A 72,089-nucleotide genomic window follows, 5' to 3' on the forward strand; every position below is an offset into this window, starting at 1 on the left:
AAAAATTTTGGGGGGCCGGTCCCCTAGACCCCTTTGGATACGGGCCTGATTCCTTGCTCATGAACATCTTAAAATTCTGTCTGGGAAATTGTGTGATCAGATTATTTAATAACAAATTTGCAAAACAAATAAATCTATATTATAAAAGAGAACGTACAAAACCTTTGTTCCCTCATCACGCTAATACGGCTGAACCAATTTCTTTTATTTTTGGGGGGTTATTAGGATTTGGACCCTAGATGGTTTTTATCATATCACTTTAATTTTTAATTACCAGTGTCTTGAGATAATTGACCATTCAAGTGTCCATACGTACAAATCCTTTGTTATTAGTTCATCATAGGTATAAAAATAAACGTATTTATATGCAACCCGCATGACCGTGTCACTCGGCGGGTTAACATAAATGACAGGCGTTTTAATGTTAACATTTACTGCAATTTGAAAGCGAAAAAGTAAAAATTATCTAAGTAACAAAGTTTATTGCGTTCCGGGGTGACCGCAGCGAAGCGGGTCACTCGGCGGGTTAACATAAATGACAGGCGCTATAATGTTAACATTTACTGCAATTTGAAAGCGAAAAAGTAAAAATTATCTAAGTAACAAAGTTTATTGCGTTCCGGGGTGACCGCAGCGAAGCGGGGTGAACGCTGCTAGTAGGAAATATCATATTAATCATAGAATCGAATAATGAGGCTTGTTTTGTAGAAGTTATATTGAAACTGGGGATTAACGAATAATTTATATTTTTAATTCCACATGTGTTATTACTCTTAGAAAATAGACAGTAAATACTACAAGCATATGCTACGACATTTAAAGAAATACGCAATTGCAATACTAATTGCTTTCAATTGCAATTAAAACGCAATTCCTGTAGCTTCTTTAACTCCACAGGAAGACAAATAACCAATACGTACTCAGGCAACGGCAAATATTATTTGGGACCATTTTTTTCTATGAACCAGTAACACATACAAAAACTTCACATTTCCAAATGAAACTAAATACATTAAGGGCTCGCTTCAAACAAGTGTGGGGAACTGTCCCCTCTTTCCAATCTAATCGCCGTCCCTGCCCATGGTATATTCGTACTTCAAGAATCTGAGCCATCTATTTGTTAGTTACATATTTGTGTTCTTCCACCATAATTGTTGACTTCGACAGAACTCAACTTGCAGGTGACGTCACACACCAAACAGCACCAAGTACCTAGGAGTCTCCGCAAGAACTTGGAGTGTTAATAGAACAGTACGCAGATTTTAATGTGATGTGTACAGGTGGTTCCAAAGAAGATAATTTGTGACAGACAAGGACAGGTCAGAATCGTCTGCATTGCCTTAATTCAGTATTTACTGCTGAATTAACAGCATAAAGCTGTCGCTGACCATACGCTTCAACTTTCAGTTCGTTGTCCACAAAATATTACTAAATGCATGCAGATTGTCTTTAGGAAATAGCCATCGCGCAAAATATCTTGCTGTCATCATCTACGGAAATAGAACTGTAACGTCTTTGTCTACTGCGTATCGGATATGCCGGCATTCGGGGAAACTAGCGTGCCCACACAACAGTCAAGAACGTTCCACAGGAACACTTTCTCCCGAACGTGAATCTGCGAAGCTTTTTCTCCAATGGATGCGCACTGTTGAGGCAAATGAAAATAAGTCTCGACGGTAAAACCTCTTTTGCGCATTTGGAATGCGTTGCCGCGTACAGGCTGCCGAAATGAAGTTATCATGACTCGCTTGCGTATCGGCCATTCTCGTCTAAAATATTCTTATTTAGTGCGTGGTGCTATCCGTCCGTATTTTGGAGACCGTATCGTTTTCGGAACCTCTTCTAGAACGCTCAGAGGACTCAGGCCTTAAGAGAACGTAAGAAATGTCTGAAAATCTTAGTCAGGTTTTCAAAGATAATGTGGTCATGTTTAGAGACCGCATTTTCAGTTTTGTTTGTATTTATAGCTGAATTAACAGCAGTTAAGTTGCCCTTGACCACAACCTTCAGCTTTCACTTCGTCGTGTAATATCTGCACTAAACCGAATATCGTTAGCAAGTTAAGCCTTTGTGCAAAATGTCTTGCTGAGATGCCATCAGCTACAGCAATAGTACTGTAACATCGTTGGTAATAAGGTTTTCCTTATTAACATTTTTTGTGTTATGTACAGTTAATATTCTAATCATTTCAGTTTTTTTTCTTGTTATATATTTTTATCTTGTTCGTTTAATCTATCTACAAGCCCGGTTTCAATTTTTATAGTTTTCTTCAGTTTGCTTTATTTCCTAGTACTTTTCTTTGAACTGCACTTTTTTTTTAAAAAAAAGTTCTGTTTTGAATTTTAAATATATAGTATGCGTCGGCCATATTGGACTTGTCGTAATAGGAACAAATAGCTTCTCTGCTGACTCTTTCATTACATTCATTTGTTTCGGGACACAGGACTTTTAACACACAAGTAAATTTCTAGAACGGATTAATCTCAATTTTTGTACGTATATGAAAAAAAAAATTCAATTCGAGAGGCTACATTTTCAAGATTATTTTTATAAGGAATTTACCTCCAATATTGTATACGGTAAAATTGGAATCAATATGCGAGATTTTCAAGATGTGAGTAAAACTTTTAGAATGAGTTAATCTCCATTTTTTACACGGAGAAAATTTGATTCGAGATACAGTATTTTCATGGTGCGAATAATTTTCTGGGACGAATTACATGTACCATCCATTATTGTACATGGGAAAACTTTATTTGTTGTACCAGATTTTCAAGTTATAAGTAACTTTCTAGAATGAATTAATCTCCATTACTTTATGTGAAAAAATTAGGTTAGGAGTAATATTTTCAAGATGCAAATAAGCGAATTGGTCTCCATTACCGTATGTGAAAAAATTCAATTGGGGATAGAACGTTTCCAAAACGGAGAGTATCTTTATTGAATAAATTTAACTCGTAAATCGTAATACCATTGTATGCAATCTGAAAGTAATGTCACTGTATGTATGAAATCGACAATTTTCCACTCCATCACTCAATTTCAGTTACACCAAAACATGACGCAATAGGAATTTCGTGACGAGATATGACTCAAATCAAAACTTTCTCGATTAGAAATGTATACACTTTTTGAAACGAGACAGGGATTTTTATAATTTTTTTTTCGAGACGAGACAGTCTCAATTCAGATCTTGTGGGAAACCTTACTCTCGCATTTTTGATTATACTGAATAGAATTGTATAGCACACTTAAAGTTGTACGATTACAATATGAATAATGCCACACTATTTAGTAAAGTGGTACATTATATACCTGATATAGAGACATCCAGAAGTAACAGCGATGAGCGCGGACATATAGTGCACACAACAAACCAACTAAAATCCATCTTACTGTAACAACCCTTTATGAACAATGAGCTAGAGAGTTTAGTTCAGAGGGTAAAATTGTCTATACACAGTATGTCGGAAACGTAACGGAACTTGTTTTCTTTACAGACAATCACTAGCTCTATCTATTGAAGCAACATATCACCGGAAAGCTGAATATTTGCTCAACAAAACAAGACTACAATCATGAGAACCGACTAACGGAGTGTCAAGTTATAGCAAGAAAAGTGAGTATATCTGGTGTCACCTAGTGACAAAAACACATTGGAGCAAAGAGCCAATACATTAAATTTTGTTTCAAGCTAGGTAAAACATTTACACAAACATTGGAAATGATGAAACAAGTGTATGGGGATGAGTGCTTATCTCGTACACATGTGTTGGAGTGGTATACGCGATTACGGGACGGTCGCTAGTCCTTGGAAGACGACCCAAAGCTAGACAGAACGTAAAACAAAAATCGTGATGGGTTTTTACGATTCCAAAAGTATTATACTTCGTTAATTCGTTCCACAGGATCAAAATGTTAATGGGGTTTTGTGGAAGCGAATCGTTCGCGTAAGGCCCGAGTATCGAACACCAGGCAGTTGGTCTTTATTGTACGACAATGTACCATGTCACAGAACCGCCGCGGTACGTGACTTTTCGGCTTTAAAAAAAATCTGTGTGCTTCCACATCCTCCGTATTCACCTGATTTATCGTCGTGTGACTATTTTCTATCTCTAAAATTAAAATTGGCCATAAAAGGAACATTTTATTACAATATTACACACGTCTAGTCTGCCGTGACGAGGGTCATTGAGGCGATTCTGGAAAAGGACATTAAAAACTCTATGCTACCATTCGTTGAACGTGTCCAGCGGTATATTGATGTGGAAGGGATGTATTTTGAATATAAAAAACTACAGTTGGTAAAATATATAATTTGTTTTGTTTGATTTAAAAAGTTCCATTGTTTTTACGACATTCTGTGTATGTAAAACAGTAAAATAATATTATTTACATTTCTGAAGCAATGAAAATTAGTACCTTGTATAAGTGTCTAAATGGAACTTGAATATCCTTTTAAGTTCCATCGAAAATGATACAAAAAATATTATAAATGGTACATATTACATTCATAATGTTTAGTAAATATTGTCATTCTCGTAATCGTTGTAAAAAATTATTTTATAAACATGTGTTGTAAATTTTTATTCTTAGGCTGAGTTCCATGTTGCTTTTAGGAAGAAAAATGCAAACGAACTCTGTTTAGATTTAATTATGTGCAACTTAAACTAGAAATAAAAATTGCTGAGCAAAGCGATGTTTATTTTAAAAAATAATAAATAAGTAACAGTTTCGCCAACTAACTGAACATCATTGGCTTCATCAGACACTGTAACAAACAAGAGGGAGTTGCGTATAAATATAAAAGAATCCTAGAGACTAGATCTGAACGCTGATTGGCTGGTCAGAACGGACTCAACCAATCATAATAGAAGTTGCCAAAAGTAAAACTAAGCACACGAAATCCCTTTCCCTTTCTGGTTCAGCAGAAAAAAATAAGTTAAAAATTAATTTATAACACAGCTTTTTTCTTCTTTTTTTAAAATAAATCTGGCTTCCTTTTAGTTCTTATTAACGTCCTTTGTTCCAGTCCCCACACTTCAACCTCGCACCAATTAATATGGTGTTCCGCGTCCACCACGTGTTCGCTTTCCAATCTTACATCATCTTTGGGTCATTTTTAACCTTTCTTTCAGTTTTCTACCCCGTTTCACCAATAGAGAAAGAACAAAGTTATGTTATGAATTGGAATACAGGATTTAAAATTGAGAAACATTGGTACAAATTATTGGAAAAACTTAATTTGTAGCTTAAACTTTGTGCTGGACCAGGGAAGAAAAGGTATTTAATGTGTTTAGTTTCACTTTTCGTAAGTTCTATTATGATTGGCTGGGTCCGTTTTGACCAGCCAATCAGCGTTTAGATCTAGTTTCTAGGATGCTTTTTATATCTATACGTAACTCCCTCTTGTTTGTTACAGTGTCTGATGAAGCTAATACGTTCAGTTTGTTAGCAAAACTGTTACATATTTATTATTATTATTATTATTTTTAAATATGCGTTGCTTTGCTCAGCGATTTCTATTTCTTGTTTAAGTTACTTAAAATAGCAAAGCTAGCATGAACCAGTTAATTGTTATGTGAAACCGATAAAGTTTATTAATAGTCAGCTACAGTAGTTTTATTTATAAATATTGTATAGTAAATTTTAGGGAATGAGATTGCTTCAGTTTGTCCTCTCCAATAGCCCTTAAGGGATCCGGGGTTTTGGGGGTATTTTCTAGACTTTCAGTCAAGCAGCTACTGCGTCGTCACTATTTATCCTAGAATCATGGTTCATATCTCATTCTATTCAAAATGGAGCTGGCTTTCAAATGGTACCACTTGCATGCTCATACCATATACCAGAAGAGGGAAAAGTTATGTAAAAGGGAAAATTTCGGGGGATTTTTTTTTCACACTTTGGGCCTCTCTGGAACGGCCCTGTGTGAACGTAGAGATCTAAAAAAATCTGATAAATAGTACTTGGTAGATTGAATGTGTGTTCCAAATTTCAAGTTTCTATCTTGGATACTAAGGGCGGGAGAAATTTTTATCAAGAATCTCCACAATGCCCCAAATTACCGCAAAACATCATGATCTCAGGTTAAAAAAATTCCTATTTAGCCTAGGACTATAATCCAGCAATCATTCTCTTCAGAATAGAACTGCCTTTCAGGCGGTACCATCCACATGTCTCCATCATGTACCTAAGGCGGGAAAATCCCGAAAAAAGGGATTTTTCTAAACATCCCTTTTTTCAACTCTGAACCACCTCCCCCGGTTTTAACGCAGAAATCTGAAAAAAATCCGTTAAATACTACTCGGTGGACTGAATGTTTGTGCAAAATTTCAGTCTTCTAGGTAAATATAAGCCCGCCAAAAATAATGAACATAGGCTTAATAACAGAAAGTATATATTTTAGAATTATGACGTCATCACCTCCTATGTCTCGACGCAGGAAGGTGTGAAACCATACGTAACGTCTTCTGTAATGCCTCTGGACTTGAAAAACAAAACAAACAAACAAAAAAAAAAAAACGAACGAAAAAGCTCAAATAGGAGAGTTATAACGCAATGTATATACCATGAAACACCCGTATGATACAAAATGTATATACCATCGGATCCCCAAAAGGATTGTAGTTAGGTTGTCACGAACACTGTCCACAAATATTTGAATTATGCATATGTTCAATACGGGATTAGTGAATGATTTCTAGGCATCTTCTTAGTAACTATAAAGCTATCAAACATTTTACATTACTCGATCATAAAATACCACACTTTTTTTTTCTAAAAAGAAAGTGTATATAATGAACATTGTTTGAATTACTTTCGCGTGTAGCTTTTATTCATTCTATTTTCTTTCTCTTAAAGGAAAATAAATATTGAATTGATTTAATAATAAAATATCGTAATCTCTTTATTCATTTGGCAGCTATAACTTCTTAGGAATTTTTTTCCCCACCACATTCTTTTTAAATATATATAAAGATTCATATAAGACAGAAGTGCTTTGTGTACCTTTATGAACGTTCCATTGTGTATAGAATACTTACAATGTATTTATTTGATCTACCGAACACATGATTACATTTAGTTTTTCGCACTCCTTTATTTTCCTTCTAAACACGTTGTGTGTTATGTCTTCACATCATGGTAAGTTAGCATGTTTACTGAAATCATACTAATGATATTTGAAAAAGAAATCAACAACAAAAAAGTGAGATATTTGGCTTATGTTAATTAAAGAGGTTATCAACTCTTATATGAGGAGTGCTCAAAAAGTAAGGTTACAAAACCTGCAGTGAAACGTGTATATACATTATTTCATACAATGAATACAGTCAATAGATAGTACATACATTAGGTTATTTTTCAAGGCAGTTTCCATATTGGTTGAGGCATTTGTAGCATCGTGGGATGAGTTTGAAGATTTCCTCCTGGTAAAAGTCCTGTCCCTGCATGTTCAGCCACGTTGTCACGAAGTGTTTCACCTACTCATCTGAAGCGAAGTGACGGCCTTCTACGTGCTCCTTCAAGTGCGGGAATGGGTGGAAATCGCTTGGAGAGAGGTCCATGCTACAGAGAGTGGGCGATAATGTCCCAGCGAAACTGCTTCAACAGCGTACACTCCTCGTCAGTGACGTTTTCTCTACCAGCCGCAAACTTTTGAGACCATTCTGCGACATGCTGACAATACATTACCTTCTCTCCGTAAACGTCTACCAGCTGCCAGTGAATTTCAGCCGTAGTTACATGTTTCGCCCATAGAAGTCGAATAACTGTGCGGACTTCTTTGCGAGGCCAATTTTTCAAACGTGTCGCCATTTGCGTTTACCTACAACTAGCACCGTAGGTGGTGGATGGCTGAAACTCTGCACAGCTGCCAACTTCATGTATTAAAATTACCACACACTCCACATTTGTCTATAACAGATGAAACTCCAGAAATATCGGTCTTGTAACCTTAGTTTCTGACTCTCCTTCGTATATTTTTTTAAAAAAGAAATGCACAAAACAGATTAAAACAATTGAATACCTACGCCACTTTTTTCTGTTTTAGCCTCTTAATTTGTATGTGGGATTATTTTTTCTGTTTGCTTTCAAATGAACCGAAATTTTAATAGCATGCTTTTGCTGATTTCTTCTTCAACTCTACGTATTATTAAGTACCCCTTATATACTTAAAGTGAAATTTTGTTCCGTGTACGTAATTCTACTATTTAATAACGACATTTTATTGAAATAATAATTAGTTTATATGTGATGGAAATTCATTTCGGGAGAGGAAGTGGCACTTAACGAGACTGGAAGAAAAAAACAGTAAAATCACATAATTAAAATTAATTTCAAAGTAAACAGGATAATAAGTTTGAAAAATCAATGAGGTAAAAAACAAAACAAAGATGGTGCAGGTATTTAAAAACATTAAGAGCAAGCTTCTCGAACACAAGTTTACGAATAAGCAGATAAGTTGAAACAGGGTGGAACAAGTGTTGAAAATTAGTCACGCTCAGGACGCTTTGTCTGTGCAGTCACAAAATTACGAAAGTTGATGATACGCCGAAAACAGGCGTATTACGGTGAGTGAATTGCAGCAAAGATAACATTTTTGTCGGATCAGCCCACCATATTGCTCATGACGAACTGATGTTCAAGAAACTTTGTGCGAGGTCCCGTATCAACTCATCAACTTTGGCAATGATGGTATTCGTGACTGCACACACAGAGCGTTCTGGGCGTTGACGAATCTTCAACACTTGTTACACCCCGTTTGAACTTATCTGCCAACTCGTAATACTTGCGTTCGACTCGAACGACTTTCATCATAATCACCGCCATCTTCTTTCACTGATTCCCAACATCCCGTTTGCGAGCGTATTTTCGAAATACATTGAACTCTAGCCATGAAGCATTGTGAACGGAGCTACGCTTGGTAACAATGTAGAAAAAATGAATGTCGTTTATATCCTGTTGGTGACATCACGAGTCATGACCTACATATAGCTCAAAGTAAAGATCAGATGCTATCGGCCCTCGTAGCCGAGTGAACCACCGCAACATGTTAATAAGGAAAATCGTTGTTGGCGTGGGTTCGAACCCTGCGTAAGGAAAGATTTTTTAAAATTATATTTAAAATTTTTTATAACACTTCTTTTGTTAAAATAAGATTAAAAATAATATTCAAAAAGTGATTTAACGATTGTTTTCTAAAATTTTCATTAAAATAAGTTTGACCTTGTACTTATACAGATCCATAGCAAAAGTAGTAGTAGTAGTAGTAGTAGTAGTAGTAGTAGTAGTAGTAGTAGTAGTAGTAGTAGTAGTAGTAGTAGTAGTAGTAGTAGGGAGGGTTAAAATGCAACTCAGCATTCATTTGTTTCCTTGCGATGTTGCCAAACGTAATGCGTTCTGGCTAGAGCTGAGTGTATTTCGAAAATATGCCGTCTACGAGGCAGGCGTGCCAGGTCCATCTGATAATAGTTCTAGGACACCACCAAAGAACACCAAAGAAGCATAAACTTTGTAAACGTTTTGTATTTTTTATACAACTTTTCCAATTATTTATTGAATGGACCTTGTATTTTGTAAATTAGTAAGATGTTCACGATACCGACGTAATTTCTCTACGTGACTGCACCAGTCAGTCAGATTGAATCAACAGCAGAAAACTTAAGAATATTTTGGTTAAAAGTCGATTTTGTTGCGTAGGTCGGCGCAACGATCCAGTTTCCAGTTGTATTTACATAGTCGATTTAGCCGGAAATGATATTTGTATGTACAGCATTATTGAAACTATTCGACCACCTGGAAACCCTAATAAATGACTTTACAATTATATACCCTCAACAAAATGCCCTAACTATAATTCATAACTATCAAGAAGAAACGTATTTTTTAATGGAGCAATTTATTCAAATCGGTTGAATAATTATGGCGAACGCCTCAAACAAAGTAATTGTATCCTGTTCTATTATTCAAGATATATTCTCATATTACTGCCTAAAATATCAGCATCAATTTTAATTGTACACTTAAAAAAATCCGTTATCCGGGCAGTGGTGTATTGTACAGTGGGCCACAGAAATTCTTGATGTACAAAGTCCGCGAGATAGGCAACCCAACTAACGCCTGCTCCAAGATTAATTACACCTGGTAATAGCTAGCACAGCAGTGTGAAGTTGCCCCCACCTGCTAAAAGCACAAATCGTAAAGAGTATTTTTGTGCAGAAGTGGAGCGGAACGCTGGCTGACGAAATGACATAAAGGAGTCTTTGGATGTTTGTACTCACAGTAAACAGCACAATACCAGAAAATAATATACGGACACCAGAGGCGCCGATAAGAAGATAACAGTCAGGGGACTTTAATACTCTTACAATTAACTCAAGTGAGGGATTATATAAGCAAGTTAACTTACTTCAAATGACTATACATATATGCGTATCAAATAATATACGGATAGATTATGCGGTATATGTATTGGGTTATTCTTTTAATTAAACACAAATCCTTGCGCTGAGTTTTGAAACTATTAACAATAGTCCTACCTGCAAATCAATTAAAGTATGAATGGATTATTCAGGGGGAAGAACCCAGCCCCTAATGAAAATTTTGGGTGTCTAACAGGGCCTGAGCTCTTAGGTTCCGGCGCCACTGATTAATACGTAATATTACTTCGAAAGAAGATCTTGTCCGATTTCATTATTCGTTAAATGACTTTTGAAACTGTTAAATTTTGGTTTGCAGTAATTTATTTGTAAATATTAAAAATGCAAAATTCGATAACACTCAAACGAGTTGAAGAGCCTATCCGTACTAAACGTATTGTACAAATATACGGAACCCTATGTTTACTACGAAAATCCGTGCGGAGCATATATTATCCATATGCTACCTACGTACTGCCTTTGCCTTTTTCCCGCTTAGATGTTACATCTTGCACCTGCAGGATTTCTGATATCTAATAGTTTTCCACGTCCATATGTGACACCCTTACCACCTATATACAGTTCTTTCATGGAACACTTACATGGAAAGTATAAAACATAAGTTTTGAGTTATACGGTTGCTGCATAATTTTACGTACAGTCGTATGTTAAGTGCAAAAACTCAAGATTTACGCATATAACGTATACTTTTACATACGCCACATAAGTTTTTTTTTCTCTGCGTAGCTATGAATTTGATGAGAAAGACGAGAAATAAAGATGATTCACTATCTGCTTTGTGACTCTTTGTTCTAGCCCTGTCAGCTTAAGTCTTGACACTTTTCGATCTTCCTTAATTGTTGGTGTATTATATTACTTTTACAACAAAAAGTAATCCGAAGTGACACTCATTTCTGGTTCTTGGGGTCTCTAGTTCGATCCGGTCTCGCGCTAAGTGGTGGTGAAATACCGTATGTGTGTCAGTTTTCTTGAGGTTCTCCCGTTCTCTCCCAGTTTTTTTTCATGCTCTCATTTCGTTCATAATCACCATTACCGTCTCCTTTAATCTCCCTGCATAACCGTGGGGAATTAATGTAAAACAAAAATATACATGAACACTTTTATATATTTTTTTTCCAAACAATGGATGACGTATTGACTGACCGCACAAAAGAAGAAAACAAGGAATTCATATTACATTTTATATATATTATATATAAAATGTATATATATTTGTATATATATATATAATATATATATGTATTTATATATATTATATATAATATAATGTATTTATATTATATATAAAATGTATAATATTTGATAAGAAAATCACGTCGTAATTTCACGGTAGCTGAACTAGCATATGTTTTACATCTTATTACGGTAGAATTAGGAACTACAGCGATGTTAAACTTAGTTAAAACTCAACATGTAGCAGTAAATTATTAGGTATAATATGTGATAAAGATGTAATTTATTTATTTATGTAAAGCATTAATTTTAATGTTATGACTATTAACCACAGTTTACAATATAGTTAAATCGGCAGAATTTATAAGCAGAAAAACATTAACTTGGACTATTAACCTTAATTTGGAATTTATATCAGACCAGCTAAAATGCCCGTTTCTCGCATGGTAAAAATAGTATTGTGGAAAATATTAAAGGGAACTTGTGTTTTCCTTTAATAATTTATTAGTTATTCCGTAAAATTGCGTCACAAAATTTAACAATCGCCAATGATTTATGTATATCTTATTTACGTTTATTTATTTATTCTTTTTCGATAGAGGAATCACTTCGATCAAGTCTTAAAGACTGTGCAGGGAATTTAACAGGAGAAGTGTGTTACCAGAAAGTAGGATGTTTTAGTTTCGATGGTGTCTGGAATACATTATCAGCATGCATTCCATTTTTACCTGAAGATCCGTACAAAATAAATACAAGGTTCTTTTTAAGCACCAGGTAAAGTCAACCTATCGCACTAATAATAATAATAATAATAATAATAATAATAATAATAATAATAATAATAATAATAATAATAATAATATCATACTAACAGAATGCATCACAAAAAAATAATGTGCGTTAACAGTGTGGACCAAAAGTAGGTATATACAGTCCCATACTGATCAGCTCACTGTATTTTATATCATTTCTTATTGTTAACCATCAGGTAGACTAGTTTTCTTTTCATTATTTGTTCTTAATAGCTTTTTACTTATACCTTAAGCCCGAAACAGCCGAAGCAAATAAAACCATAAGCTAGAATTTATACTTGGTCAATGCAGGGGTGTTGGGCCACATTGTACTATGAAATGGTTTGAATTTTACTCTTATGTTCGGATAAATGGACGTTACAGAACTGAAAAATGTGAAGTATATGGTATTAAGATCTTATATAGTATTGTCAAAAGTACAGAGGAATTTCCACCGATCAAACCCCGAAATTCAGAGAATGTAATGAAACCCGTTGGTACGAAACCTGTTATTTGAAATTCATATAATATTTAAGTATTAAAGAAACTGCTAACAAGAATTTTAGGAATGATCAAAAAGTGGATCAAAAGATTGCAATCTTGGCCAATAATTAGTTTTTGGGTCAGGGACCACAAAATTTTTGAACGCCCCTTAAATCAAGGTTTCGTATTGTCTACGGAATAAGCACATTATACTCAGTTAAGTGATAGTTTGGGTTTGGCTACACTACATGTGGTTTCCAGATATAAGGCTACAAGAAAATTTTTGACTGAAATGTTTTTTTTTTTGTTTTGTTTTTTATCAGGGGATACAAAATTTTTGAACGTTTCCTAAATCGAGTTTTCGTATTTTCTACGGAATAAGCACATTATGATGAGTTAGGTGATAGTTTGAGTTTGGCTACACTATATGTAGTTCTCGAGATATAACGCTTACAAGAAAATTTTCTATTGAAACACAATGGATCTTTTCGAATTAGGGGCCACAAAATTTTTGAACAGCCCCTAATTCGAGTTTTCGTATTTTTTGCGGAATAAGCACAGTATTCTAGGTTAAGTGATAGTTTGGGTTTGGTTTCACTAATGTGGTTCTCCAGATACAAATCATACAAGAAAATTTGTGATTGAAATATTTTGGATCGTTTGATCCAAAAAGGTAAATTGCATTTGTATTTTGAACATTTGCTAGGAAAAAACATTCAATTCCATAAAAGTGCCGACAGTTACCGATGTTCTTTGATCTAATAGTATCAAAACAGCCAATATCAACTCTTTCTAATTCCATGTCGGACCATGATTTTCCAGTTCTGATTCAAGATCGGAAGGCGTCCGACACATTTCTCTTTGATGCGTTTGTTCGCCTGCTCCGATAAGCCTATCAAGTCCGATGCGTTTCATGATGTACCATGAACTACAGTTAACAAATAGCATAGGTCATATGTTTTGATGTGAATAGGTGACCGTACCTTGTATTCACATTTCGCGGCTTGTAAGAAAGAGACATTGAAGAGGCGAATATGTAATTATGGTATTGGATTTTATAATACAGGGTGTTTCAAAAAGAATGACCTGATTTTAAAAGTCCATATATATTGATTAAAACATACTACAAAAATGAGATAAATTTCAAAATACTCAAAAAAATCTTCAAGTTTTAGCTATGTTATTACAAATGATCTGTGTCCACCAGCAGCAGGAAGGCTATGTATTGCTGAATTGTTTCCACAATTTCATTGGAAGTGCGAGGCCGACTAGACTTACCTTTGCAGAAGCATCCTGTCTCTTTAAATTGGGAATGTTTTTTGGGTGCAGGCGGATCCGAAACGCCGACGAAAAAGCACGCTGGACCGAAATGACTGACTCAGTCTTTGCAAACTGCAGCACACAAAGACAAAACGCCTTACGTTGAGCGGACGCCATCTTACTTTTAACTTACTGTAAACTGAGATGACGCATTCACTACATCTAACGGCAATTTTCTGAAACTCTAGTCCACGCCCATTCAAACAACATTTATTTCCTTGCTGGTACGTCCGATGTTCCGTACTTATTACCGTCGAAAATCAGGCCATTCTTTTTGAAGCACGATGTACATGTAAAAAGAAGAACAAATACTTGCACAGTTTGTAGTAGAAGTGGCAAAGGTAGCAGAATAGAAAGAATACTATTCTATTGTAAGACATGGAAAGAGTAAACCTGGACTTCATGCTGGAGTTGATTCATGAAGAATAAATAAACAGGTTATTAAGACACTATAATAATTTATGTAACCTAAAATACATAATAAAGTCATCCAGTGAGTTTATGGTATTATCTTTTAAAACTGTAGGATAATTACTAATAATACAGGGTTATTAGATATGATTCATCGGGTTTTAAATGAAATATTTCAAAAAATATTAATATACAATGCGTTTGTGCTAATAATCAAACGAAAGAACATATTTGAAAGTTTAGTTTTTAATATTAGGAATATTGGCTCGTGTGGACAGACAATAACACAAACTAGTTTCCCAAATGGCGACTATGCAGCAGAAAGCATTCAGTGTGTTTTGGATTATGGAAAGTGTTGGAATATGGAAAATCCGCGGGTACAATGTTGTCCACCTTAAATTTACTTGGTTGAGAATTAAACCAGGGACCCCATGCACCAGAGGTAAGCGCTCTGCCTCTGATCCACTATGCCTCCCAGCTTAGATCGAGTGGTTATGTGAATAACTATAGACGATGCAATCTCGCTCTAATCTCAATTAGGAGAAAGTTAGAAGAAAGAAGAAAGTGAACAAGACTTACAAAATGAAATGTGAGATAATTTCAGAAAGACTGCCCTAACTGACGCAAGGTAATTATGAAATATGAGCATCATACTTTTCAAGTATTCGAAAGACACTTTATTTATTCCTATACACAAAGGCCATGTGTGAAATGAATCTTTAATGTAAAAGAAACGATAAAAAAATTCCTTCAATATAAAGTAGCTTGATACCATTAAATATTGTCAATTTTATTTTGTTGTATTTGGTTTCTCACTTTTAGCTTTACCGCTATTTCCGTTCTGAACCTGCATATTATAGAAAAATAATATCTAAATGAATAATAATAATAATAATAAAACATTTTGGACGTATATTTAAATGCACTTTAGCTATTACCTTTAGTGCTATTATACAGTTAACGTGTTAAGTAGTTGCGTTATAATTTCTTTTTCTCACTGATTTACATGGGAAATTCTTTTTTCTGTTCTGTTTGAATTAAATTGAAATGTTAATGGTTTGATTTTACTGTGTTTTTTCTTTTCTTCACATGAATGAAAATGCTATTACATCGTGAATGTTAAATGTTGTTATGTCATATACACAGTGTGTGCAACAAGTTGCAGAACTACATCAAAATAAAATATTTAATGATACCAGAAAAAGTGTTAGCACGTTAGTTTCTACAGAGAGAGAGAGAGAGAGAGAGAGAGAGAGAGAGAGAGAGAGATCCGCGCCACACAAACGCGAGATCGGTCGTAGATACTTTGGAACGCCCTAGAAAAGTCGTCTACAGAAGTTTTGTTCAAGCGTTGCCGCAAAATTCGTGAACCTTATAGATAAGTGATAAAGAAGGTGATTAAGCATTGTTGTCCACATGGGTAACAATGCGTCAGCCCATACCAGTTTACTTGTGAGCCAGTTTTTCTCAAGCGAAGAGTCACAGTCCTTGAAGAATCTCATATTCTCCTGATTTGGTCCAAGTAGTTTTCATGCTCTTTCAGTAAGCTCAAATTTGCTCTCAAGGATTATCGTTTTGAAGATGTCGCATCGATTCAAGCGAATATAACGCTAGTGATGAATATCATTTCTATAGTGGACGACTTTCCTAGGGCATTCCAGAGCCTCAACAATCGGTCCCATTCAAGCGACCGTGACGACAGTGATGAACATCATTCTAGTGGACGACTTTCCTAGGGCATTCCAGAGCCTCAACAATCGGTCCCATTCAAGTGACCGTGACGACAGTGATGAACATCATTCTAGTGGACGACTTTCCTAAAGCATTCTAGAGCTTCTGCAATCGGTCCCAATCAAGCCACCGTGACGACAGTAATGAAAATCATTCTAGTGGACGACTTTCTTAGGGCATTACAGTATCCTCTATGACCGGTCCTACATGTGCGTTGGGAGCAAAAGAATGTATGCACAAACCCTTACGTTCTAACATATTCTTTCTAACATCGATAAGTACTTTATTTCATGGTAGTCCGGAACCTATTGAACGCACTGTGTATAATACCAATATTTAATAATCAAAATCCGTTGGAATAATACTAAATGTATTTGCTCTGTAATGGAAATTGATTTTGAAAAAGCAAACTTAAAGAAGAAATAAATAAGAATTAGGATTTGAGATTTCTGGGTTTTCGGTATCGAAGGCCATTTAACCCGTCACGTTTTGAGGGATGACGTCCCTCGTCGAGCATACTATCCGGGGAAAGGGAAGGGGCCTGGGACCTATAAGTTACGTACCACCCCGGCATTTGCCTGGTGTAAATGAGAAAAACCCAGGAAAACCTCATTCAGGGTGTCTGGCCTGATAAAGCTGTTACACTTTTTCGACCGAGTGGCCCCACCGCGAATCGAGCCCGAGACCGCTCGCACCGAGGGCGAGAGCGTTAGCTTCTACGCTACGCGGGGCCAGCAGAAACAAGTAAAATCCCATAATTAAAATACTAACTGATTTGGAAGAAAACAAAAGAATGGACCATATAAATCTATCTGTTAGCAAATAAAAATGATGCAGGTACTAAGGAGCGATAAATTATAACTTCAATCTACTACATATGCAACCTAATTATTTTTACAGATTTCTTATGGGATACCGTTATGAGATTCCGGTTCGACCGAGAATTCTGATGAATTATTTACCTTTCGATGGAAGGAAAAGAACGTATTTTATTATTCATGGGTTCAAAAGCCATAGTTTTTCTACATGGATTCTACACTTGCAAATTGCTCTGTTGCTACAAGTAAGTTTATATTTAAGAAAACAGTCAAAAAAGAAAGTAATTTTTAAAAATGTACAATTATGTGACCAAAAAAGGAAAGTATTAATCACATTGGATTCTTTCCGGTAGATATCACAAACGGGACTATTCTAAACTGAAATCTATCAGTAATTGTTATTAAAACGTACTAGAGCATAAATAATTACACACTAACATGACAATTAGTGTAAAATATTATTCTATTACTTGTCTCAATTGAGGCTTTTTTAAGCTTATGGTGCTTTGCTAATAACTTCATTTTGATGTAAAAATTGAATCAGTAGTTTTCAAAAGGTCATGAGTCATGAGTTAGTTCAATTTTTCATTGATTTATTTTGGAACAAAACCAATTGTTCATGTTGTACAATGACAAGAAAACTCCCATTTTTAAAAACAGAGGTCAATCATTTCATGTCTATCATGATTTTCACAAATTAAACAGTTTTCTTGTCGATTTTATTGTAACTTTTTTGACTCATGACCTTTTCAAAACTACTGATTCAATTAGGCCTAACTTATTTAATAGCATCCGTCAGTAACTACCTTTGTCTCCTCTTGGATGGTTTACTTTCTACAGTATTTTGCATTACATCCTTAAGAATACAATGCCTTGGGCCACGAACAGAAATTATTTCTAGGTGCGTTATTAGCCACTGCAGAACAAACTTCACAGTTTCGCAAATACCTATATAATCCCTTATTCATATCAGGGCACCACACTTCCCTATTAGTCAATGTTACTCTAGCATGACTTCCTAAATGCTCACAGTGTAACCTTTCCTTGTAGATATCTTTCAATCCTCGATGAAGTATTATCCTTCCCTTCCAAAATAAACAATCATCTTGAATTTCTAATTGAAATTTTCTTCGAAAAATTCTTGGTATTTTTTACTGCCAAGACAAGGAGGTAATCGTTTAGACCATCCATTTAACATCCATTTCTTAATCTGCACTAACGTATGATCCTTTCGGAACTCTTCCCCTATCTCCTCTTTACTTAATATGTTAGTAGAAATCTCACTTATGTAGTCAGGAGCTATTGGCTCTTCTTCCGTAGGTACACTGAAAGGAAATCTAGACAAAAAAATCAGCTACTTTACTGACACGCTATAAACGATATCATAGTCATAACTATCCAGAATAAGAAACCATCTTTGCATATGTGGAGAAGCGCCATTATGAGAAGCTTTCAATCCGAAAATCCATTTAACAGACGGGGAATCCGTAGTTTAAAAGCCCTACCAAATAAGAACTTATGAAATTTACGAACATCGAAGATCATAGCTAAAGCTTCTTTTTCAAATTGAGAATAATTCTTTTCCGGTTCTGATAAAGTAGCCGATGTACAAACTACTGCTTCTAACTGCCCATTTATTTCATTGTATAATACAGCACCTACACCAACTGGAGATGCATCCGTCATAAGTACTACCTTAGCCTTTTCATCAAAGGGATTCAAAAGTTTCGTATTCTATAGCATGTTTTTTGCAGCAGAAATTCCTCCTCTTGTTTGCTTGTCCATTCAAATTTTACACCCTTTTTCAACAATCTATGTAACTCGGGAATGCTTGATGATAAGTAAGGTAAGTGCCGATGATAAAAATTTAGCATTTCCAGAAATGACTTCAACTGGGCTACATTTCTTGGAGAGGGCATGTATAATATAGGCTGTAGTTTATTCTTTGCTGGAAGTATAACCTGTTGAGAAATATCGCATCCTAGATAAGTTATAGAATCTGTGAAGAAAATGCTCTTTTCTTTATTCACCTGTACGTTAAAAGTTCTGAATTTATTTAGCACTCCTACTGTTCTCTGGTAACACTCCTGAGCAGTAACTCCCCAAATAAGCACATCAGCTAAATAACAAGCTACTCCTTCCATATCCTGTAGCACTGCATCCATAAATTTTCTGAAAAATTTGTGCTGAAGAATTAAGGCCGAAGGGTAGCCTATATTGTAAGTATAAAAATTAAGGGTGTGTTAAACACTAAGTACTTTTTTTTGATTCTTCGTGCACTTCTAGCTGTAGATATGCTTGCTTCAAATCTAACAGTACAAAGCATTTTACGTGAGTTAATTTATTGAGCAAATCTTCTATTTTTGGAAAAGGGGTAACTAATTTTCTCAGTTACCAATTTAAGTGTTCGCTTAAAATCCAAACACAGTTTAACCGTACCTTTAGTTTTCCTAACAATAACCATGGGAGTAGCCCAATCAGCTTGAGAAACTTTTTTTATAAGCCCTGCTTTACATAATTTATCCAATTCTGTTTTTAACTTGTTCCCGTAAAGAGTATGGAGTACCATAAACCTTCCTAAATATGGGCGTAACACCTAGCCTTAGTGGTATGGAACCTTTAAAATCTTTAATTGGTACATTAATGGAAACATTAAAATTTCTTTATATTGTAGTAATAGCTGCTCCTCTAATACATCGCTAGACAGGGTTTTAATAACCTTCACCTGCATTATTTCTCCAGTACCGTGAAATATATCCGTAAATTGAGCTCTCCACTGCGAAATTAACGCGTCTAACCAGCTCCTTCCTAAAATTGGTTGAAATACATAATTCTGCACTACCATTATTGACAAGTCTTCAACGTGATCGAAATGTTTAACCCTAACAACACATTTACCTAATGTTTTAATAGGCGAATCGTCAGCATTATTAAGACGCCCTTGAAACGGTTCTATCAATCTTCCGTTCAATACAGTTGAAGTATGACCCATAGCTGAAACAGCTGCCCTTGTATCTAGTAGAAATTTTATTTTCTGTTCATCACAAATTAAAGAACATATAACGGGTCCTTGAACATCGTAATAATCAAATCTTTAAGTCAATTTGAAAGTAGGTGAATCCTACCGACTGCTCCTGTTGTTATCATTCTTATTTTTATCTTTTTAATACTTATACTACTTATACTAGTATCATATGTTGACATATTTCAAACTATTGAAAACTCATTTTTAAGTACATATGTAATAATCAAAACTGTCTTGTTTCTCTTCTTTTAAGGTCTCAGCATGTGCTTAAATTAAAGCTGTTATCGTCAACATCACCACATCACTGCCAGCACATGTGTTTATTATGAGTAAACTAAGCATTACATATACCTACACATCCCCATATATATATATAGATATATGTAAGCAGAGGCACTTGTGAACAATAAAGTGTTCATATTTTATTTTTAATATCTACATACAATTCTGACAAACAACATGTGCTCGGAGCACAGATTATTTTGACGTTTGTAACACACTACTTTTGACTTTCTGTCTCTTGAGTGCGGACATACGTGGCAACGCTTCCTCTTCGGTGATTCAGGGGTTGTTGGCCGGTTAGTTGGAAGAACTGCTCCGCATCTTCCTAAATTATATCTTACAGTTTTCTGCAAACTACAGGATGATGCTCTCCTCAACATTAATGGTAGTATCAATTCGTATGGAGGTTCCTTGATGAACATCCTTCTGCGATGTGAAACTTTCGCGTTCCATTATGGATTATGATTCACGAAAACAACAAATGAATTTAGTACAGCAACATCCAACATAATCATAAAAAAACGCCAGAGAACACCTTCTTGTTTGTTTCTTCCAGAAATATTCTCGAACCAATTGGTCCATCAAGTCTATACGTCCTTTATTGTCATTATAATAGTTTGTAATTTCCGGTTTCTTCTTTGCATTATTTTCACGACTTTTTGCGTCGTTATGCATGGTGCTTATAAGGACAACACTCTTGATTTTTTTCGACACGTAGCCATGGTAAACTTGTCAGAAAAAGCAAATTATGATGAGTAAAGGGCTCGTTGTTTGGACGGCCATTGTTGGAGGTACGCTCCTGTTATTATTTCTCATCGTTCCAACTAATGATAAGTTCTACGTGAGCAGATACTATGCTAAGGGAACACTTGTAAAATATCTGTAGTTATATTGCGATCTTGATATTAATTGACCAATTGAATGGAATCATTGTTCATCGATTGTAAGTAATGTATCTAACACAATAACAGATTTGCCATTCCGAAGGAAACAGGTCCATATTGAAAACATATGTGAATCTTTCTCAGTTTTCTTCGGGAAGTGGCATGTTCTTTTATCATCGAAGCTTATCAAACAGCTTAGAATACTCTTGAATCTATTCACTGACATTGTTGCATTGTGATGAGGAGTTGAGTCCGAAGTTTGAAAAAGTTCCGCAACAGATATGTCCCAATTCTTCTCCACATCTGCTAAAAGCAGAAGTCCAAATAAAGCCGGCATCTCTTCTTGGTTCACTTCTCTACTCTTCTTTCGAATTTCGGATCCTGCTTGTTGGCCTTGTAAATTTGAACACATCATAATTTCTTCCAAATGTCTGGTGTTAGAAATAAATCAACGGCTGACCGAAGTGAACCACAGAACATTCCCTCCTGTAGTTCTGACACCTACTTTGACACACTTTGAGTGAAGTATGTGACCAAACATGACCATCTTTGGGACACACACACTTGCATCCAAGTCATTGTTCACATCTTCTAAAGCATTATATATATACTAGGGGAATGACTATCACTGCAATTGTCACTACAGAAATCGACACTGAAATCTTCTTCCTCCAATATTTTTCAAATCTTCTATGTTTCTGATGGTGGCATTTCTCCTGTGAGTTCCACACAATACAAGCAACAATATAAGACGAACACTAGATGTACTACAAATAAATTGTAAATTGCACTACAAATAAATCACCAGCATTCCGCATCACCTACAAGACATTTGTAATTCGTTCTTTGTTCACAGGATAACCAATATCTTACATTGAGACAAAGTAAACTTTAAATATGAAATAATATTATACTAATTTATGGATATACTACTGCTAAAAGTGTAGCATTACCTCAATGTTCATAAATAAACGGTAGTTCCATCTAGTATTCTAATACAGAACTTTTTTGAACTGCATGTATAGCTTCAAAACCAATTAATTTCAATAGAGGCCTCCGAGACTTCCAAAGTGCAAATATGGGGAAGTTAAATTTATAAATATATTTTGAAGTAGAAAGTAGGTTTTGAAAAATAATGTGTTCATAGTCCAACTCAAAACTCATTCTAAGATGTCACAAAATTTCAGCTCTATAAAGAATATTTAGAATAAAATTAAATATGAAATATAATCAGGGGCTTCTCAGGCCCCCTTGTGCTTTCGAGGGTTAATACAAAGGAAAAAATGCAATAATTAAAGGCGGAATGTTCAAGGGACCATGAATCAAAAAATTAACAAACGGTGCAAATTTTGCAGAAAAATATAATGATTTAGAAATATGGCCATGGGCTTGCTTCAGGTATTTAGAGCGAAATACTTTTTAGACAAGAAAATCTGACAATTATAGGCTTAGAGTAATAAAATAATTAATAGGTACACAATCGGCGCCATTACCAGTGTGAATCCAGCAACTGTTGTCAGATATTTTACTTTTCTGGCATACAGCTGTTCGGCCTGCTATTTGTTTTAACGTGTTAGTGATGCTATCAAGTTAAGATATAAACAAGATTTCTGATTAAAACTCAATTAAAAGATATCAATTATTTAAAAACACAACGTTACTAATCGATTAAAAGAGCATCATATTTTCCGAGCATGTAACCATGCAGTATTTTTAATGTTTTTTATAAATTCTCGGACAGCTATCTGAAAGTGCAATAAGAAAATCTATGCTCATAAACACAGAGTACAAATGATATAAAGACATAATAAATATCTCTGACTTCTATAGCCCTACACTTCATACTATACAGTTACTACCTGCATTTTCAGATTTAATTTCAATTGCGCAGTTGATGTTGATAAAACGAAGAAACAATACATTTAGTTACTTCTAAGCGAAATATGTTAATAATGTGTCTACGCGAGCAAAGCTCGGCGAAAATTCGAACACCAGTCACGTAGGAAGGAGTCCTGTACGGATCCAATGCACCATGGAATAACATTTATCACAACTCCTGTACTTTGCAAATATGCGGCTAATAACCGTAAGTTTCGAAGTATGAAAGAACGTAGTTTTACTTTCTTCCTTTTAATAAGATTTATTATATTTTTGTATTGTTCTGTGTGAATTGCAGAGATAAAGATGATAAATTTATCGATTTTGTTAGAGACCGGACCTATAAAACCTTTAAACACTTAATTAAATTGCGCGATGGTAGAAAGGTACGTATACCAATTTCTGATCATAGTAAGGGACAAAAGATACTATTCCGTGAAAAACACACATTTTCTTTTGTGACAGATAGTATGTTAACACTATCATGCTGATTCAATACGTTACAGGAAAATGAATCATTACATTTTTTTTTAAGTAGAATATTTGGTAGGAGGGAAGATAAACGGGCCCTCGGATTTTCGGTTCAAAATTGATCACAACGTCTTTCTTAGGTCCCAAATAGTGTTTCCTGAAAATTTCAGACCGCGGAAACTTCAGAAAGGTGCCCAAAATTACTACAGAATTTACCAGTATGGGCAGGGAAGATAAACGGGCCCTCGGATTTTCGGTTCAAAATTGATTTTGGGAATCTCCCTTAGGTCCCCCGCGGTCTGAAATTTTAAGGAAACACTATTTGAGACCTAAGGAAGATGTGATCAATTTTGAGCCGAAAATCCGAGGGCCCGTTTATCTTCCCTGCCCATATCTGGTAAATTCTGTAGTAATTTTGGGAATCTTTCTGAAGTTCCCGCGCTCTGAAATTTTCAGGAAACACTATTTGGGACCTGAGGAAGACGTTGTCGTCAATTTTGAACCGAAAATCTGAGGGCCCGTTTATATTCCCTGCCCATATCTGGTAAATTGTATAGTAATTTTGGGCACCTTTCTGAAGTTTCCGCGGTCTGAAAATTTCAGGAAACACTATTTGGGACCTAAGGAAGACGTTGTCGTCAATTTTGAACCGAAAATCTGAGGGCCCGTTTATCTTAACTGCCCATATCTGGTAAATTGTATAGTAATTTTGGGCACCTTTCTGAAGTTTCCGCGGTCTGAAAATTTCAGGAAACACTATTTGGGATCTATGGAAAACGTTGTGATCAATTTTGAACCGAAAATCTGAGGGCCCGTTTATCTTCCCTGCCCATATCTGGTAAATTCTATAGTAAGTTTGCGCATCTTTCTGAAGTTTCCGCGGTCTGAAATTTTCAGGAAACACTATTTGGGACCTAAGGAAGACTTTGTGATCGATTTTGAACCGAAAATCCGACGGCCCGTTTATCTTCCCTGCCCATATCTGGTAAATTGTATAGTAATTTTGGGCACCTTTCTGAAGTTTCCGCGGTCTGAAAATTTCAGGAAACACTATTTGGGACCTATGGAAAACGTTGTGATCAATTTTGAACCGAAAATCTGAGGGCCCGTTTATCTTCCCTGCCCATATCTGGTAAATTGTATAGTAATTTTGGGCACCTTTCTGAAGTTTCCGCGGTCTGAAAATTTCAGGAAACACTATTTGGGACCTAAGGAAGACGTTGTCGTCAATTTTGAACCGAAAATCTGAGGGCCCGTTTATCTTCCCTGCCCATATCTGGTAAATTGTATAGTAATTTTGGGCACCTTTCTGAAGTTTCCGCGGTCTGAAAATTTCAGGAAACACTATTTGGGACCTAAGGAAGACGTTGTCGTCAATTTTGAACCGAAAATCTGAGGGCCCGTTTATCTTCCCTGCCCATATCTGGTAAATTGTATAGTAATTTTGGGCACCTTTCTGAAGTTTCCGCGGTCTGAAAATTTCAGGAAACACTATTTGGGACCTATGGAAAACGTTGTGATCAATTTTGAACCGAAAATCTGAGGGCCCGTTTATCTTCCCTGCCCATATCTGGTAAATTCTATAGTAAGTTTGCGCATCTTTCTGAAGTTTCCGCGGTCTGAAATTTTCAGGAAACACTATTTGGGACCTAAGGAAGACGTTGTCGTCAATTTTGAACCGAAAATCTGAGGGCCCGTTTATCTTCCCTGCCCATATCTGGTAAATTGTATAGTAATTTTGGGCACCTTTCTGAAGTTTCCGCGGTCTGAAAATTTCAGGAAACACTATTTGGGACCTATGGAAAACGTTGTGATCAATTTTGAACCGAAAATCTGAGGGCCCGTTTATCTTCCCTGCCCATATCTGGTAAATTCTATAGTAAGTTTGCGCATCTTTCTGAAGTTTCCGCGGTCTGAAATTTTCAGGAAACACTATTTGGGACCTAAGGAAGACTTTGTGATCGATTTTGAACCGAAAATCCGAGGGCCCGTTTATCTTCCCTGCCCATATCTGGTAAATTCTGTAGTAATTTTGGGAATCTTTCTGAAGTTCCCGCGGTCTGAAATTTTCAGGAAACACTATTTGGGACCTGAGGAAGACGTTGTCGTCAATTTTGAACCGAAAATCTGAGGGCCCGTTTATATTCCCTGCCCATATCTGGTAAATTGTATAGTAATTTTGGGCACCTTTCTGAAGTTTCCGCGGTCTGAAAATTTCAGGAAACACTATTTGGGACCTAAGGAAGACGTTGTCGTCAATTTTGAACCGAAAATCTGAGGGCCCGTTTATCTTCCCTGCCCATATCTGGTAAATTCTATAGTAAGTTTGCGCATCTTTCTGAAGTTTCCGCGGTCTGAAATTTTCAGGAAACACTATTTGGGACCTAAGGAAGACGTTGTGATCAATTTTGAACCGAAAATCTGAGGGCCCATTTATCTTCCCTGCCCATATCTGGTAAATTCTATAGTAAGTTTGCGCATCTTTCTGAAGTTTCCGCTGTCTGAAATTTTCAGGAAACACTATTTGGGACCTAAGGAAGACTTTGTGATCGATTTTGAACCGAAAATCCGAGGGCCCGTTTATCTTCCCTCCTACCGAATATTTTATTGTGCAATCTTTTAAGTTCAGTTACTGTGATGAATTTATAAATATTGAAGAAATATTATTTCCGATCTGATATTAGCAGGGATTTGTTTATAGTAAGGGAAACAAGGAAATTTTCTACTTCGAAAACACTTTTACTATTCTGTCTCTACGCTTAGTTCTACCTCTCCAGTCAAAGGAAATCTTTCGTTAAGAGTCTTCATCGCGGCGAAATTAAAATACCGCTAATTTTACAGTAATTATGTGATATCTTCAAAAAGATAAAAAGATAATTGAAATATGGAACAAGAGCGCCCCTAGACAATATTATTTTGCGTGAGGTACCGTTATCACAAGTCACCTAGTGGCTTTCCGTTTTCAGCTGTTTACAAACGCGAATATAAATGCCGAATTTCAAAATGACTCGAAATCGAAAGCAGATAAGTGAGTCGTGATAACGGTTTCTTATGTAAAGTAATATTGTCTAGGGTGCTCTTGTTCCACATTTCGATTATCTTTTATCTATTTGAAGATATCACATAATTACTGTAAAATTAGCGGTATATTAATTTCGCTGGGATGAAGACTCTTAAGAATCTTCACCTGCTGAGAGAATACTGTAATATAGAAACATATAGCCATATTCAAACACAAGTGTGTTTCTTTTCTCAGTGTGAAACTACGGTAGATCTCCAATCAATCGGGATTTAATATTTAGATAGACCTCTACTAATTGTATTTAAGCAGAGGGCCAAGGAAACATATTGGGATCGTTGCTCCCATATCTTGCTCCTACTGTGTCTGCACTGAAACATGTCTAGAAAACAGAATCCGGGCAAAACTGTTCTGCAAGCTTTCTCATTGTGACTTACCGACACCACTAATGTAAACTAAAATCTGACAGAAACATATATGCTATGGTTCTTGTTATGCTTTAGTACTGTTCTTAATATTTAGGTGGACGCCAATGTAATAGCTGTGGATTATGAAGCGGGTGCTATCAGTGGAAGTTATGCTCAAGTAGTAGCCAATGCACGATTGGTTGCAGAAGAAACTGCCAGGTAAGTTAAGTAAAAACTGCAGGTCTCCGTACTAGTTTTGTAGTAAAAGTATGATCGGTTATCACATTCTATTTTACCAGATAAAATAGAAGTCACACATCTGAATTATTTTCAAAAACGAATAAGTGTCAAATTATAACACCACGTTACACAGATGTTATTGAAGTTTAATTTATGTACTCTTACTCTATCCAGTGGTATAAACCTTAATCGTAATTACATGGTTATTAATTGAGTATAAATCTTGTAATCTTACTGTTGCCAGCTGTGGTTAAATTTGTTAACATGTCTTATTATGTCTTCTTACATCCGAAACAAAAGAGTTTTGCCATATTACAGAGTTACTAATGACGTCCTGTACTCTTCCTTGCCCATCGGTGGAAACTTTATCTACAACAGAGACAAATGAATTATGCCATATTACGGATTTGTTAATAAGTATAAGTCTTGAACTCTTACCTTGCCTAGCGGTGGAAACACGAAACAAATGAGTTTTGCCATATTACAGGGTTACTAATGACGTATTTCTTGTACTGTTACTTTACCCAGCGGTGGGAAGCGTATTTACATCCAAAACAAAAGGGTTTTGCCATATTAAAAGAGTTACTATACGTCTTGAACAGTACTCTTACTTTATCCAGCAGTGGACAGCGTACCTACATCCGAGACAATCCGAGGTAGGTACGATCCGAATTGTATCATACTATAAGTTTATTAATGAAGTATGTATTCTACTCTTACTTTGCCGAGCCATTTATGTCCGGAACAAATTAAGTATGTGATATTACATAATTGTTAAAGAAGTAAATCTAATCATTTTATTTCGTTCAATGATCAAAAAATCCGTATCTGATTGAGACCAGTTATACCATATTACATTGTTGTTAATAAAGTAAGTATGATATGTTCTGCAGTGTTATTTTAACGAGCGTTAGAAAGTTTCTTTACAAAAATACCGCCACGGACTTCTCAACTTACCTTTCTCTCCCTAACACAAATCTCTGCTGTACTTTGAGCAGCCTTTGCACCAAAGATCTCCAAACTTTCATGTCCGGCTATCAGATTCAATTGGGCACGAGCACAATAATTTAGGCAAGCCCGTGTGAACTTGAACCCTATAAATGGACAGTGAACCTGTGTGAGCTCGAAGCCTATAGACGGATAGCAAGCCCATGTTAGCGCAAACTTAGTAAATGGATAGCAAGCCCGTGTGAGCGTGAATCCTATAAATAGATAGCAAGCCCGTATGAGCGCGAACCATGTAAATGGATAGCTAGCCCGTATGAGCGCAAACTCTATAAATGGATAGCGAGTTCATGTGAACTAGAATCTTGTAAATGGATAGCGAACCCGTGTGAGCTCGAAGCCTATAAAAGAATAGCGAGCCAGAACTAGAGGCCGCATCCAAGTGAGCGCGAGACCAATCAAGTTAGTTAAGGAAAGCAGGACTAGCCGTGAGTGTGAGCCTCACTTAGGATGGCAAGCCCGAACCTTTAGCGAGTGCGAGCGCAATAAAGCTAATGATAGTTAGATTGAAAGAACACGAATCTTATTGAGGATAGGTGGGTAGATCTAAAGTGAATGCGACCTGAGATAGCGTTAGCATCATTAAAATTAGTGAATACAAGCCTTATTGAGAACAGTTAGCTTGTTTTCGCTCGAGTCAACGTGAGCCAGATGTAATGCAAAACCCTTTCTATCAGTATACAAACATTTCAACTTAGAGAATAGATCAACACCAACTAACTTATCCATCATCACAGATTTTTATTGCAAATGAGTTGGATACTGGGGGAAAAGTGGATGTGATCTACACTAACTTTTCAAAAGCCTTTGATTTGATGAACCACGATGCACTGCTACAGAAACTAACGACTTTTAATTTCTGTATGCAAGCAAAAAAGTTTCTAGCATCCTATTTGCAAAATCGGCAGACCGTCATGTACAAAGGATATGTTTTAAAAAATCACAGCCTTATCCGGTGTCCCTCAAGGTTCAAATCTTGGTCCACTATTATTTCTACTAGTTATAAATGATCTATCGTCTTACATTCATTATTTTAACACTCCTCTATTCCTGGATGTCCTTAAAGAATTCTCTAAAATTAATTCCCTTGAGAACTGTGTAACACTGCAAATAGACTTTTGCAGTATTAAAAACTGATAAATAACAAGATTAAATTGAACGTAAATAAATGCAAAACGCTTTCCTTCATCCACAAAGAAAACAATGTTAAACATGACTACGCTATCAGAGGAACTATTTTACAGAGACATCGCAATTAGAACACGCGACTTTTTCTTGGTCAGTAAAAACACTGAAACACATTGAAATGATTGAAAGGATACAGTCCAAATTCTTAAAGTTACTTACTTATATAAAAACTAGCATGTATCCCAAATACGAGTCATATTCAGAAATAGTACAAAACTTCAATATACCACACTTTGAAACATGCCACACCTTGAAACATGGCATACTTTGAAACAATGGAAAGAACGTATGGATCTTTTATTTATTTATTTATTTTTACACAAATTACTACATGGTAAAATTGACTGTCCTGATCTTACTTCGAAGATTAAATTGCATAACCCGTTAAAAAAAAAAAAAAGCTGCAAAGGAAATAACAATAATTTTGCTGCAAAAAGGCAAGAACAAGTATTCTCGTTAAGTCTGCTATATTGACGATGAGTATTTACTACAATCCAATTGAAAGGATGTCTGGGATAGATGTTTCTGCAAGTCGGAGGCAGTATACCTGAATAAACTTTTAAAATATACGTGATAAGGAACATGTATAAATGTAACCTTGATAAAGGATATAACTTTGAGTAAATGCATTTAAAAAGGAATAACATTCTAACTGGGCCTAGAGCCTGTTGTGTTGAATAAATAAATAAATAAATAAATAAAATGATCATCTCTGTTCTCCATTGTTACACATGCAATGAAGTTCATGGCGGAAAAGGGGTAAGGCACGAAGGTGTGTGTATGTTATGATCATCATGGTAGATGTTCTGCTATTACGAAATTGCTCTGTTGCAGGGGATGAGAATACGTAAAGGGAGAAGACCAGTAGATGATACAGATGGTAGATATTACTAACAAATAAAATATGTGGTATTCGAGAATACCGTTTATATATACAAGTGACTACAAGTGATATATTTGTAAAGAGCTCTTACTCAAGCGTATCTCCTTCTTCCTTCAAAAGAGCATTTGTTTGGGACACCCTATATTTTTTCTTTCTTCTTTTGCAGATTAATCAAGTATTTGGTATATATGAAGGGGGCTTCGCTCAACAAAATATACCTTATAGGCCATAGCCTTGGGGCCCACCTGGCATCTTATATTTCCCATAGTGTAGGCGGTGTGGCCAAGATTACTGGTAATAATGATAATATAACTCTATAAATTAAAATTACTTACAACGGAAAAATAAATAGACTATTTTATATCAACTGTATATAAACTGTAACATATTCATGCTTCGTAATCATATTACGGAATCAAAACAAGATCCTCCGAGTAAAATCGCAAACCACAATACTTTCTTTTAATAAATTGTTTTAATTTAGAAATTAGTTCGACAATTTCAGCAACAGTGATGAGTACCTTTATTTTAAAACCTATTGATTTATAGAGGGTAATACTTTTTTGTTTTCTTTAAAATAAATTGGAGTTTCAATTATGTTTTTTTTTTTTTTTTTTTTTTACTGATTTCTTATTAATTAGTTCTTCAAGCAGTTTGAAAAAGTTCTCCCTCCTAAGTAGGAAACAGGAACATTTTTTTAAAAAAATACTCAAATTTCTATTCAAAAAGTGTCCAATGTGACGATTCATTTAAGTTGAAGATCTGACAATCGATATGTAGGCTTTTAATTAAATACTAAGAAACACGTTTTTTTTAAAAGCGTTGCTGTAAACTCTGCCTGTAATGGGAGAAAAAAAAGCAATTTCACTAATATTGAACTCCATCTTTATTTTTTATATATATTATTTTCTTTTACCAAATGGCGAATGTAGAAATTTGATCAAGTCGAATATTGAAATTCGGTGTATAAACTCATTCATAAAAAATAAAGGAACATATGTTTCAGTTGTTTTCGAAAGTTTTGTTCCAAAGGAGAAATCTAGGGTCATTCCCATAATATCCAAGGTTTCCATTTCTTTAGTGATAATTTGCCTAATGCGAGGATTCCCTTATATATACCTTTCGACCTTGTTTTCCTTATATATATATATATATATATATATATATATATATATATATATATATATATATATATATATATATATATATATATATATATCATCATACAATATTTTTTCGCTTTACTTTGGCCTGTAGAATAGTGTTCTGTAGTATGTGGGAGCCTTTATGTGAATACCCAATATATGTTCAATATAGAGTTGTATATTAATAAAGTTAATTAGAATTAAATTAATACATACGTATTAATTTATTGATGATATACTGTGTAGCAAATGATATAACAAGAAAAATCATTGTAATTTCTTAGTAATAATTATGATAATTGGCGCGTTAATTATTCTATATAGTAACGTATAATTTATAATATATTTGCTTGTGGAAACAAATTATTTAAATTCCTCTTGTTATTTTATATATTTCCGAATATGGCAGTCGTAATATTATTGTATATGATGATTTGGGAACGTATCTAGCTTCTTTACGAATATTTCCGGCCACTATTTGCTAGCACTTGCACTTTAACTAGGAAATTCTTTTACCACAACAGGTTTAGATCCAGCACAACCGCCATTTGAAGGAGCTGATCGTGACCTTCGACTGGATGAAGACGATGCAATGTTTGTTGAAGTGATTCACACAGATTCAATACCTTTACTGCCACGTCTTGGTTACGGAATCATTGACGAAATTGGTAAGAAATTTGTCAAGTTGATAATCACTTCGAGAATTTGGCAAGCACAGTTTTGTAGGAAAGCACGATAGAAATTGTAACTACAGATATGAGTAGATCTCATCACAATAACTATATTTTTAAAAATAAATCTCAATAAGAAAAACACCTTCCAGAATTATGTATGTTATTAACAGATTGTTCGTTCTTCATACAGGAGAAACGTTTCATTTTGCACATGAAGGGTAATGAGGGCTGAATTTGGATTTAAATGGCATTGGAAGTGTCATTGTTTGTCTCAGTGATCCCAAAAACTATGGATTCCACACTAATATCTGTCATTTCCCCCCCTACCCCAACTTGCAAGGCTGAACTTGGATTTAAACTGCATCGTTAGTGTCACTGTTTATCTCAGCGACCCCGAAAACTATAGATTCGACACTATCTAATACCGGTCATTTCAGATCATTTTTAAGTATCTCCCTCTTCCCACTCTCCTGACTTCAACTGTGAAAGTGAAATGATAAAAACTATCCCAGGCTCGAACCTCATCCATGTTGAAAATTTGATAGAGATCGGTCGGGTGTTTCAAGAGTTATGAAGTGACAAACATAATCACTTTCAATATTATAGCCTATATTAAATTAGATTAAGAAAATAATTATTGAAGTGTTTTAATTGAAAAGTTCTCTACCTAAAGCGGTTCAAGAAATTGTAAATTGATTGATTGATTAATTTTTAACGTTCCTTCTTAGGAAGGATGTCACGTATTTAAAATGAAATTCGATTCACTATTAGAGTTTCAGGATACACTGTTATACGGTCGAAAACGGGACAAATCCATGGAAGTACCTTTCATAGAAGGCAAGCCACAGGGTCACGAAGAAATTAGTGCATATAAACTAGCAGTAATAACCAAACATCCATATTTTAAAAGGCGGGTTCGATGCAAGTATTTTGTAGCAATCATAGCTTTAGATCCGTCGATTATTACCAATTACAATCGTAGCGTTGAGCGCTAAATTAGTCTAACACAATAATTTGGATTGGGACACTATAGCACAGCGTAGAATTGAAATTTCTGGGAAGATATTAAGGACAGTAAAGTAAAGTAAATTCAACTTGGACCAGATTTGCATTTAAAATGTGCATATGGATGAATATAAATAAATAAAAGTACGATTTGAGGATGTGAGTTCCCAATCTCGCGACTATGAACATTATACACTAGCCTAAGCTCAAAAATCATGTTCATTTTATTTTAAACGTCTTTTATAAAGTAGAAAAATCAATCACAACTAGGTCAGTCATAAGTATTATTGAAACTAACTCCTTCGAAATGTTGCAGGTGAAGTTGATTTCTATGTGAACGGCGGTGGAGTGCAACCAGGTTGCAATGAACATGAACCAAATATAACATACTCTGACGAGGAGCGAGAAGCTATGATCAAAAAGTACATGCTAGATCCAATAAGTCGTGAGTTTTACAGTTAAAAGTTTTATCTTTGGACTCTTTAAGTTTTATCTATATGTTCTCTTCTAATTTTGCAGCTTTCTTTTATTGATTATGTGAGTTTTATCTAATAAGATTTTCTCTTTTGACTTTGCAACTTTCTTTTATTGGCTACGTGAGTTTTGTTTGTTAATGTTTTTTCTTCCCAACTTTCTTTTATTGGCTACTTGAGCTATAACTGTTAACATGTTCTTTTCTAATTCTCAGCTATCTTTTATTGATTACGTGAGTTTTATCTAATAAGATTTTCTTTTTTGACTTTCCAACTTTGTTTTATTGGCTACGTGAGTTTTGCTTGGTAATGTTTTTTCTTCCCAACTTTCTTTTATTGACTACTTGAGCTATAACTATTAACATGCTCTTTTCTGATTCTCAGCTATCTTTTATTGATTACGTGAGTTTTATCTGTTAACACTTTCTCTTTTCACTTTGCAACTTTCTTTTATTGGCTATGTGAGTTTTGTTTGTTAATGTTTTCTGTTTTAATTTCACAACTTCCTTCTATTGGCTACTTGAGCTTTGACTATAATTGTTAACATGTTCTCTTCTAATTTTCAAGCTTTGTTTATTGATTACATAAGTTTTATCTCTTTTGATTTTGCAACTTTCTTTTATTGGTTATCTGGTTATTTTGCAAACCTGGTATCACACTTAAACCAGCAGTAGTCAAAGAGATGTAGTTTCGTCAATGACAATTCTATAGTTATTAATGGCTTCCTATGCACTGGCAGGCTGAGGCTTAATTCTCCTTATATCTTGCCTATTATATAATACAATGGCAGTCAATTATAGTACACTATTCTGGTATGAAAACATTATTAAATTATTCCTTTGTATATCTTGAAACATTACCATCCTTTTTGTTATGTAAATTCTTGTCCAATAATTTCAATCGTATTTTGTTTTTACTCATTTAGAACAGTAATGGTCAAATAGTGGCCCTCAGGGCGGATGAGATCCACGAATAAAATTGCAGAGTGGCTCAGTGGCACAACACTTGCCTCTAGTGCATGGGGTCCCTGGTTCAATCCCCGGACAAATAAGTTTGTGGTGCACAATATCGTGTCTGAGAGATTTTTCCGAGTACCCCATTTCCTTCCACAATCTCATTGTACCATGTATTATAATCAATCACTTGCTTTAATCAATTATCTCCGTCAGCCGAAAGGACAGATATAATCGTGGGACGTTAAACTGAAATATTTTCAAACTGGATAGTGATGATATTGAACGTGAATGTGCTTTCCTGTTTATCATTAGAACAGGGTTATAACCAGGCTTGCCAACCATACGATAATTTATCGTGATATACGGCAAATTTATGTAATGCTATATACGATAATGCCCTTGCCATAATAGGTGAATATACCATAAATTTAGAACGCACGCTTTTTGCAGTTTTTGAATGTGCAAAGAGATTGTAGATATGCATTAAATAATTAGAAAACATACACATTGAAACTTTTAACAGTCATTCCTGCTAAAATAAATCAAGAACGATTTGAGAATTGACAAATGGCAACCACGCGCAAATCCCGGAGGATAAGGGGGACATCCCCCTTCGAACTGGGGTAAACTGTCTCCCAATAATCTGATTTGAAATGTGTTTTCGGGAAGAAATGTGCTAATTTATGTCCGACTGCTACAAAGGAAAGTAAAATGAAATTGATGTACACTCATGTCCAAAATTATTGTCGCATGTCTATAAATATGTTTTTCTAGGAATATAATTTGATAACGAATTGGTCCAGTATTTCTTATAATGTTAGTATGTGTATAATCGGCAAAGACATGTATGTGACAAATCTCATATCAAAAGAGCAGTAAATAAGAACAATAAAACGAAAATAAAACTTTCTTCTCCATTTAGAAATATTTTGTTTTACTCATTCTAATTTTCGTATTTATAATTCTTTTCCTATGAAATTTACCACAAATATACATTTTCCGATGATACACATAGTATCACTATTAAAAGTGACCAGCAACTTTATTATCAAATTATATTCTTACAAGAAGACAGTTATAGATATGCAACAATAATTTTGTACATGGGTGTGCCTTGGTTTGTTTTATTTCCACTACTTCATCTACATAGTCTGATATACAATATATAACAGATTCACCTCAGAAATCAGACTTATCTACCGTAATATGAGTCTCATCCCCCCCCCCCCCGCAGAATAAGCCTTAAATCTCCCTGCCTTCCAATGTTGAAGACAACTCTGCTCTCCTGATTCTCCATAGCTTTGTTTTTCAACTTCATTAATATTTTGAACATCGCTTTAAAAAGATTATGGGAACATTCTCCCCCTCCCCCTCTTAATGTTGAAGACAGTTTTGCGCTGATGATGGCAACCATGCATCAATTCCTTTTTTAAAATTCAATAACGTTTACGAGGAGGTGGAAACACTGTTGTTCTTCAGAGTAATGTTAATAAGGATTAAAAATGATAAGGACAGTAATGCCGATTTAGGGTTCGAAACTAAAGATTACTAGATAAGTTTATTATATATTATTGTTATTATTAGTATTATTATACTTGTTTTTTTTTTTTTTTTTTTACAATTATCACGTGCATAACTGAATGTACGATAACTTTTTGTAATGTACGATAATTTTAAAGAATAAAACTCGATAATTTTGTTGTTTGAGGTTGACAACTCTGGCTATAACTACTTCTAGATTTCAGCATTAAGGGGGCAGACTATTAAATATTTTTGAAAAACTAATAATTTTTCTTTTGCCCGTTTTTCGTAAGTGGAAAGATGTAATAAAATGTAACTTACCACAATAATAGATAATGTTATTCTGCACCCGAAAATACGAATCGGAAGAATTTTCAGTGTTGTAATCCATAGAAATTACAGTGTGACCAGAATTTGAATTACTCAAAAATCTAGGTAAAGGCAGCGACTAGAAAAATGAACTCAACGGTAATTGATGACTTATCAAGCTGTCTATGTTCCTTGTTTACTACTTTTTAAATAATGTTTCTATTTATTTTGTAATGACTTATTTATTTTGTAATAATTTATGTAAGGTTTATAAAATAAATAGAAATATTATTTAAAAAGTAGTAAACAAGGAACATAGACAGCACGATAAGTCATGAATTACCGTTGAGTTCATTTTTCTAGTCGCTGCTTTAACCTAGATTTTTGAATAATTCAAATTCTGGTCACACTGTAATTTCTATGGATGGCAACACTGAAAATTCTTCCGATTCGTATTTTCGGATGTAGAATAACATTATCTATTACTGTGGTAAGTTTCATTTTATTATATCTTTCCACTTACGAAAAACGGGCAGAAGAAAAAATATTACTTTTTCAAAAATATTTAGTAGTCTGCAGCCTTAATATTTGTGTAACCGTCAAGTTGATTTGTAGGTAAACTTTTAAAAAAACGATGTTGACAATAAGAGTTTTTAAATAAGCATAGTTTTAACCTATAGTGTACAAGACTAAGGCTCATGTACAAAAAGTAATAATAATAAAAATAATACTGTAATTATAACAATAATAACAAACATATTCTTTTTTCTCGCAGTTTCTTCAAATTTTGATTGTTGCAGCCACAGCCGGGCTACATTATACTACATTGAAGCTGTGTTTGGAAATTGTATATTTTGGGGACACAAAAAGCTCGGGCTAACGTAAGTATTGTGGTTGCGTTGTCGGTTCATCCATGAAATCTTATCTTAGTTAGGGTGGGTTGCAAGAGGGTTTAATACAATAAACATAGCCAAGCTCTCTACTAGAGCTACTCCCGATAGTAGAGTTTTATAACATGAATGAAACCTGATAGTTCTAGGCGTGAATGAAAGATACAAGCCTCAATGCGTAGTTAGTTTAATGATTCTGATTGTTTGTTACTATGTGATGTCTGTGAATTGTTTATGTGATGTGACATGCATGACATTTGACTGATTTCACTTATTTCTGAATGAAGTAATTGTCCTACAACTTGGTCACTTTAAAGCACAATCTCAGCACAAGTACTTGATCTACTAGAAGTTCACAGAGAGGACTGCTCAGTGTTGCCACAGTCCTAGGTCTGGAGTGGGCTGAAAAATAGTACCAAATTGAAACAAAAAGGGCTGAATTAATTAATTTATACCGATGTTATACATGACTCAATAACATGAAGCTAAAAGAGGTAAAGTTCTTGAACATTCCCCCCCCCCCTTCCAAGAGTCCATATCAAGAAAGTGCTCTTTTTTAAAAACATCCAAATAGGACGACCCCGAACAACCGTGGAAGTAGATTATTTTTTTTTTTTTTTGTAGTAAGTATAACAGAGGCCGCAAATTAAAAGGCCGAAAACGAAATGAAATCTTTAAGTTTTACGTCCCACGGTTATGCCGATTAGGCTAAAGGAGACGGTGATGATGAGAGATGAGTGAAATGGTAGAATGAAGAAAGTGGGAGGAAACGGGAGAACCCCGAGAAAACCCATGAGCACGGTGTTTGTCCAACACAAAGTCCACACGGCGTGAGCTGGGATCGAACCAGGGACCCCAAGCACTGGAGGTGAACGCTCTACCACTGAGCCAACGCGCCCCCCACAAATTAAAAGGAAAAACAGTTATTATATTCGGTATGTATTGTAGGAAAACCAAACGCGCCTCTATTTCAAAGTGACCAATAAACCAAAACAGTATTTTGGTCATTAAAGAAAAAATAAGTAAAACGCAACAGATCAATCATCTCCGAGTTCGTGTGTAAACAATACGTTATAATTATTACACTGTATTCTCGCTTATTTCACGACCGAAGGAGGATGATAGACTGTAAGAAGAATAGAAGGTAAGTAAACTGACATTTGTAAAAAGAAATGTAAAACCGGTCCAGCGTTCTAGAACCTTCCCTAAATGACATCACAGCACATTATTAATAATTTTAAGTCACAGTGCTATCTATGGTGCTGAATTGGGTAGAATTGTACCAACTTTTTCACAAAAGGGGCTGAAAATGCCAGCGTGGTACCAACGGACCGATGAATGACAAAAAGGGCTGAATTTGTTACTATTGTACCAAGTGTGGCAACAGTGGGACTGCTGTTAAATAAATTAGTAACTGTCACTCTTCTGAACTTTAACAGATATTAACGGAGATGTTCGGCGTTTAAGATATAACTCCAGTTTCAGAGCGACATAGAGATGACATACGACGTAAAATCTGGTTATACATCACACACATCCCGGACGTATCGTAAGATTTTATACTATTACTTTCGTTGAGGTTGTTTCCCAAAGTACCCGTGATTATCATGTAGAGCGATGCACTTCGAAAGACTGACCCGGAAATCCAGTTTCATTTACAAATCGGAATTTGGTTTCAGACAATGAAATCTGTCAATGTAAGATTTACATAATGAGGAAGTTCATTACGTAAGTTAAGCTGTCTTCAGTACATAAAGCGAATTCACAAATGAAATTAATAATAATTCTTAACATTTTACAATGGATTTTTCTAACATGAAATGATGTGTAACAATCTTCTTGATAAGAAATATTAATTTTGAAATCTAAGCACAATAAAAAAAATAAAGATATATATTATTGGCTGGCTATATTATTAATTTTATAAAGGTTTAGATGGAAAAAATCATACAAAATACATCATGGAGTAGTTTAAAATGTAAAATTCTTTCCAGGCCTAGAAAGACAACGCTATTTTAAAAATAAGAAATTGAGTTACTTCTTCAATCACCTTCAAGTAAAATGCCCTATTTGACTAAAAGCCTTTTGGGGGTGAAGGAACAAATGTGGGAGATTAGTTTTGGGCTGAAAGAATAACACACACCATAAAACATGTTTTGACATAAATTATTTCGAATTTTTGTTCGCTATAGATAGTATGAAATAAGATTAAGTATGCCTTCACACCAGGATCCTGTAAGCCGCTCATGTGAGCTGCAGCTACTAGCTTTACATTGTCTTAAACGTACGCCTTCACACACGCGATTCGGTGCAAGTGAGCCGCGGCTCTGAGCTGCTATGATCACCCCGCCAGTAGGAGGCTCGAGAGGGCTGCTAGCTGGGAAGAAAATAGCACAGTCTTATGATAGCGCTTTACACTTGAGCGTGGACTCAGCTGCAATGAAGAAAATTGTGCATACATTCGATATTAAAAATTTTCTCATTTCAGTGTTACTCCGATGAAATGCACATTTTATACCATTATATAGTTCATTAAACGAAGATATAGACATCCTGAAGTAATTGAAAAATTTTCTTACATCCTTTCTCTATTTAGGGAACAGACTGTTACAATGATAACCTGTATTTACGCTTTTTTATTTCATTTAATATGCAGAGCAAAAGTGCTTTAACGTATGCATTTACTATGCAATAGAAAAAGAATAAGAAAATGATATGATGTCATAAATAATCTTATTTTTAGTGTTATATTTTCAGTCGATAGATATCAATGTTTGTTGATTCGGTGTTTTGCTTCCTCCTCTCTTTAGTATGATTTAGGGGCGAGAAAACTATTAATTTCCAATACCAATGACAGTGATCGATTTCCACTCACGCTCTACAGCATGATTAAGGTTATATCAGCTAAGGGCAATAGTACGGTTATTATAATAACAGTTCCAGACTTGTTTATCTGTACTTGTTATAAATAAGCCTTAATGCAAGAAGACACCATGTTATTATGCAGAAGTGTACCGAGTCGCTGTGAAACAAATAATAAGTATTCTAAAATATAGTGGATTTAAATGATTGCAAATAGTGCGTGATCAAAGCATAATTATCGAAGTAAGTAGCAGTCATATATTTATATATGAGTTATACTACAAAATAAAACCAAACTCAGCCAAAATAAAACGTTCGTTATAATGTAAAACGAGCATTCTTCCAGTCTTGATCGATTTATAAGATGAATCCACATCGTTCTATATCTTCTTTTCCTTTTTTTTCTTGCAATGTATCGCTAAAATTAAGTTGCAGCTTCTTCTGACTCTAATATGGCTGCCATTTTCGTATCACGATCTTTTGACCTGCTCAGAAGTATTCCTTCAATGCCTTCACACCACAGGTTCACATGAGCGGATACAAGATCTAGTGTGAAGGCGCACTGAGTGCCCTTTCCCCAACCACTAGCTCTATTAATGGATACGGTTATGATGTTTTGTTAACCCTAAAACTGCTTTTAGACTTAATGATCCGAATCTAGTTACAGGATATGTTCTGGTTTATCATCACCGGTTTCTGAGTACCGTTGTCAAAGAACACTTCAACATATTGATATAACCAATTTTATGAACGTGTGAACGGCAAAAAAAGATACAAACACTAGGTTAACAAATAATACGTAGTCCTATAAAATGATAACCAAGTTACATAAATTTAAAGTCCAGAGAACAATGTATTATAGTAGAAATAAAAAAAAAAAGGTCAACAGTAGAAAAAACCTACTTTCTTAATTTCTTTGAAAAGTTGAAATAAAAATTACAAATGTAAGTTTAGAAAACTAATAAATTATTTACGTACATAGTATTCTAAAAAAACTGCTAGAAAGTTATTTGTACGTTGTAAAGATTAAAACAGTGGATGATAAGGAAAACAACTGAAAACATCGACCAGAGTCTATAACTTATATTCAATGTATTGTCCCGGCATTTTAACTAGTGGGGCTGAGGGAATATTAATCTATTGAACTCATATGACAGCTGAGAAGGCGTGAAATATTAAGCCTTTGTATCACATTACGACCAGAACTCGCGGAGTGAAACCAGTCAAATTAATTAAATTCGAAATATTTTTGGCTACTTTTTAAAATGAATTATCAAACGTGTACACTCATGTCCAAAATTATAGTCGCATGTCTATAAATACGTTTTATAGCAATATAACTTGATAACGAATTCGCCCGGTATTTCTTATAATGTTAGTACAGTACAACTCCTCAAATCCGAACTAATTGGGGCTGAAGCCTGTTCGGATTTCGGGGGGTTCGGATTACCCGGGAAATAATATTACGTACTAATTTCGTTACTGAATTGGCGGTAAAACAACAACTGAGGTTAGACAGGGTGGCCCAGTGGTCGAAAGGGCAGTGACCTTGACTGGCGGGTGTACACTCATGTCCAAAATGATTGTCGGATATCTATAACTGTCTTCTTGTAAGAATATAATTACATAATGATTTTGAATAAGCATTAAGTCTAAAAATGTTAAAACCTTTAAAAAACTAAATTTGTGATATTAAATCTATTTTTTTTTCATTTTCCAGCTGTAGTTATTTTTTTTCTCCTGAGAACGTGTTCGGATTTGCCGGGTTTTCGGATTTCCGGGGTTCGGATTTGAGGGGTTGTACTGTATATGCATAATCGGCAAAGACATGTATGTGGCAAATTTCATGTCAAAAGAGCAGTAAATAAGAACAATAAAACTTTCTTGTCCATTTAGCAAGATTTTGTTTTACTCATTCTAATTTTCGTATTTATAATTCTTTTCCTATGAAATTTACCACAAATATACGTTTCCCGATTATGCACATAGAATCAGTACTAAAAGTACCCTGCAAAATCATTATCAAATTATATTCTTACAAGAAGACAGACAATCATTTTTAACATGAGTATACGTACATGCAACGAAGACTCACCTAGGATTGTAAAATCACATTTCTATTCTTACAGCAGGGCACTTAATATGACTCTAATAGATTAAATGTAAAAATACGTCAGGAGGGTTACCTGAAGGATTCAAATCTGGAATCACCCGACCTGAAATATTACAATTCAAAATCTATAGAAGCAAATATTTCGAAACTTATGTTAGAGATCAGGTAATCGTATCTCACGTTTGTATATTTCCAAAGTATATTGCTTGACATTCTTAGAACAGTAATTGCCAAACCGTCAATTGCAAGCTACTAGTACACCGCGGGGATATTTTCGGTAAATCACGTTAACGCTCCAGTTGGCTAACCTTGATTCCTCCACTGAGCTGACGCTAATGACGGAGGATTTTTTTTATTATTTTTAAAGTTGGTAGTTCTTTTGGTTGGTAGCTCACAGTAAGATTTAAAAACGGCATACGGTAGTAGCTCAGGAGCTCCACAAGTTTGGCGACTACTGTCTTAGAATATTAAAGAAATAGATACACTGTATGTATTTTAATTATGTATTTGTTTTCCACATATTTAGAGGCATAGTTAATTTGCATTTCAGAGAAAATTACGGATACGAAGAAAAGCTAGGTGCATGCACAAAGCACACGTGCACGAAATTAGGCCTTGACACACACAAATTTCCAGCTAGAGGTGTGTTTTACGTGAAGACAAACGCAAATCCCCCGTTTTGCAGTAAGTACTTTAAAAGAACATTTCGTGCTATAAATAAGTAATTATTAGTGGTTATAGAATTAGTTTCTCAACCCAGGGATGCTTTTTATACAGGGTATTTCAATACAACATCGACAACATTTGGGAGGTGATTCTTGACACCAAAATAAGACGAAAAGTATAGAGCAACCTGGATGTAGAAATCCGTAATTTCGGAGTTATAGGCTGCCGAAAACATGAAAAAATAAACTTTAAAAGTCCATAGCTTCGATATTATGAAACCTACCGTAATCGGGTCAAGACTTCACTTAGGAACTAGTACAATATCCAATAATCCATACTTAAGAATCCTGCGGTACTTCTGCAACAATTTTTATAGAGGTAGTTGTGAGTACTTCAAATTATGTGCCCACAGCCAAACTTGCTCCATAAAATTGTTACATTAGTACTTTACTATTATGAAACATGTATTTTTGGATAGCGCACATATTAGTTCTTAAGTGAAGTCTTGACACGACTACGGTAGGTCCCATAGTATTGGAGCTGTGGGCCTTTGAAGTTCATGCTTTCCACGTTTTCTGCAACCTATAACTCCGTAATGACGGATTTCTACATCCAGTTTGCTCTATACTTTTTGTCTTATCTTGTTGTCAGGAACCACCTCCCAAGCGTTGTTGGTGTTGTTTTGAAACATCCTGTACTTTGGTTAACGGAAGTGTAAATGCTAGTAGAAGACCAGAGAAAAAAATATGTCCCTGATAACTAGATATTTTAGCTTCAACTGCAAAAGTAACAAGGATACGGAGGCATTAAGAAGAATGTAAGAGCAATTTTTACCAAGATCATATGACATAAATAGGCCTATATACAGTATATACAGGGTGGACCATTTGTCTTCGTAATTTTTAAATTAATGGACAAAAAACTGAAATTATGCATCATGCAAACATAGCAGAGACATCGCTTAACATACTCAGTGATACCACAAGGTTAAAAGCGTTGTCAATCTAAGATAAAGCTGTATTTTTCACATGCACTACATCAGGTTATTGCAAATTTCAAATCTATATGCTAAAAGAAAACTTACAATGTTACATTTTTGTTTAATGTTGCAAACTAAGGACTCTACAGTACCACAAACATCCTAATTTTGGAGGCCTTTAAAGCAGTAATAACACAAACGAGATAAATGAGGTAACGCACGTCTAAAAGTACTTTGGTGTTTAATACTATGATCGTGATATAATGAATTTTGAATGAATACGAACAAAGTTATAAGAGGTTGAAAATTTGACTATTTTCAAAAGTCTTTATTTCGAAAAACTGCTAAGATAAGTACCTCATCCAATTCCATAGATGGTTTTCAATAGACGTGAAGATCAAAATGCCGTTTACAGTAGTTTGATATCTCATCCCGTTCTGAAGATATGTTAACATCTGTTAAAGTTAGCAACACTGCTTGACAGCAGTGGTGTTATTCTAATTTTCTAACAACCGGTTCTCTACAGAGAGAGAGAGAGAGAGAGTAGATTAATAGATATAATACCCTCTTAGGAAATAAACCATACAAAGTAGACAAAAGTAAATTTTTTACTGGATACCACAGGTGGCACGAAATTAGGTAACAATTATCCAAGAAACGAATTATCCAGGACAGATGGTTGTCGAAAAATATTGGAAAGTCTGTACAATTGTTGATAACGGTATATTGTAAGAAAGCAATGGGTGGACAATTTTTGAGAACGGTATCTATGCTTTTCAAATATAAATAACCCTCACCATTACACTCATATGATCCCAGTTCTCATTCTTGGTATTTGAGCATTTGAGAATAAGGAATAAACTCTTATACCTTGTTCTGAGAGATCATATGTAGCTGTAAGAATTTCTAAAAGCAAAGATAGTTAAACTAAAATTTACTGTTATTCGGTATAACTAGGTAAAATTTACTGTTATGTCTGGGTATAACAAACTGTTCCGCGAACTCGAAATATTTTAACAACCGGTTCTGGCGAACCGGCTGAATAGCACCACTGCTTAAAAGTATCTAAATCACATATATCGAAATAAATCATAGGCACATATATTTGTGCTGCCACAGTACCGAACAGGTGTAATGTCATCTCGTCCACTGCAAGAATTTTCTAACACGATAAAAAGGTAATTAGTGAAAAAAAGTTTAATTTTCAATAAATTATTTCTAGTAAAACTCTTAATCGTAACCTGTACGATATTTTAATGCTATTTAGTGCTGGAACTGTATCTGTACACATTTGATTTTAAATAGTAACACAAAATGATATCATACACATAGTAAATAGATTTAAACCATCAAAATAGTAAAGATACATATGATATATCGAACAAGTTTATGAAAAATGTAATTACCTTCATTGGCGAACTGCTTACATTTTGTACAGCGGCGGACACTTCTAAATGGTACAGCCATATGGAGATTTACGGCTAAGGTGTACCATTTAGAAGTGTCGCCCGTTGTACTAATAAATGTTTGAGTGAAGGGATTTTCCAGGATGTTTTAAAAATAAGCAAGTTAGTACCAATCTTTAAAAAGGGAAACAGATAGAATCCAGCCAATTATCGTTCAATAGCATTAGTTCACATTTTTTCTAAGATTATAGAAACAGTCTTAAAAGAACAGGTATATCACCATCTTAATGAACACAAAATGATTAATTATTCACAGTTCGACTTTAGAGCAGGTAGCTCAATGATAGTTGCCATTGCTAATCTGTGAAAAGTATATATTAAGTTTCTGAAAATAAGGGTTTTGCATTGGCCACGTTTTCTTGATTTAAGCAAGGCTTTTGACTGTGTAGGACGTAGTATTTTATTGAGAAAATTGAGGTACTGTGGTTTTTCAGGGTAAGAGTCTGAACTTGATTAAAACATACATACCTAGGAGGTCGTACTCAGATTGTTAGTGTCAATGGAATGATATCGGATAGAGTACCAATGAAACATGGGATTCCCCAAGATTCAGTGCTGGGGCCGTAATTGTTTATATTGATGATAAATGATTTACCACTGAATATTTCAGGTAAATCCTTTCCTGATGATGATGATGCGACTTTGCTAAACACCAGTGATAATTCCACAGAATTAATGAAATTAAATGAGGAAACCTTTATAGAAACTACGGAATGGTTTAAGGCAAACGGATTTTTTCTAAAGAAGAGAAAACTATTAGACAAATATTTTCTTTGAATGAATGTGCAGAAGTGTCGAAAAATGTAAAATTTCTTGGCATTATTCTGGATGGGCAATTATCATGGAAAGCACATGTAGAATATGTATGTTTAAACTTTAGAGAACAATAATTTTACTACGAAATTTAAGAGAGATATTTTCCAACTAGACTACATAAGATCAGCATATTTTGCTTTTTCCCAAAGTATCATAGATTATGGAATATTATTTTGGGATACCAGTAACTACATAACTGATGTTATGTTAGTACCAAAAATGTTATTAGAGTAATCAGTGGAGCATCATATAAAGAATACTGTAAACTTTTGTTCTGTAAGTTGAAATTATGACTGTTGTTAATTTGTATATATATATATATATATGAGATTTTACTATAAATAAAACAAAATATGCTAGACATGAAACGTTTACAAGATATTCATTCATATAGTACAAGATCTGCGAAACAATCTGATGTATTGTATTATATATTGCATTTAGCTGATATACTGATATATTGATAAATACCTATACAATAGAAGGTATAACATTTATGAACATACTACCAATACATATGCAAAATTTACCTATTACTCAATTTAAAAGCAAAGTGTACGATTGGTTAGTTGCTGGACCCTATTATGATGTTAAGGAATTTGAAGAAAATAAATATATATTGGTATTGGTTAAGAAAAAAGGGAATTTACTTGTATAACTTCATTATTCTATCCTATTTTGTATGTAGTAGTTCTCAGCAACATGTGCTATCCAGGCCCTATATGTGTAATAAACTGTACAGGGTGGTCCTGACGTGGGCGTACCCCCTTTAGTTTCAAGAGTATAGTGCTAGTTATGGTAGAATGTCTGTACACAGTTACCTTGAAGTCTTAAGAGTCTTATGAGTCATAAATATCTGTATGATCACCATCCATGTCGTAACACAACTGAATTCTGCGCCAAGTTCTCATACATGTTTTGTGGAGATTCTCCGGAGTCACGAGGGTGAAGGCGTGTCCCATAGCTGCTTGTAATTCCTGCGTTGTGTGATATCGAGTGTTTCTTACTTGTTGCTTTATGAAACCTCAGAGAGCATTGTCTGGTGTCGTCAGATCGGAAGGCCAGGCAAAGGTAGCTGGTGAAGATGCACAAACTCTTCCAATCCAGTGGCTTGGAAACGTCTGATTCAGGTAATTGCGCACGTGGATCGTGAAGTGCGCTGGTGCTCCATCCTGATGTATCACAACAGTGTCTTTAATACCATTTTCTTCCAGTTTATTCCTGCTAGTTTTCTTCCGGCACCAACCACTCATTAAGCATCTCCAGGTAAGAATGCCCATAACATTGTCTTCGAAGAAGTACACCACTTTCAGACCACACTTTACTCATGTTCCAGGTTGTATGACCTAGACAATAAAAGCTATAATGTATAATAACAATTGTGTCCCTCCAAAGTAGTTAATTTCTAGTGTTAAAATAATTTTTCAAAAGTGGATTATTCATAAATTTAAATATAAGTATTGGTTCTTTGTAAACTTTAGCTCGTTCGTCCTTTCTTGCTTCGGAAGAGAAACTATGTCGAAAATTGAATTTTTGCTGTAGAAGCTCAAGTTAATTCTGATATGTGTAGAATAATACGTCTCAAAGATTTTTTAAATCACAAATAAGATAGTAGCTTCCTCTCATGCCAAGTGCAGAAACGTGTTCGCCACACGAGTTTTCTTTCCCATGTGTTGACTGTCATTAACCCTTTTAGGACATGGTTTTTCTGAGGTAATTTGTAGACTTTCACACAATCAGCAATCAGCTATTGCATCAAGACTATTTACTCTAGGATAATTGTTTGGCTCTCATTTTGTTTAGAATGAAGCATTGTTTTCAACTGTACCACTTAGTTTTCCCTATTGTGTATCTGAAGTGGGAAATCCTCGCCCAAAGTGTGTAACGTTCCTATTCAGATAGGAGCTCGTTACTCGGTACGGGACTCCCACCGGTGAAGACCCGCCACATTTGAGAAACAATATATATATATATTTTTAAATTAAGTATAGTTGCCAGAAATCCTAAGGACCACTATAAGTTCAGCTTAATTATAAATATCATATAACCTTCCTAAAATTAGGCCAATCGCAAAACCATAAATAAGTCAAGGATTTTAATATTAGTTTCGTTAAGTAATAAGTCAATGATTTAGGAAGCTCTTCTTTATAACAAAATCAATCGACATTACAAATTTCTTTACAAGTCATTAAACTCGCTGGTACTGATTGGACACATTAAATCAAATGCAAGTAAAATTAATATGAGTTCCAATAAATCTCAACTTAATCGTGTTCTACGACAACCTAAAAAGATTTGGATAATTATACCGAGTTTTCGAATATATATACATATATCGAATACAGGAAGTTATAAGTATGGTTAACACACAACTGTCTATATCCCATTTAATCAAACAGTTAAGTTTCCATTAGAACATATATGAATTAGATTTAAATTTAGGAAAATTATTATACAACTCACCAGAACATTAAGTAAATAACAGTCCATACTTTAGAATGTCAAAGTGAATTCACTTGTAATATACTCACAACTCTAATAGAATAATTTACTAATTTTCGATAAATAGAGCTTACTATTTCAAGATTTTACTGAGTACATTTCCAGCACACATCTGATGAGAATAACTCAAGTGCTGGGTGAAGTAACAACAATCGCCACTAGAGGCGCTATATTCAAAATTTGACAAACGAAACTGGTTTATCGAAAACTCGAAATAGAATGAATCTATATAATATCTTACAACCTTTTTTTTTTTTTTTGGTTAGGCCTACTAACAGAGTGACATGTTACACACTCGTCCTAGCCAGGAAAAATAAAAATAATGCTAATTATTTTTATTTTTGAATTATAAATTATTTTGAAAACTTGTCCAGCTGTAAGTTAGTCTAAATCTCTCTACTAATAACCTTCCGCTCACGATTCATACCAACTCAACAAAACTAAACTAAAAATTAAAAAAAAATCCCCCAAATAAAACATTCACTATCACTCATCCTACTCATAGACCCGATCTAACACCATAATTAGTAGGTCTAAAGTCGGCAGTCCATATCCAAAATAATTTATAAGTTTACAATCTCTTATATTGAAAGTATGGATACAAGATTAATTTAAATTTAGCTATTCTTTACAAATGGGATTTTTTTTTCTAAAATAAATAATATATAACAGTAGTAACACTTACAGTTTGAGAATTCTTTTTGTGATACCTATGCGGGAATAGACTCCGTCCGGAAGATCTATTCTTCCATACAGCAAGTTTACATAGAGAAGTGAAGTCCAACCGATCACAATATTTAAACATACATATACGGACGAGCTACAATACCAGACCTTTGTAAGGAAGCATCTTGCTCCAAAAACTTGGGATCCACCATAAGCGGGTTAACAAAAGTATTTGCCTCCTTCCCTGTACTCTCCAAACTCCCGTCAGTTGATTTTTGTGCTGGCTGACGTGCCTCAGAGCCGCCCTTATGTTGTCGTTGTCTGGCATGTTTACGTTGCAGACTGGTACGTTGAAGAACGCTACTCCGCTCTTCCGCCTCATTTCCCTCCCTTCGACCACTATGAAAAACAAAACTGGAAGCAGGATCACTTTCTTCATTTTGAGGGGAAAGGGGAGGAGTATAAGTTAGTGGGACAAATTGTCTTCCTTCTAAAGTCAAAAATAATTTATGAGCAACTAGATCCAAATTGGCTTTCATCTGACGAAGCTCACGTATTCCTATTATAAACACTGATTTTAAGTTTTCGACCAAAAAGAACTTTAAATGGTAAACCTTAAAACGAAATTTAATTGGAACTATTACAGTCTCACTAAATTCGATGGTTTTATTATCAACACCAATACCACTGAAATGTTCCTTCCTAATCTGCAATGGACGCGGTAGAGTTTCATTCCACTGAACAAAACGCTGTTTATGTAACATTGAACTAGAGGCACAAGAACCTACAGCCCCAAATTGCCTTTTTCCCATAATAAATCCGCACACAAAAACAGCAACAACATTTTTATCGCTCAATGCCGTATCAGGTAACTCACTATCAGTCTGTTTATTTACATTAATCTCTGACGATATCACTGGTCGCGTCGACTGCACTACTGGCTGAGAGCGTCGAATCTCGGAATTAGGTTTATTCCAAGCTCGGCTCAGAATAGGTTCATTAGCTGTCGAAGCTCCTTTTACTTCATATTTTAAGGGACACTGTTTATAAAGATGATTTCCAAAACAACCATAGGCACTGTTTGGGTTTCTTTTCTACAACATTTACTGACGTAAGTCCAGCGTACACTAATAAGTCCCGGCAATGTAGTTCATATCGTTCCACAACAGACAACAACTCATCTAAATCATTAGGTAAGTTCCCACGAAAAAGTTCGTAACGAACCTGAGGCCTCATCCCTCGAAGCACAACCCGCAGCACCTTCCTTTCATAATCAAACCTTCCAAACAACAATAAATATGCTTTCCTTACACTATGTATGTATTACCAAGTATTTTCATGTGGCTGTTGTAATCTATTACATCCATTTTTCCTAAATCTGACATTAATTCTTCTATAATATTATTACTAATGAATACCCAGTCTGAACTTAACTCGTACAATTCCAATATTTTAGCATGCAATCGAGTGGAAGACTTACCCAAAACCCCCACGATTACAGCATGGATCGGGTACACACCCTGATCTATGATATCAAACACCGCACACAAAAATTTAAACAAACTTAAATGATCATTTTCATCGCCAAATGGTATTCGTTTCAAAGCTTCATTAAAACCAACATTAGTTTCGTTAAGTAATAAGTCAATGATTTAGGAAGCTCTTCTTTATAACAAAATCAATCGACATTACAAATTTCTTTACAAGTCATTAAACTCGCTGGTACTGATTGGACACATTAAATCAAATGCAAGTAAAATTAATATGAGTCCCAATAAATCTCAACTTAATCGTGTTCTACGACAACCTAAAAAGATTTGGATAATTATACCGAGTTTTCAAATATATATACATATATCGAATACAGGAAGTTATAAGTATGGTTAACACACAACTGTCTATATCCCATTTAATCAAACAGTTAAGTTTCCATTAGAACATATATGAATTAGATTTAAATTTAAGAAAATTATTATACAACTCACCAGAACATTAAGTAAACAACAGTCCATACGTTAGAATGTCAAAGTGAATTCACTTGTAATATACACACAACTCTAATAGAATAATTTACTAATTTTCGATAAATAGAGCTTACTATTTCAAGATTTTACCGAGTACATTTCCAGCACACATCTGATGAGAATAACTCAAGTGCTGGGTGAAGTAACAACAATCGCCACTAGAGGCGCTATATTCAAAATTTGACAAACGAAACTGGTTTATCGAAGACTCGAAATAGAATGAATCTATATGTACCTATTTGCGAAGTAAATCCCATGGGTACATGATACCGACATGAGAGTGATACCATTGGAAAGGATGCTTCATTCCGAAGAGAACGAGATATGATTCGTGGTCCTACGATAAATAGGGATTTATCGGGAAATTTTTAAATAATATCATGTTCTCATGTTATAAGCTGCCGAAAACGTGAAAAAATGAATTCTAAAGGTCCATAGCTCCAAAACTATGGGACCTACTGTAGTCGGGTCAAGACTTCACTTCGGAACTAGTATGTGTTCTATCCAAAAATACATGTTTTAGAATCTTAACCCTGCAACAGGCGCGCGGATTTTTGTGGCATGGATAGTCGCGCGGGCTACCACTGTAGCCCATTTGTTTTTATTTTATTATATTGGCTAGTTTGTTAATATTTTATCTTTTTTGCAGAAAAATGTATTTATAAACTGTTTTAAGAATCTTATACCCAAATTGAGAAATATATTTATTTTGAAAGCTATGTATATACAAAGAAGATCAACGCCATTCACTTTTGAAAAGTAGAACACGAATAGGACTGTGAAAGTTATTTGTATTTACCAATAAATGAACCAATCTGGCGCATTTCGAAGTTTTCTTCATCGTAAACATATATGTCGAAATTGTTTTAAAAATAGGCATTATTTTACAAAAAATTTACAAACAGCTTACATATAAACGTATTATCGACAAAACCTATATCTTTTCAGCGAAATATTTTTAAAGATTTCTTGCTCTCAAAAGTTTGATTACGATTTTGCATAATTATACATATGTTATTTACTTCCATATGTTTTTCTTTTTCTGTTTTCCAATTCAAGTTCCTCGAAGCATGTTCTGCACACAAGTGATTGAGTGGTCGATGCACACTTTCCTTCAAGCATTGACCACTCATCAAAAGCATCAAAAAGCCAAGAAGAGCACGTATTTCAGTCTCGCCTGTAAGCTTTGCATCATGGTCATGTACAAATCTCTTTCTGACATTGTCAATGTAAATATTGCTACAATCAACTGTAAGTCTGAAAATGTTTGCATCTAAAAACAATTCTAGACATTCAAGTTACGACAACGCAGACCTGGCTTGACCTTTAGGTCCAGGAAAACGAAGCAAATATTATGAGCACGAGTACAAATATTACGAGTAGGAGTTTTTATTTTTAATCTGAAATTGTCTTTTGCTACTTAATAATTTACTTTACAACTGTCTTTACTACCACTATCATGAACAGGTATCAGTGATTCCTGCCACCCAGAATTCTCAGTAACATCTGAATTTCCACTGTTTCTGTGTCCGAAAAGTGCAGTTCTTCCGTTTCAAAATATTCTTTACCATCACTATCGCAATCTGGAAAACGTTGCTAATCAGAACTGGAATTTTGCAACACTCAAGGTATTATGAAAAAACTTTCGATGTTTTGGAACATTTATGACACCAATAGTTGCGCGGGCTACATATGTAGCCCATGAAACTTTCAAGCAGAATAACCATGTGCTTGTTTCAATTTTCCGTTCGACCACACATTAAAAACGCAGAATGATACTTGATAGAAAGGTACACAGACACCCTTTGTGTTAGCACCTGAAACAACTTTGCGGTAAGGAAAACAAAAACGCTGGGCTACAATAGTAGCCCGCGCGCCTATTGCAGGGTTAAGGTACCCACGCAACAATTTTTATGGAGGTAGTTGCAGAGTACTTTATATTATAGGCCCGTAGTCAAACTCGACTGCGTAATTATGACAGGAGAATGACATTTCGTTAACATTTCGTTAAAATCTTACACTGTATTTATCTGTTACATGAAATGATGTACTCATTTTAAACATATCTGTTTTGTCTCTCTCAAGAAAGCTAATTAATTTATATATTGTAAAAAACAAACTAAAATGACTTACCAGAAGAATGACTGGAAATGCTGCAAAGAATCACACACCTACTTCGCAGTACACTCACTCAGAAACTGGCTGACACAACACGCAGGTTGAACAGTGTTGCCAATATCACAGATATAGAAGGTACTATCTGTATAAAAATGAACTCTCACGATTTTGTACATGTAATCAAATGTGATCTTGAAAGAGACGAGAAATCACCCAGGAGAATGACAGAAATATTAAGGACAGAGTTTGGTGTTATAGAAACTATTATAAAAATATTTTTTGCTTTCTCTTTTTGAATTGAAAAAGTGCCATATATTTCAAATATTGTATGTGAAATTTATGAAATAGAATTGACATCAAAAGAAAATATACAAGAGTTATTAGTAATAATTGTACATAGGGACACCCAGGAGAATGACATTTCTATTCATCTTTCCCCTCAAAATATATTAAATCATTACGAACTATGTAAAAAATACCGAATACCAGATTGATATACTTATAAATAATATGTATCTCGAAAATAACTCATTTTTAAAAACAATTTTTTAACTTACCATTGAAAGAGACTTCAAAAGGCCAATCTATTTGCAAACGACCCATATATATATATATATATATATATATATATATATATATATATATATATATATATATATCGGCTGTTCTAAAAATGGCGCCCACGGACCACAGAGCATTATTCTACATATGTATACCTTTCTAGCCCTCGTCTGGAGACGCAAATTGTACTATGTGGCAACGTCGCAAATGAAGAACCATAGTACAATTTTCAAGTAGTTATATCCAATCTTTCAAGTAGTTATATCGATTCTTTTCAGATGGCAGTTAAAGTCGCTTGACACAAACATCACTTATTAGTGTAGCTGCTTGTTTTATTTGTAGAGTAATGGTAATGGCTCGAAGTTAATCTGCGACGTTGCTACATTGTGAAATTTTGATTCCCCATAGCGGCTGAAGGAAGTCTCAGAGGGCGTACCATCATATAACATTTTCGCTTTATTTTGTCCTGTAGAATAGTGCTCTGTGAACCATGGGCGACATTTTTAGAATAGCCGACATATATATATATATATATATATATATATATATATATATATATATATATATATATATATATATATATATATATATATATATATATATATATATATATATATATATATATATATTCACACACAGTGTGTTTATTTATTATGTAACCAAAATCCACTGCTGAAATCCTCACACCTAAACAATAAAAAAAAATGTTCATATGAACATAGGGTAAAAAACGCATTGTTTCAAAATTATGAGATGTCGAAATTGAGAAAATTATAACTTTAAAGGTTGCCTACCTCGAAAACTATGAGTGATATCAACAACGGTTAGAGAAATATTGGAGGAACTAATACACTGTCTATCTAAATAATCATGTTTCAGAGTTGGGGCGTATCGGGCAACGGATTTTATACAGAGAGTTGCATTATGGGTTCCGCTCTTCCACCTCTCTCTCTAAAATAATGTGCGCCGGTACAACCCAACTCTGAAACATAGGTATTTAGACAGAGAGTGTATCAGTTCCTCTAATATGTTTTTAACCGCCTGTGATATCTCTGATAATTTTCGAGCTAGGCAGCCTGAGAGTTACAATTTTCTCGATTTCGGTATCTCATAACTTTGAAACAACGCGCTTTTCACCTTATGTTCACATAGACTATTTTTATTGTTTAGGTGTAAGGATTTCATCAGTGGATTTTGGCTACATAATAAATGAACACCCTATATATATATATATATATATATATATATATATATATATATATATATATATATATATATATATATATATATATATATATATATATACCATTGATCCTAAGAGGGTTAAACACTATAAAACGATGTACCGGTGAGCCAATTTGCCACTCTTGTGTTTGTAATTGTTTCACTTACCTACTGATAATGCATTACAGAGGGCGGTGTGCAATCACGGTAAAAAGACGAACTTTTATGAACATTTATAAATTCAATGGTATGTACGTTTTACTAATATAAAATTCTCCTTTTTTCCAGTTCCAGAACCCCGGAATGATGACATTATGGATTTGTACATCTGAAATTTGTTTTTGAAAATGACTTTATCAATGTAAAGAGAGTTTTTATACTGAATATTCAATACAGTGTTCTAGCATATTTAGTTTTAATGTAAATTTCTTTGCGTTTGTACTGCATATGCATGTTAACTGTATCTGCAAGTATTAAAGAAAAAAAAAAAAAAAAGAGGTGAAGATAAGCATTCATTGAAGTATCATCTCAGTGTTCGCTAGACGGTGAGAGGAAATATCAATTTTTTAAATATATTTATTATTATTTTTTTTCTTATCAAAATCAGTGTCAAGGAAAAATAAGTTACTTCCTTAGTCTGAGATTGTAATAATTTACCCCCATTGTATAAAAGATTTTTAATAGTTTTTATGTTCGAATAAATACAGTATTTTACATTAATTTTAATATGATTTCTAAAAGATATTTCTGACAAGATTTTCGTTCTTCCGCAAAGACTCGATTGTGAAATAAAGTAACAAATTGGTAATATATATATATATATATATATATATATATATATATATATATATATATATATATATATATATATATATATATGTATGTATGTATGTATGTATGTATGTATGTATGTATGTATATATATCGGGTGCTCTAAAAATGGCGCCTACCAATAACAGCGCTATTCTTCAGATCAAAATAAAGTGACAATCCTATATAGTGTCATACTCTCCGGGGCCTCCTTCAGCTGCTATAGGGAATCAAAATTTTACTATGTGGCAACGTTGCAGATTAACTTAGAACCCTAGCATTGCTCTATGAATAAATCAATTAAACAGTTACTCCAATAAGTGGTGCTAGTGTCAACGTGTACCCACTTTAACTGCTATCTGGAGAGAAGCGATGTAACTATATGATAGATTGGTAGATCTACTATCTATGTTTCGTTATCTGGGACGTTGCCACATAGTGAAATTCGTGTCTGTAGACGAGGACCCGAAAGGTATATATAAAGGCAGTCATGCATGTCCAAAACTGCACATGTCATTAATGTTCATAAGGTGTACAAAGTATTCCCTGCAGAGTGAAATTCCCAGACATGCCATCAACCTAAATTTGAGATATGCTCTGACTTTATGATTGGTAGAAAAGTAGGCAAACGATAAGTCTTGATAGCAGTGAACATGGAATCCTTTGGCGCGATGTCGGAAGTGTTAAGGATCGTCAGGAGTACGGTCTCTCGTACTCGGGAAAACGCATGCTGCGATGTTTTCTTTCACGCTTATAAGTGAAGAAAACGTGAAATAACCGTGACGAAATATATCGCATCACACTTTATTCTGAACACACACACGCACCCCCCCCCCACACACACACATACACACACACACAAACATGGACCTGCCGGTTCCTAACACTTTTGACTTACCTCTGAAGCATTGGATGTCCATTATTATCAAGGTTTACCTCCTGCCTACTTTGGACTTTCCTTGAAATCAAGGTAGGCCTATATCTGAAAATTCTATTGAGAGCATATCTGAGAATTTTACATTTTAGGAAATAACTTGTACACTTATTGAAAATTGATGAAACATGCACTTTTGGATTGTCTATGCGTGGCTTCCTTTACGCTGATAAAAACCATCATCCACAGTTTTTGGAATTCGAAATAAGGCCTGTTAAAATATGGCTTTTTCGCGATTTTGGACAGCCCTAGTTCTGAAACTGCACTTTTCGCCATAGGTCCATATGAACTTTTCCTCTGATTTTGAAGTGAGGAATCGCCTCTTACAGTTTATCGGTATAGTTCATTAACACCCTATATATATATATATATATATATATATATATATATATATATATATATATATATATATATATACTATCTACCAAAAAGTCACCGGTCAGACTCCTAGGACATTGCCGTAAGGAATCCAGAGCAACCTACAGGACTCCAGTCATTTGTTTGAGTGCAGAAGACATTATCAGTGATTGTGCATTAGGCGAGGTGTCAGTTTGACTGAGAATGGCGCAGTGAGTTCGATAGGAGAGTCATCATCGGCTGTTGTATTGCCGGTTTGTCGAATCGTGCCAGTAGTGCCCAATTACGCCACCCAAAATCAACGGTAAGTGATGTAATTTTGAAATGGAAAGGTCACAGTGCCACCAGTGTCCTTAAACGGTCCGGACGACCCAAGAAATTGATGGACAGGAACAGGAGAGTGCTGAAATGATGGTATCTTTACACTCGCCGCCATCTTTGCTACTGGATACTACAAGTGACAAGTGGAGACATACACAGCATCCTAATATAAGGTGGTATGACGAAATTAGGTAGCACTGTGACTATCTTGGGAACGAGTATTCAAGGTAGATGGCTGTCGAAAAGTATTGGGAAGACCTTAATCCAGCGATGCATCAACAATATTGTTGATAATTGTATGTATGAGTTTCAAATATAAATAACCCTCACCACTGCATTCATGAAATCCCAGTTCTCGTTTTTGATATCTGAGCATTTGAGATTAAGCAATAAACCTTGTCCTTAGAAATCATGGGCCTTATGCAGAATTGTTTTGGCGTCTGATTAGGGTCATAGAGCCTGACTATTGCAGGAAACATATGTTAGTCGAACTCTTTAGTATAGCACTAATCACGCATTACAACTACTCTGCATAAGGCCCTTTGAGTTTTATATCCTATGATTATGCCGTGTGGGCTAAAGGAGGCGGTAATGATGAGAAATTAATAAAAATAATACAATGAAAAAGTGGGAGGAAACAAGAAAACCCTCGCAGGCGGGGTTTAACCACCACAAGGTTGACTTGGGGCGAGCTGGAATTGAGCCAGGGAGGTAATAGTATACAACGGGTCCTCGCCACTGCAACCCCCTTCAACGAAATGGATCCAACCCCTTATTCATTAGTTTCTTCTTGTTCAATCATTATGGTCATTCTGTCCTTCTAATTTAAGTCCCACTCTTTTGCTTTTCTTCGTCAAGCCTACTTCAAAATTATAATGGGTGTAGTTTTACCATACGGATCCACAGATTGTAAAATGTACAGAAAAATTTAGGCAAGTCTTTAATTTGCCCATTTTATGTCGGGAACAGAATCCAACCACAACCTGCGGGGCTTCTAACAGTTCCTATTACTAATACTACTACTTATACTATGGATCCGTATAGTAAAACTGCATGTTATAATGTTCTTGGTTGTTGAAATTTTGCGTTTTTCAAACTATCGTTGCATGAAACACTTTTCTCTTTTGACAGCATACTCAACAATAACACTTTTTCTTTAATTACGAAAGATGAGAGAGGAAGACATTTCCCACTTTCAAAAGGTAAATTCTTTCGTCTAATCTTAGCAACACTGGTAGCAGACGCCACAAGGCGGAAGTAAACATGGTTTAGGCGTCATGCTGTTAAAAGTTTTTATTTACATCAACTTATTTAAGTTATGTACAGCAAATTTACACATTCCATATGTAAGGTCTAATTTATGCTTTTCATTAACTAATTACACATATCTAATGACAATGGAATTGCAGAATAACAAATGTCAACCTTTGTTTAAGAAGTTGGAAGATTGGTCCTTTTCAGATTCCAGTTTGATAGAATTACCGCTTGACCCGATAGAAGAAAATTATGTTCGATCAAATGTAAAAGGAGCCATATTTTCCAAATGTTTACCAACTCCACTGCTTACGGAGCCAAAATTAGTCGCAGTGTCGGAGTCCGCGCTAATGCATATTTTAGACATGGATCCCGCAATTGCGGATACGAAAGAGTTTGTTGAATTTGTTTCAGGTAATAAAATCTTACCTTCTTCAATTCCGTTAGCTCATCGGTATGGTGGACATCAATTTGGGATTTGGGCGGAACAACTAGGCGATGGTAGAGCACATATATTAGGTGAATACATAAATCGGTAAGTTTCTCTTACGTAATTTTAATACCAATAGAAAAGTACCATATTTGATTACCAATTGGTGCTACCGTAGACATTTGCAGAATTTACAAAAGGAACTACCTATTAGAAAATTAGGGCTATGTTTAAGCAATAAAAATTGCTAAGGTTCCGCTGATGCTCCCTTCCCCCGTGATCGGAAGAACAAAAGTTAACCACCACAAGGTTGACTTGGGGCGATTTTATATGTTATTTTGGTATTTACTGAAAATAACCCCTATTCACAATTACTCCTGCTCACTTTCCTAGTTCAGTCTAAATAGCCAGTAAAGGTACAAGTGGTATCGAACAGAGTCAGGGCAGTAGCGTAGCAGGTGCGTCCGTAGGGAACAGGTGTGCCATCAATGATGGATATATGCTTAAACGAAGGTACCAAAAAGAAAAATACATAACATAAAGCATACCTTGCTTATGGTGCACCTAGGCTCTACTTCTTTGATTACATACAATATTTAGGATAGTTACTAAAATACTCGGTTTGAAACATTGACACATTATCCTCTATTGCCAGTTTACCTAATATGACCTCATGACACGCCTTCGTATAGTTCAAGATTAAACTTATACAGTGATGATCCTTATTACCTTTCTCGTTTGTCTCATGCTTAAATTTCGTATAATTATATCTATTTTCTCATAAATTTAATATTTTAAGGGCCAACTTCTAGAACATAACTCATAAAACTATATGTCGATTGTACTTCGTATCTAGTAAGTTTGTTTTCACGCAATTTTTAGTTTACGCACATAACCCATTGTCGCTAACACGTCTGTTCTTTACGATAAAACCCCACGGACGGTCCTCTTCTGCGCTCCTGCCTTGCCTTGATTCGCTTATATACAATTATTGTTTTTAGTGACTAGCTCAAAGTGATTCATGTTTCTTGCACAATCGTTTTTAATGGTCTGCCTCTATATATTTCTGTTTATACCAATGAAAAGTACTAAAGGTTAATTTGCTAATCGAAGAAGCAAGAATGCAATGGATTTTAATTTTAGAATGCGAATCTGAACTAAGACAACACGAAATCATTTTCTCCATCTTGGTAGCAATGCATTATATTTTAAAAGTAAAGTTATGGGCCGCGGTGGCTTAGTGGTAGAGCGTTTACGTCTGATGCACGGGGCCCTTGGTTCGATCCCAGTTCGCGCCAAGTAAGCTTTTTGGTGGACAAACATGTGCATAGGTTTTCTCGCGGTTCACCCACTTTCTTTATTCCACCTTTTCATTGATTTCTCATGATCACCGTGTCCGCTAACTAAGCTGGCATAAGCGTGGAAGGTAAACTTAAAGATTTCACTTAGATTAAAGATTTTACTAAGTTGATCATTAATAGGAATATAGTGTACTGTTATTTCAGAGAATTGATTTATCAAGAACTAATTAGTGGTGTCGCTTAGTAAGAATACATATTACAATATTTATTAAAGCGCTACTGGGCGGTGTAGATTAAGAATATCAGCACCACGTTTTGGTAAAATCTAGTAATTTATAAAGGAAAAACTCTTATGTTAGCCACATATTTTACGTTTTCAAGTGTAAGGCTACTACCATTGCGTTTACCTATTTAATTTCCCTACAATTGCGTAAATCAAAATGAAAATCTTAACATATTACGCAGGATTACTAGTCTGAAACCTTAGCTCCTTCGTGGCTAAGCGGTTAGTGTACGCGCCTTTGGCGTTGGAGACCCGGGTTCGATTCCTGGCGGGAGTTGATGTGGTTCGAATTCCACGTTAATCAGTAGGCCCACGTCTCATACAGCGTCGCACTTGAAAGGGACGTTAAACTCCAAATCAACTCATTAGTCTGAAATCGTTATAACTGCTATATGACGATTAAAATAAGTGAGTGCGTATAAAAGAGAACTATATTAGGTACTGTTTTCCGCAGGTGGAATGTTTCTGCACAATGTATGAAAGCCGTATTTTATGTTTACAATGTAGTGTTATTAGTGTGAAATCTCTACAAGTGCTATGATAAATTGGATCACTGCGAAAACACAATAAGGTACTTGTAAATGCAAAATACAAACACAATCTAACTTACACCTGGGTCAGTCCATGTCAATTCATCCAGGTCATGAAACCCATAGTCTCAGAATGGCATGAAAATTTTTCTGTTTACTCTACTTGCCATCCTTATTGATCACACCAAATTTTAATTTGATATCTTATATACTTTTTTAGTTAATTTTTTTTTTAGTTTGGTAAAATATACGTTTTTGTTGTTGCCGAGGGTTAAAGAGATTACGACATTGGTATACTAAAAAGATCATAACTTTGTTAATTCTCATCATATCACAATGATTTTTTCACTAAAATAATCACAATAAGATACAGAATAAGGTAAAAATACATTCAGCTACTTGTACTTGAATTGTTGTAGTACATATTACCTCAAACCTGGATATTACGATTTTTTTAAAGAAAAAACATAAAATTTTAAAATACAGTAAAAACTTAAAGGCACTACATAAACCAAAGTATTTTATATGTATTTATAGGCCTAAAGGCATGAGTTAATGTGTTCTGAAAGAAAAACTGTGGGTTTTTAACTGCAAATATTTTTAAACCATTTATCTTTAGAGTACGGCCAGGTATTTCAAGAAAATCGTAGACCTTCACGTTGGCAGCCCTGGCGTTGTCCCTAATTGTCACAGGGACATGAACCCTATTTCGTTACAAAGCTTATGGAACACAGATTCCAACAAGGTAACTTCTGTGCCCCCTTGTTTCCAACCCACAGAAGAAGAAGAAGAAAAATTGCTTTTTTCAAAAAAAAATATTTTGTCGGACCCTGACAACACTGTTCATTGTCATACGCATAAAAAAAATTTTCGCATACACATCAGATATTGGGTTGAATCATATAAAAAATAAAGGGCCTAGGTGCAATAGCTTGCGAGATAAAAATTCGAAATCTCGTATATACTATGGTCAACCTGTATATATTTTACGAAGGAACTGTGGTCTACCCTCAGGTTGGCAACCCTGGCGACTTCCCTAATTGTCACAGAGACGCGAATGATACCTCGTTGCCAGTGGCGTAGCAGCTGCCCCCGCAACCCCCGCAGGCGATGAATAAAGATTTAAAGAAGTAGAACTTCAACCTTACTTCTGTCGGCTTTACAACTAGGGCCCCTTGTCTATACTTTGCGAGGGGGTGTGTGGCAAAATTGTGCTACGCCACTTCTCGTTGCAAAGCTTACGAAATACTGGTTCCAATGAGGTAACTTTTGTGTCAGCCCCCTCCTAATTCCCAACCCACAAAAGAAGAAGAAAATAGCTATTCACTATGAGTTTAATGAATTATACATATTCATCACATACAACAGATTGAATATAATCAGTGAACGAAAAAAGAATTTACCAAATCATCTTAAAGTCCTGAAGTGGTTCATTTACTATTTACACCATAGAGGGCCTGAAGTGGATTTACAGAAAATGTTTAAATAAAACACTAACAACATTTTATTTCTGGGCTTGCATTTGTTTCAACATCTTGTTGCACTGAAGATTGATTGAACCTATTTCCTTTCCGGAAAAATAATACATTCTTCCGGATGCTTTTGTGACTGGGAGGGGGGGGGGGGGTTACACATGAAATTATGTTACTCATAGGAATCCAGCAAACATCTTCTTTTGGGGCCAGTGAAAAGATGGAGCAGGCCCATGGGGATGCATAAATTTAATTTTAACGTCTCCTTCATCTTCATGTTTTGACAAAACTAATCCAAAATACCACCGGTCATCATAAAGGCATGCAATGTAATTGTGCACACCCACAACAGGTATTTTCACCGAATGATTTTCTCCAGAAAAGTTGAATATTGTGCAAGAGTTGTCATCTAAACTTACTCGTTTTGTTCCAGTGGAGTCTTCAGATTTGGGCTCAAACTGATGAAGACTACGTGTTCCAGGTACTGTCCTGGCTTGAGTGAAACGCCCTTCTAAGTTTTTTCGTGCATCTATCAAGGTTTCTTTTCTAATCATTGTGAACTTTATATTTTCTATATTTTCCTTGCAAAAATAAAAAAAATATCGGAATTATCAATAGCATTACCAGGACTACGTTGGAGACTTGCTTTTGTCACGATGCGCTTGACAGTGCCACCTATACCGTCACAAGGAGACATCCAATGGCTGGTGGCAAAAAAACACCATGTAGCTTTTAATCCAAAGTCTTTTTCATGAACTCATGTGGTTCGAATTCCACGTTAATCAGTAGGTCCACGTCTCATATAGCCTCGCTGCTGAAAGGGACGCTAAACTGAAATCAACTCAACTCTTTTTCATGAACCTGAGGGCTGTAGGGTTCGCACTCCTCAAGATACCGAACGAAATTGCTACCTAAACTGATATAAGATTCCAACGAACTGTTTTGAGTTGTGAAATACTTTGTGAAACATTCTTACTTTCTAAATACATTAAATATATTTTTAATTTATTAAAAACTAAGACAGTTATCGAAAGCGCTTATGAATAAAAATAATAAAATTATATTTTGGTTATTTGATTTTCAAGTTTACTGTAAAAGCTTATGCGCAGTTGTATTAGTTCTAGAACATTGATAAATTTACTGCAGCTTAAATAATTTAACATCTTCAGCTTGATTAAAATGTCATAATTTTATTACACCTTACAAGTAAATCATTCAATGAGTTTTTCAGAAAGTAAAATGTGCACTAGTTTAACCCTTAGAAGATGCCTGGCTCCTTAGCGCCAGTACTTCAAACCTCTGTTGCTCGGCTCCTAATGAACCTAGACTGTGCCTCCCCATGCCGAATCCGTAGGAGAAAGTGATTTTTCTTTTATGACAAAGAACAGTGTTGCCAACGTCCCACAAAAGTCAAAGATGATTTTCATCTTTTGTGGGTTGGGAACCAGGGGGGGGGGGGGGCGGGCACAAAAGTTACCTCATTGGAACCAGTATTCCGTAAGCTTTGCAACGAGGTATCATTCGCGTCTCTGTGACAATTAGGGAAGTCGCCAGGGTTGCCAACCTGAGGGTAGACCACAGTTCCTTCGTAAAATATATACAGGTTGACCATAGTATATACGAGATTTCGAATTTTTATCTCGCAAGCTATTGCACCTAGGCCCTTTATTTTTTATATGATTCCACCCAATGTCTGATGTGTATGCGAGAATTTTTTTCTGCGTATGACAATGAACAGTGTTGCCAGAGTCCGACAAAATATTTTTTTTTTGAAAAAAGCTATTTTTCTTCTTCTTCTTCTGTGGGTTGGAAACAAGGGGGCACAGAAGTTACCTTGTTGGAATCTGTGTTCCATAAGCTTTGTAACGAGATAGGGTTCATGTCCCTGTGACAATTAGGGACAACGCCAGGGCTGCCAACGTGAAGGTCTACGATTTTCTTGAAATACCTGGCCGTACTCTAAAGATAAATGGTTTAAAAATATTTGCAGTTAAAAACCCACAGTTTTTCTTTCAGGACACATTAACTCATGCCTTTAGGCCTATAAATACATATAAAATACTTTGGTTTATGTAGTGCCTTTAAGTTTTTACTGTATTTTAAAATTTTATGTTTTTTCTTTAAAAAAATCGTAATATCCAGGTTTGAGGTAATATGTACTACAACAATTCAAGTACAAGTAGCTGAATGTATTTTTACCTTATTCTGTATCTTACTGTGATTATTTTAGTGAAAAAATCATTGTGATATGATGAGAATTAACAAAGTTATGATCTTTTTAGTATATCAATGTCGTAATCTCTTTGATCCTCGGCAACAACAAAAACGTATATTTTACCAAACTAAAAAAAAATCTTAACTAAAAAAGTATATAAGATATCAAATTAAAATTTGGTGTGATTAATAAGGATGGCAAGTAGAGTAAACAGAAAAATTTTCATGCCATTCTGAGACTATGGGTTTCATTTGATATTTTAGCTGGATGATTTGAAATGGACTGACCCACCTGTTCTACTCTACTATTAACTGAACGTAACATACACTATTAAAGCTAATTCTTGCTTGAAGTAACAACCTATCACTGGATGGTGTATGTTTTTCGCATCGTTTTATAGCATTTTTAGGCTGTATGCATATTATCAATTTGAACGCAATTTTTCGAGCATGTGTCAAGAAAATAAGAATTTAGAGATCATTAGGGTATTATTTAAAGCAATTAATACCGTATTTATTTAGGGTATTAATTGGTACTGCTTGCTCTAATACCAAAGTGGCGCTAATATTCTTAATCTACACGTATTGGAGTAGATATAAATGTATTGATATTATGAGAGTTCCTGATCAGCGTCGTAAACAATAACTGAAAATTATGACGTAATTTTACTATTAATTGAGTTTTAGTCGATCCTCGGGTCACGAACTTAATCCTTCCGTAATGCTGTTTGCGAACTGAAATTGTTATTTTTATTGAAACCAATGCAAATTTATTCTACCCGTAGGAACATAGTTTTTTTTTTTTTTTTTTAAGTACTTTCCTTGTTACTTCTATCGTTTTTGTCTCGATCCATAGAGTAAAAAGCAGACAAATTGTAATAATAATAATAATAAAAAAGTAAGGGTTTCTCAATGCAGCACTCTAATAATGCTTACAGCAAAAGTTCAAAAGTGCTATTGCAGGCTTTCCAATGCTCCTGTATTTCCTATATATATTTGCGTCTCTGCCTATAAACACTCCTATATTTCCTACATTTTAACGAAACCTCCTATATTTTTGTGGAATTGTTACTTCGATTTGTGAAAAAGGAAATAAGGTGTGGGTGGTTCGAGTGGCCTTTTGTCTTCACATTAGGGTGGTAGAATGGAGACTCTTCTGTGTTTCGTCCTTTCTTGCTTATTGTCTAAAGATAATTACACCAAACAATATACAGTTAGCGCAAAAAGTATTCATACACCTACAAAATGGAACAAAAAAATAAGCTAGTTTCGTCATATACTTTAGACAATATACACTGATTACACTGATTTTCTGATTCAGATCGTTTTTATACTTTCCTTATGGTCGTTGCTTAATACTGGTGAGCTACGTACGAAAACACTAAGAAACTCTTAGGCTAGTTTTAGACGGAAGCATTTATCGTAGCATTTCTCGTAGCAAAAATCGTATCATCGATATCCTACCGTGTAAAGTAGCAAATGCTATAGCATTTCCCATGCCATGGCATATCCTATGGCATTTCTTGTCGATAGAACCTGCTCTATTTCGTAGCATTTTCCCCAGCATTTCTGCTCCGATTGCAGCGCCATAGTGTGTTAAAAGGAAGCGAAAGATTTTGTTTCAAATATCCATGCTCTTTGTTTTGTATGGGAAATTGAATTGTAGTAAAGAAAAATGAGTCGGAGAAGGGATACTATTATTATGTTGAATAAAAAATATGAAGAACATCCTTGTCTGTACAAAGTTAAAAGCGTGCAGTTTCACTATACGGATCCACAGAAATTCATTTAAAAAAACTTTTCGATTCATTTATTGTACCTTCAGCAATCATTTCTGAGGTGTGCTCTTGCATTCTCCGGTGCAGGTTCACTTTAACAGGTGGCAACGTGTAGTTTTACTATACGGATCCATAGTATAAGTAGTAGTAGTAGGAGGAGGAGGAGGAGGAGAAGTAAGTAGTAGTAGATGTATTAGTAGTAGTAGAAGTAGAAGTAGTAGTAGTTGTAGTAGTAGTAGTAAGAGTAATAATAGTAGAAGTAAGTAGTAGTAGTAGGAATAGGAGTAGGAGGAGTAAGTAGCAGTAAGAGTAAGAGTACTTAGTAATAGTAACAGTAGCAGTACTTAGTAATAGTAGTAGTAGTAGTAGTAGTAGTAGTAACAGTAGTGGGAACGGGGGGAAATTACAGACTTGCCAAAATTTTATGGCAGCTTATTGAAGATTACGTGCATTTCAGGTTCGACTTTAATTTCTATATTTCCACGTAAATACGCATCTCAGATATAAGTGCACGCCATATTTCCATTACTTACCGGTATACACTACTCTATTAAAATATTAGAAATTTCTTCTGTAAATTTTAAAATCTATGGATCTGTATAGTATAACTGCACCGTTAAAAGTCCTTTGTATCATAATAAGCATATGCGAAAAAGGGCTTCAGAAGAAATAGTGACTTAAATATCTGTTTTTAGTTTTGGAGCCATAATTGCGCTCTTCTCCAGTGATTTGTTTGCTACGTCACGACTAAATGCTTATCAAAATGCTATCGTGTAAAAGCACAATATACTTTTGATGCCATAGAATATTATACAAGATTTTTGGCAGCATATCTGGTACGATAAATGCTTCCGTCTAAAACTAGCCTTATAAAATTTTGCATCGAGATAATTACCCATTTAGTTATATTTAGAGTAGAATGTATTTTCATATAACAATCAGAGAAATTTTCATGTGATTTTTTAAAATTTTTATTCCTACTTTTATCGAAATGTTCCTTTTTCACAGCTTCACGAAACCTCGTATATTTTTTCATGGTGATTTTCTATATATATATTTTTTTTTCATTAGCATTGAAAAGTCTGCTATTGATCACGTGAAATTGTGGGTGCAGGTATGCATATGCGTTCGAATCCCGAAATGGTATTTGTAAGCTGAGCGAGAAAATCGTACTAAAAACTTATCCGTGAACTGATATGGTTATCGAAGAGAAGGGTTCGGGACCTGTGGGTCCACTGTAGTACGAAAAATGACATATTGCATATTTCATTGTGATGATAATGAAGTTAAGAAAGCATTTTTAAAATCGCTTAGAAATCATAAGACTACTAAAATGTAAAGAAGAGTGTGTTTGTTTCAGCGCTGGCGAGCGATGGGAATTGCAACTAAAAGGCTCAGGGAGAACGCCCTACTCACGTGATGGCGACGGAAGGGCTGTTCTTCGTTCATCTATAAGAGAGTTCTTGGCGTCAGAGGCTATGCATAATCTTGGTAAGAAATGAATTGTATTAACAATTAGTGTATTCACAACAAAAAGTCTTAACAGTACTAATGGAACATAAGAAACATATCTATCAACATAACTAATCTCAACATATTCCTGTGGCGATGACTGATATTTCAAGCAAATTTATCGACTGGCCATCTTCAAAATTATGACCAGTTTAGATCATCGTACGCAGCGAGTTGATCACGTGCACTGGTGCTATACTTCAGTGGAAATAATTTAATTGTAATAACTATTGGATATCAATACTGGCAGTTGATAAATTTGCTCGAAAATCGATCATTTTGAGGAATTGTGGTTGCGACAGGAATGTATTGTTAGTCATTTTCATATAAATTATTTTACACAAATAAACAGTTAGACTTATTGAAACATTCCGTCCTTATTTTTATGTGGTGATATTTGCCGAAACGTTTGTCAACTGCTAAGGGTTGCATTTTATTCCATACAAAGTTCAGAATTTCCAGGTACATTCTCGCACACGAAAGGAAGTTATATAAGACTAGCAGCGTTCACCCCGCTTCGCTGCGGTCACCCCGGAACGCAATAAACTTTGTTACTTAGATAATTTTTACTTTTTCGCTTTCAAATTGCAGTAAATGTTAACATTATAGCGCCTGTCATTTATGTTAACCCGCCGAGTGACCCGCTTCGCTGCGGTCACCCCGGAACGCAATAAACTTTGTTACTTAGATAATTTTTACTTTTTCGCTTTCAAATTGCAGTAAATGTTAACATTATAGCGCCTGTCATTTATGTTAACCCGCCGAGTGACACGGTCATGCGGGTTGCATATAAATACGTTTATTTTTATACCTATGATGAACTAATAACAAAGGATTTGTACGTATGGACACTTGAATGGTCAATTATCTCAAGACACTGGTAATTAAAAATTAAAGTGATATGATAAAAACCATCTAGGGTCCAAATCCTAATATCCCCCCAAAAATGAAAGAAATTGGTTCAGCCGTATTAGCGTGATGAGCTAACAAAGGATTTGTGCGTTCTCTTTTATATAATAGATAAAAAGTTATTGTTTAGCTTAAATTAGAAAAAAAAAAAAAAAAGTTACTTACCATGATATATCCTCTCGTGGGTTAAACCAAATATTCTTGAGATGATGATTCTTCACAAGCTAGTTCAGTGGTGAGGTAATAAGGATAAAAATGGATGAGAGAAATACATACATGAATGGAAACAGAAATATATATCCCAAATAAATGTGTCGTGAAAGATGGATATTAAAACCAACCGGCAGACTACAATGGGCGAAAGAATAAGTGAATTGGAGGAAGGGCGGTGTCTATGCTACGTCACTATTGCCAGATCCAAAATATAAATCAAAGATAGGTAACCAGATTTTATCAAAGTTGCCGGAATCCAGATTTAAAGCTGGTTTATATTTGGGAATAAAGGATGATTCTTTAATGTACCGCTCTTTTTTTTGTTTTTCCTATCACATTAGCCTGTTTTATATTGGGGTTATGTTGTTTTAGGTAAAGTGACAATCCCGACATACCCTTTTCTTGAGACTTCCTTGGATTGTCTAATGTGTTCTGTAATTCGGTTCGGATGCTAATATTGCATTTGGTTTGACACATATATGGAAAGGAGTCACATTCACACTGAGCACGATAAATACCTCACGTATTTAGTGGATCAACAAAAAAAACTTTTAAAGCCGGTGAAATACTTTTCTAAACTTTTTGGGAGATATTGGAAACACATATGTAATGGTTTTGCAAGAATACGTTCTATTTTTGTCGATAATGTGGAAACTAAGGTATTTTATCGAAATTTTTGCCTCTTTGAGGGTAATTGTTTTAGGGGCTTGCACCGATCTACTGTTTAATTAAACCATTTTTGTAAGGTACGCAACTTATAACCGCTGTTTAGTCCTATTTGATATAAAAACTGTTTTTCATCATTAAGTTCATTTGGACAATCACAAATTAGTACGAAATAAATTCTTCCAAATGTTGGCTTTGTACAGTGGTTGGTGTATGGAGGTACAGTGCTTTATACACTGATTGTTGGTGTATGGAGGTAGTACCTTCAGTGGGTTTTGGATATACTTTTGTTATAATTAGTTTTTCCACGGGAGGATGTATTGGTAAGTATCAAATTTTTGTGAATTTGAATCATCATCTCATACTCCTGCCTAATTTTTATTGTTTGGCTTATGGAATACCTGGAAAAGAAGGGTAAGGCTTTGAGGGAAAAAGGGTTAAGACAGGGGTGCCCACAATGGGGGGCTATGACGCAAACTGCGTCATTGAAATATTTGGGGGGGGTTAAAAATCTATATAAATATGTTTGAGGAGGTGTAAAAATTAATCGAAAATATTTTTTTTTCATGGAAGAACACCTACGGATAGACAATTGAGGGGGGGTGCGTCATGGACATGAGGGGGGGTGGGCACCACTGGTTAAGAGAACGAGTCCTTATAAAATAGAAACATGGCTGACGTTCCTCGTACACGAAAAGGTAGATTTTTTTGTTCTTATCCCCAAAATTGAAACCTAACTAAAGTTCTGCCTTGTACTCAGTATAGTTGGTCACCCCATTTCTGACCAGATAGAATGTCACATATATACCACAATGAAAGGGTTTGATTTGTATGGGGTGATATTTTTTGTCAATTAATATTGAAACTGGAAGTGCTAGTAAAGCGTTAGTAGAGAGATTAAAGTGAAGATTGTCTATATTCTTGGAGCGCTTGATTGATTACAGAAAATCGTTTCCCGCTATCCGTTACCATTCTATAGCAATCAACGTTAAAACTAGAAGTGGTTAATCCTGCCGCTTCCGGTTTGAATAGGAGGCTTAAGAAAGATGGTACCTATTCTTAGAACGCTAAATCAATTTAAGAAATGTTTCTCTCTTATCGTTGAAAGCACGGTGACTCAGTGGTAGAGCGCTTACCTCTGGTGCATTGGGTCTCTTGTTCGATCCCGGGCCAAGTAAGTTTGTGGTTGACACTATCGTGTCCGTTTTTTTTTTTTTTTTTTGAGGAGGGGGAACTACTCCCGTTTTCTCCCACATTGTCTTAGAACCGTTTGCCCGGAAATCCAGTTAAACATCAATCAAAAAAGTGTTTGATTTTCTTCTTTAAAAAAAAAAAAAAAAAAAAAAAAAAAAAAAAAAAAAAAAAAAAAAAAAAAAAAAAAGAGTGGGACTTCGAATGTTAATTATCATCTTTGGTGTACGGGGACAGTTTTTCTATTTTTACCCTATGTAATTATGGACCTATCTTAGCTAAATACTTAGCAGTTACGCCTTTGATATCAAAGTTCATGTTATGTGGGAATACATGGGACTAGCAAATATTCCCCACGTGCTACTGCAGTTACTATTTTTGCGTTCCTGCCTCAGCATCATTCATATAGAATTCGTCTGAACTTAGCATGAAATTGGAGCGTCTCATATGGCATTTTAGTAAACATTCCCTACCCCTTTTCTTCCATTCTAATCAG

General features: G+C 35.0%; 2 protein-coding genes across 2 annotated transcripts in view; both read left to right on the top strand.

The window, feature by feature from the left end:
• Nucleotides 1-22,734: 22,734 nt before the first annotated feature.
• Nucleotides 22,735-32,332, top strand: LOC145667881 (pancreatic lipase-related protein 2-like). Its single transcript, XM_081735311.1, has 4 exons — nucleotides 22,735-22,755; nucleotides 27,248-27,351; nucleotides 30,615-30,742; nucleotides 32,118-32,332. Exons 1-4 carry the CDS (start codon nucleotides 22,735-22,737, stop codon nucleotides 32,330-32,332), a joined length of 468 nt encoding a protein of 155 aa, XP_081591437.1.
• Nucleotides 32,333-59,064: 26,732 nt separating this feature from the next.
• Nucleotides 59,065-72,089, top strand: part of LOC145668845 (protein nucleotidyltransferase YdiU-like) — a 15,627-nt gene continuing 2,602 nt past the window's right edge. Inside the window, exons 1-2 of the mRNA XM_081737046.1 lie at nucleotides 59,065-59,629; nucleotides 68,463-68,593. Coding sequence (XP_081593172.1) covers nucleotides 59,118-59,629; nucleotides 68,463-68,593 — 643 coding nt within the window. The 5' untranslated portion in view covers nucleotides 59,065-59,117. The remainder of the gene's footprint in view (nucleotides 59,630-68,462; nucleotides 68,594-72,089) is intronic.

The sequence above is a fragment of the Thermobia domestica genome, chromosome 13 (assembly GCF_964235325.1).
Source record: "Thermobia domestica chromosome 13, izTheDome1.hap1.1, whole genome shotgun sequence".
In the NCBI taxonomy this organism is placed as follows: Eukaryota; Metazoa; Arthropoda; class Insecta; order Zygentoma; family Lepismatidae; genus Thermobia; species Thermobia domestica.

Bases quoted from the DNA above. Each gene is read 5' to 3' on its own strand.
- LOC145667881 (XM_081735311.1), top strand. From the start codon at position 22,735: ATGGCCATGGGCTTGCTTCAG. The intron at 27,352-30,614 runs GTAAGTTAAGTA...CTTCTTTTGCAG, and splicing joins GTTGCAGAAGAAACTGCCAG to ATTAATCAAGTATTTGGTAT. The intron at 30,743-32,117 runs GTAATAATGATA...TTACCACAACAG, and splicing joins CGGTGTGGCCAAGATTACTG to GTTTAGATCCAGCACAACCG.